This window comes from Apaloderma vittatum, unplaced genomic scaffold (assembly GCF_000703405.1).
Source record: "Apaloderma vittatum isolate BGI_N311 unplaced genomic scaffold, ASM70340v1 scaffold27488, whole genome shotgun sequence".
NCBI lineage: Eukaryota > Metazoa > Chordata > Aves > Trogoniformes > Trogonidae > Apaloderma > Apaloderma vittatum.
This window is the reverse complement of record NW_009729593.1, coordinates 1-67,746: the sequence shown is the minus strand read 5'-3', so window position 1 is coordinate 67,746 and position 67,746 is coordinate 1. Positions and strand designations below refer to the sequence as shown.

The 67,746-nt window shown below is 37.4% G+C and overlaps 2 protein-coding genes across 2 annotated transcripts; one reads left to right on the top strand and one right to left on the bottom strand.

The window, feature by feature from the left end:
• Window positions 1-26,433: 26,433 nt before the first annotated feature.
• WDR20 (WD repeat domain 20) lies at window positions 26,434-44,848 on the top strand (the record flags this gene model as incomplete). The annotated part of the gene is given in 4 exon segments (XM_009874504.1): window positions 26,434-26,573; window positions 26,754-26,995; window positions 31,968-33,245; window positions 44,302-44,848. Coding segments are annotated over 4 exon segments (1,714 nt in total), but the record flags the coding sequence as incomplete, so codon positions are not given.
• A 3,554-nt stretch (window positions 44,849-48,402) lies between these two features.
• On the bottom strand, window positions 48,403-63,437 carry MOK (MOK protein kinase; the record flags this gene model as incomplete). The annotated part of the gene is given in 15 exon segments (XM_009874503.1): window positions 48,403-48,487; window positions 50,272-50,504; window positions 51,483-51,594; window positions 51,835-51,867; window positions 51,869-51,905; window positions 51,908-51,996; window positions 52,408-52,509; window positions 54,831-55,006; window positions 55,913-55,973; window positions 56,218-56,276; window positions 56,278-56,300; window positions 59,862-59,901; window positions 61,500-61,546; window positions 61,549-61,583; window positions 63,335-63,437. Coding segments are annotated over 15 exon segments (1,235 nt in total), but the record flags the coding sequence as incomplete, so codon positions are not given.
• Between the last annotated feature and the right edge of the window lie 4,309 nt (window positions 63,438-67,746).

Below are 67,746 nucleotides of genomic sequence, written 5' to 3'. Positions count from 1 at the left end.
GAGTGGGTAGGGAGAGGGGGAGCGTCGGCCTGGCCTGAAGGGCTGTGTGAGGGCACCGGCGCTGGCTCAGTACTGGTGGGCCACGTCAGATATGGTGTCACCAGCGGTAGGGGTGGGGGGCTTTGGAAGGATGCGGTTGCTTCGGCCTTCCTTGGTGTGCAGTAATGAGGGTTGGCTTTCCGCTGGGAAGGCAGCCCTGGGCCTCCTTCACCTGCTGCTTCAGGTCCGAGTTTGCTGGACGCTAATGCCTGTCATGATTATGGTGGTGTCACATCCCTGCTTCCTGGATCTTTTTAGCTTTCACTGAATGGCTGTGGTATTTGCTGTAATTTTAGGCCTTTGTCATGACTTTGAAGTGTGGACTGCTTTTAGGATTGCTTCTAAATGGGAGCAGTGTAATGAGCTGAGTTTTAAATGTCAGGTAGTTAACACAAAGAGAGTTGTTTTTACAGGAAAGCACCACTGATGCACTTGAGAGAGACTCCTTACCTGTCATTATTTGATGCAGGGCTGACAGTGCATGCATTTGGTTTCTCAGGTCACCATATTTATGAACAAATCCTTTCTACTTCCTTTGTCTTAACGTCATTGATTTTATGTGACTTAGAGAAGGATTCAGAATTTGTCATGCTGGGTGAACATGGGTCACTTCTATCATATGTAAACACAGATGTAAGGATTGTGAGTTTTCTTTTTTTATGTTTCAAAAAGTGTGTCTTCATTATCTTACATACTTGGGACTCAGCTGCCATAACGTGAGTACCATGAAACCTTCCTGCTCTTAGCCCATTGTTCACCATGGGATGAAGGCACAGAGAACTAGTGACATATGCCAGGCTGTGCAGGAAGCTTAGATGAACAGGAATGATACCTGAATCTGCTGTGTCCTAAGCTAGTGCTCATATCATAGAATCATAGAATGGCCTAGGCTGGAAGGGACCTTAGAGATCATCTAGTCCAATCTCCCTGTCATGGGCAGGGATGCCTCTCAATCACTCCTCCTCTGTACAAAATGCAAGTACCAACTGGAGAATAAAGCCTATGTGATTATCTTTTGGCTGTGACTTAGTAGATCTGATATGTCCTGTATAATTTTATGGAAAAGTGTGTATGAATTTTAGTAATCTAGTAACTTTGTAAATAACAACTTGGACAATAGCTTCCTTAAGTATGCGATGAGTATTTTGTATCAAACAGTATTTGCTATTTACTGGCAGTTGCTATCTTTAGTATTTGCAAGGTGTTGTGAGTGGCAGTATCTCTGAACATCTGTATCCTAAATTATTACCATGTTTGGATTCTGATATTTAATGTTTGTTTTGTCTATGCAAAGCAACTGAAGAGTTCTCTCACTGAGGTTATAGAGTAGGCCTTTATGCTGTTTAGTAATGGTATATGTGATTCTTGCAAGTTGTTCTAGTCATCTCTTGCCACAGTCCTGAAAAATAAAAAGACGGAATAACTTTTTGAAATTGTAAAAGTGCTTTGAGATGAGTGTTTTATTTTTTTTGCAGATGCTAAAAGCTGCTGGTGTGATACACAATAAGTGGGAAAAATTTTAGTTTGTCAAGTTGTTAACTTGTGGGATTTGGGACATACCTGTTACGGTGTTGAATACTCTTTTCTCTAGTAGTATAAAGCATAGGCATTGTTAGAACAGAGTTCATTCAGTGACCTCTTGCAGTGTTAACAAATTAAGATACACTGTATATTCTTTATGTATAACACTGTAGTAGAGTGACCTTGGAGCATGAGCTAAAAGAGATTGAAACACACTTAAGGAAAATGTTTTAAATGAGAATGAGGAAGATGGTCTGTCTTGAACTTGTAATACTTGGTTCTTAGGAATTTATTTTGAAACTATTCAATTGGAAGTAGTTGTTTCATCTATGTACAAAACTGACATTTCCCTTAAATCCTAATACATTGTATCTACTACATCTAGTTTGTAAGTCAGCTTTTTAAGTAGACCGCTAATGTATGTGTTCAGTTTAGGATATTTAACCTACATAAAGAAAAAATGTTTGCAGGGATGTTTATTTAACCTTGATGCTTTTTCCAAGGAACTTGGTTAAAAGTTATGTTTGGTGTCCAGGATAGTGGTATGGAGATTAGAGTACTAAGAGAAAATGGTAGTAGTTTGGTAGAGAGACAAGAGAGAGTTTCAGACAGCATTGCAAGCTGTCTTTAGAGACTTTCTGAATTAAAAGGTATTTTCTCCCAAATTTATTCTTCAACTCTTTAAAAAGGAAGCTGAATTTTTACAGTTTTATGTTTCCATGATAACTACAAAACTTTAAAATTACCATGAAACATGTTACCATGTTTCCTTGTTTTCCATGTCATACAAAGCATATCAGCTATGAGCCAGTGCACTGGCTTTATAAAGAAACTTATGGAGCTCTCCTTGTGCTAATAAGGCAATGCAGGCTTCCAGAAAACTGCTGCTTGCTGTTTGAGATCCACTGAAAAAAGAAATTAACCTACAGTATATTCTATAGTAAGGAGAAATTAAACTGTGATGGAATGAGATGTGGTTATTTATGTAAGTATATAATTGTTCTAAATGACACAGCGTGTCAATGGGCTTTCTCCTTCTGTCCTTAACTTTGGTTTTGGGGTTAGAGAGGTACAGTGATATCTTCTTAAACAGAAGGGGAAAATTTTCATGAACTCAACTGATCTAGTGACAGCTGAAAATGATGGTCTAGCATTAGAGTATCCTCTCAGCAGTGTGTGCCTGTCTCCTTGCTGTCTTTGGCAGTGATCAACCTCTGGTTGAGCTAGTTCAGCTTGCTAAACCAGCAGCAACGTACTTGCTGTTTCTTTGGACAGATTTTCTCTTGATTTGATGAGTAGAACTGTCTCATCTTGGAGTTGGGTATTGGGAGGCACAGTGAGAGCAAAGGCAGGGTTGAGGGTGGGGGCGAGGTAACAAAGCTACCCTCTTCAGTTGTCTGAGCTGTCAGATCCAATCCACTGCCATCTGAGGTCTCTCCTGAATAAGGCCTTTACTTCAGCCTTAAGTCAGATTCACAGTGATTTGTTCTTGGGAGATTGTTAACTTAATTAAAATTGAGAGTTATAGGTATTAAACAAAGCCTTTTCTATTATTTTAGGTTTTTGTTTCTTCATGGAGTAGGGTTTTAAGGTAATAATCGAAAAATTATTGCTCATACTGTGGTGCATTGATGCTTTGGATGGGTTGCCTTTTCCTGCAGCCCCAAAACAGAAGTGAGGGCTGTTACTTGGTTCTTGCTTCTGAGATGGTCTTGGTGTACTTAAATATGGCTTGTGGCTAGCTTCGCAAAATGATTTATGAGTTGATTCATTAGCCTCGAAAAGGAGAATACTATCTCATCTTTCTTGCCTTAGGAATGACTGACAAAACAAGGCTTTCTAGATTGCTACTGACATTAGCTATCAAATCTTTTTCCCTTTCTGCTAGGAAGCTAGTGCATTTTCCTTTAATAAACTGTATATGATAATTAATGTGTTATTCTCTGTATATTATAAGGTTTCTGGGCAAGTTAGTCTGCAGCTGTCACTGCAATACAGTCATATGCTGGTACGTATTAGCAGTAGTGTTGCATGGTATGCAGTCTCTTATTTTCTATGTAACATAGTGGAGAGTTATGAAATTTGAACGTGTAGTTTAACTTATTACATTATGTTAAACTTTTTTCATTGTGTTTAAATTCTGGCTGTCTCCTCTGTTTGTTAACATGTGGCAGACTTTCCTAACGCTGTTTGTTTCTTTTTTTGGAACCTCTTTCTCATGAAAAGAGGCTTTGTCTTGAGCTCTAGTTTTATCCTGCAGCTACCTAAAGCAGCAATCTGTCAATAACTATTGAATATTACAGTATGTTATAATAGTGTTGGAGTAGAAACATATATAGGTGATAAGCTCAGGTTGGCAGAGATATAGAGGGCAAAATCTGTTGACTGTCTTTTTAACCTTACAGTGGCCAAATGTCGTAGAAGTGATTACATTTTTACTAAGATGAAAGAGATCTCATATCTCAACTTCTTTTATTAGAGTTAGCATACCTGGCAGTCCCTGGTTGTCAGTAAAAATACTGAAGATTTGTAGGATTCTTTTCTTTGCAGTTGTCTAAATTACTTTTTTTTAATATCTGGCTAGATACTGGAGAGCTTTGTTGTCCAGTTGAGAAGTGTTACTCTTGTTGATGACTTCCATTCTATAGACTGTTCATCTAGGACCTTGTTGCAATGACAGAATGATAATGACTGGCATTTGTCACTGTGCTTAATATAATGCTCTGGGAAGAGTAGTGCGAGACAGTTCTGGGTTGGAAGCTGGAATCTGGAGAAAACCATCAATTTTCTCAAGATATAGTGGGAAGGTGAGTTTATCTTACTGTATATTTAGAGATCACTGTGCTGTGTCAGGCCTCTAAAAAAGATGTGTTTTAATAGCATGTATGAGCTATAAAAATGCTGAGATTTGTAAGGATCTTTAAAGATATACTTGCTCTGAAGAAGAGGGGAGTGTATCTGCATCTTTGTGACCGGTTCTTAAGCTTACAGCAACAAGAGTTCCACAGCCTCCCTAAATAACTCATTGTGGCGCTTAGGTTTCTTTCTCCCCACCTCCTAGTATCGAACTAAACTTCTTGCTCAAGGGGAAAAAACAAACGGGCTGAATACTGTTAATTTTTCTGGGTATAGGGAACAGTTGGCTGTTGCCTTTGTTTTTTATGTATTTGAAGACTTGTTAATTTGTCCTCTCATTTTTCCTAAGGTAAATAAATCTTTTCATCTTTGTTCTCACATAATGAGTTACAAATGTTTGATTACTATCCTCTACATTGGCTTCTGTTAGCTTGCATTTGTGGTACCTAAACTAGATACAATACTTCCACCGTAAATTCAGTGCAGAGTAAAGGAGAATTGTGGTGGGATGTGTCTGTCTTTTAATATTCTTGCTAACATTGAATAATGTTGGCATTTCTGAATCTTGCTCAGTGTTGAATCACTTGGATTATTTCTTAACATATTACTGCTTTTCTCCATTTTTATTCATACTTGGATTTTGTTATTGTTGTTTGTAAATGTCACTAAACATTTTAATGGAATTTTATTAAATTTATTAGAGGATGTTTTTATTTCCACTTCTGTGCTGCATACGCAAAAAATCCTTCCAATCTTAATGTCATTCACAAATTTGATGTGTGCTCTCATCCATTAAGAAAAGGGTCTTGTAGAACTTAAAACAACACATTGCGTTTGCTGTCGACCCTTTTCTCTAGTCCAGTTATTTTTCAGAAGGCGGTTGGGTTTGTTGCTTGCTTTTGGTGGGTTTATTACATTGTGTGTTTTTCCTGCCTCCTTTGTCTAGGTGCTTACAGTCTGATTTGTTTCAGTGATTCTGATAGCAAAAAAAGATTTACTCCTATGAGTGTCAAATTCTACTACAAAGTGTTTTGCAGTTAAGTATTTATATCAGAATCAAATGTCAATTTTATTGTCAAAGAGTTAACAGGCAAAGGTGGCTCATGGGGGTACCACAGTAAAGACAGCAGAAATTTTCTCCAAGGTATCTGGTGTCATCTTGCAGCTGGGAAGAGCATCTTTTTCTGTATTGCATGGTCCACAATTCCCAGGTGTGCTGGATGTAACGCTTTGTAAATCTATTTTGTCCCTCTTCAAAGAAAGTGTTGTAGATTTATGGTTTTATATATATACTTTATATAAATATATAGATAAAATACTTTATGTAAATACCTTCATTTCTTCCTCAATGTTTTTCTTCTTTAACTTGTGGGTAATAGTTGTTACGTTGGGACTGGATTCGCCGGTCCTGTGGAGGTATTGCCGCTAGATCAGTAGTACTTTACTTGTTGATATGTGCTTGTGAAGATATTTGAAAGTCTCTTGGAAATTTGTTTCAGTTGTTTAATGGATGGATATACTTACCACCTCTAGTTTTATGGTATAGATATATGTTTTCTTTCATAATTCTAACTGGGCTAATGGAACTGGAAAGATGTGATACAAAATGTTCTTGTAGAGTTTTCTGAAAGGTTGGATTATTTTGGTAACCCTTTTCTTTCAGTGACACTTCTGAAGGAAATAGTGAAGAGCTAGTATAGGTTACAGGAGTGTAGGTAGATTTAGGTGTTCACTGTGAGGCTTTACATACAGTAACTGAGACTGGCTTGAGTAAGAGGGAAGACTAAAAAGCTGCTTTAAAGACACTGCTGTAAAATGACACACTGTTCCATGTTCTTGTTGTGAAAGAGATTGGAGTATCTGCACTTGACAGAGCTTGAAAGATTATTATCATCTGGGGGCTCCTTCGAATTGTAGATAGCGACATGAGTCTGTAGTGCTTTAACATCTCCTTGTCTGTGCTTCAAGCCTGTATCACAACTGTTTGACTGCAGTAAACTATTGCAGGGTATCTTCTGAAGGATTACTTTCCAAGGTAATGGTTCTTACCTGTGGCTGCTTGTTTGGCTGACGTATTTTGAGAATGAATACTAGGCTATGCTGACCAAACTCCCAAAATGATATGCAGTATTTTAAAGGCAGTGAATTTTTGTGCATATGTGGTTGGCTGGGATTTTTTTGCCGATGTAGATCTAATTTTTTTGTTGTTTTGTATTGAAATGTATTTGTAGTAATATTGCACTTACATTAATTCAGCTGGGGGAATTTAGGTTAGTGTAAAACCATTAATTGTGGCACTTACTCTTTGCAGATTGGCAAAATTTTAGTCATAAAGCCTCACAGATGCAAATAATGATCATTTGTAACAAACACTTATGTGTAGTAAGTTTTGTGGGCCAACTTTGTCAGGATATTTCCAAAAGTGTTGTGCTCTATGTTTATATTACAAAGAGTTTGTGTATGTTTATATTACAAAGAGTTTGTGACTTTGACTTCTGACAGTCTGCAAAACAGTTAAATAGTTAACTGTTGGGAGTTAAAACATACATTGAAGATGCTTCAGACTCTGAATGTTGCCTAGACTCATCTTTGAGAGGACTGCAAGCCATGATTGTCTTCTTGTCTTGTTTCACATTCTAGAATCAAATTTAATGTCCTAGTTTGAAGCAGTGTTGTAGTCCTCTGTCTAAAGGGAACCATCTGAAATACTTTCTTTTGAAAGACATATATCCAAAGGCCACTTGCTGTCCAGTTGTCAGGATTATGATTTGACACGCTTGGACAAATTACCATTTGAAAACTGTGCAAATAATGTGTAATAATGCCATTATCCTCTTAGAAAGCTTAAGGAAGCTAAACAGGAACAATAACTATGCCATACTCTAAGTAATAATTTTTGATTGTGTCCTTAAGGTTTTTTTCTTCCTTAACTCTACCCCTCTAATTCCGAATATATATGCAGTCTGTCCTCTAGTATCCACATCCCTCCCGTTTCTTGCCCTGTGGAACTCAGAACAGCTGCTTTTGCTTGTTCTGGCTTCTGTTTTAGCAGACTGTTGGTAGACTAGGTGTAGCCCTGTAGTCTTTGTGGGCAGGATCACCAGCCACTACAACTGAAATCATTCCAGGGGCAGTGCTGTAACTCGCATTGGGATATTTGTCTTGCATTATTCAGTAAAGCTGTTCGTAAAGGAATGATACATCTCTAATAGATACTTTCTGCAAATTGATTTCAGTTTTAGGTTACCAACTATAATCAATCTCTGAATTCATGTGTTAATTATTAAGTTATCATGTGACTGTAATGTCAAAGAAATAACTTTAAAAGAAATCACAAGTATTATTTTTAACTCTGTGTGGTATTGAAAGGTGACTGTATTAAGCAATTCTTGGTTTAATAATGCCTAATTTTTATACACTTGGAGAATGTGAAGTGCTGTATTAAACTAAATGCTAGTCTAAGCAATAGTTAAAAAATGCCCTGGAGTAGGGAGAAAACAGTAGATGTTAGGAACAAACTTCATTATCCTCAGTCTCATAGAAGTGAGGAAAAAAAAAAGTAATTCTTATTATCTTACAGGAAGTTTAAGTATGTTTTGTTAGGAAAGTGATAAAACTTTGAGAGAACTCCATTTTATGGCTTTTAATGCTCCCTTTCAGCTGAAGAAAGGGGGAGCAGTGACAAATATATGTTGAAACTGTTCAAAATCCACTAGTCTGCTGAAATGAGCTATTGGAACGATGCCTTAAGGACACTTCAGCCTGCACAGTCACAAGGATAACTCAGTAAATCTGAGTAAAAGAAATGTCTTCTCTTCCTGACTTACAAATGTAACCATAACAAATATGTAATGCTTCAAGTCATAGTCTCATCATATTTTAACTGTAGCAATTTATTTATAAGGATTTTTTTTTTATAGATTTGAGGTAGGTATTTGAGCATGACCTGGTACAAGTTTGAAGCTATCATTAAGATGAAATTTTGTCAGAAATTGTAAAGCTGTTGAGGTGGTTTTTCACATTGCTTTGATATATTTTTTTCTGGTTTTCTATTAGTTACTGTCCTCAGTATTACAGAAAAACAGTTATGCAATGATTTCTTTTTTAAATCGTGTCCATAAGATTTAAATTATAATGTAGATGTTTGAGTTTGCATAATTTAGTGGTCTAAATGGCAAATGATATCTCTGAAAATCAAGTTTAATACTGTATTGTGTAACCATAGGTAGAGGTTCAGTTTGCATTTTACTTCAAATTTCCAACTTGCTTTCCTACTGGGATCTATACCTCAAACAGTGGAATTTAATTTTCAGACTTTCTTTTTAAATGGAAGTAACTTTAGAGGGTTTTTTTTGGCCATTGTAATAAAAGAGTGGGCCAGAGATGTTCAGTAGCTACCTGTTTGCACTTAGGTTGTCAAGAGGATTTATTTTAAAAAAAAATTAATAAGGGCAGGAATAATTGCATGGTTAAGCAGTACCACCTCTGAAGTTTGATTGCATGTATATTGCTGAATGCAGCATTTCTTACCTGTCTTGTAGCTCATCTTGCATATGTCAGTTCAAATTATTATCCTGTTTAACGTATAAACAACCAAGTATTTTTTTAAGTGTGCCTCTGGAGCATGGTATACTGAGCTAGGCAAAGTTGTCTTCCATAGAAGACTAAGAAACCTAGGTGGAGTTTGTAGAATAAAGATACTTGGGCTGGCTAGTGAGCTATTGCTATTTAATAGCATTAGCTATGTATCTCCACAGATGACTTCTGGCAAATCTTGCTGTCGCTCCAGAATGTGAATTTATGCTCAATCTCCTCTAGAGGAAAGTGTCCAGTTATGTTCACATCAGTTTCACAGACGATGATGGCTGCCTTTCTCGCCTTCCGCAGTGAAATTGGTCCCTCATACAGACTAACTCGTGTCTCCAGGTCGTGTACAGTGAACAAACACCTGCAACGTTTTAAGATGTTGTTCTAGATTAAGTTTCTGACCTTCTGACAGTGTTAGGAGAATAAACCTTGTGCCAATGGAATGACTGTTGAAATATAGTTCTGTGTTCTGGCCAAAATGCAGCCTCTGTGTAAGGGCACTAGACTGAACTGGCATGGTTAAGCGTGGGCACATGTTAACACTTCTGAATTGGAGAGATGGGGCAAGCAAGTGTACGGAATAACTCGTGCTCAGATGAGGCTGCCTTTAGTGATGCTCAGGATGATTCATACTTTTCCTCATTATTAGAGTAACAGAGTGCTTGTTGTCAGTTAAATTACTGCAGCAGTCTAGAGGCAGCTTGCTGAGCTGCTCTGACTCTGTTGCACTGTAGCAGAATGCGTGTGTCTTCCCTCAGAGCAGTAGGTTACTTCTTTTCCGAAAAAGTACTGGGCTGACATTGATCCGTGACTTTTTTGTTAGTCCTAAATTGATAGGGGCTTTGCTTGTACATAAGAGAGCCAAAAGGGAATGCTAGTAAGATCAGTGCCCAGGGAAGTCCAGTCTTATGATGCCAGAAAATGGGTTTGCTGTGATTTCTCCTCGGTCATCTGGGAACGGTTTTGTGGTTCATATCACCTCTGATTAGTCAGTGTCTTGCAGCTGTGGCACTTCCAGTACAAGTTGATACAAGGGAGAGTTTAGATTTGGACAGTCTGCTGATATCAGTGCTGGTTAAAGGGGTGTTTATTTTTCACAGCAGAAATCCCTAGCATGCATAGTATTAGCACGCTCATATCAATGGGAGGGGTGATTTAGTAGCTGGGCTGTGTTCTGTCAGTAGCCTGTGTTCAGTTCCCTCCTGCAGGCTTCTCTTAGGACCTTTAGCAAAATGCTTGAGATGTGGACAGCTATTTGGTGGCCAGCCCTGCTGTCACCAAGAGATCAATAGGTGACAATAGCTAATCTGATCACTTCCTCTTTTGAGGCAAAATTCAGCCTGAGAAAAGAGGCAATGTTGTATGACCTTTTGGTAGGTTAACACTTTAGCCTTTTAATGGTAATTTTTAAAGAAAGTGATTAATAGTTGGTAAAAGTTGTGTGGTTTTGGTTTTTCCTGGTTTATTTAGTTGGTTGGTTTTTGGAGGGGGGAAGGGGATTTAGTCCCTGATACTTGTTTTCTGGTAGCTTGTGCTCTTATTTTTGTTCTGTAACACTTTTTCCATCCTTTGGTTGGGTTGTTACGAAATGTTTTCAGCCCCAAAGGGGACATGCATTGCAAATTAACAATGTTAGGACAAGAGTTAAGGCAAATACGTTATTTCATCTGTCTGTTACTAAATAAGACCACAAAAAGCATGAACCAGTGGGCCTCATACTGGCTTTGGAGCATAGGTTATACATTTGGTTGATAATTTATTCACATAACTTCTGTAGGACTGTTCTGGTTCTCTTAAAATAACAGCCAGTTATGTCTTATTTTTAGTACAGAAGTAATTAGGGCTTTGTTCTTGTAATATTTTGTTAACATGCTGCAACATGATGGCAGTTATGGGCTTAATAAAAACACTGTGTCAAAAATATCCAGCGTTCCTATAGGGCTCGCAAAATCCAATAGGATTCAGAAAAGACATAGTTTTGACTTGCTGGACAGACATCACTGTATTGTATTTGATTCTTGTTGAGCTTTGTAATGAAGAAAATATAAATTGATTAAGAATTAACTGCTCCAGTGAAGTAAGTTTCTATGGCAACAGGGCAATGCAGAATACAATTATTCAGACTGCTTTTCTGTAACAGCTAATTTTTTTCTTGCAAGCAGTGAATTTACACTGTTGGACTAAAACACTGTTTTGTTATAGCGACAGATAATCCTGAGCTCTCTTGCTGCTGCCATTTATTTTTTTTTCCCCTTCCTTCTCCTAAAGAAATAACTTTTCCTCCTATGTGCTGAAAAGGGGATGGGGGGAACTTTCAAAGGTAAATACCAGGGTGGTACTGGTGGAAACTCAACTGACTACTATTTGCGTGTATGTTATTTAGTATAATGGATCTATACTGGTTTTATTATTGTGCAGTATGAATTTATACTTCACTTTTGCATATTGACAAGTCTACACAAAACTGAACCTGCTCTAATTTAGTAATAATGATCATATAGTAGCCTGCAAATTTCAGGTAAATCAATTTAGTTTAGTCCTAATGCTAATTTCCTGAATCAGTCAGGCTTTTGGTTATTTGTTCTTTGTATGTTTAGAGTCTCTGTATATTGTTTGTTTCAATACTTCCAAATACCCTTAGAAAGAGCAATGTTCTACTTCAAGCTTCATTGTTAAAATTGGAAAAGATTAAAACATTGTCAAGGGACTGCAAGTGTTGAGTTTTTTTGCCATAAAACACACTTATAAAGCCCAACTTTTGAGTGTTACTGTGTTTTAATCTTTTAAAGTTAGACAAAATGAGGTTTGAACAATGTTGGTGATGAAGCTACAGCAGCCTTAGTCTTTCAACAAGGAACTTAATTTTGTGTGATGTTATTTTAAGGATACTTTGGGTCCCTGCTCACTTGAAAGAAAAAACAGAAGCAGCAGTTCTGTGTCTGGCAAGAGGTATATACAGTCAGCCTCAAAGGATGCTGTTGATAGGTGTGCATGTATTGTTGAAGTGCATTTTTTTCTGATATCGTAACAAAACCATACTGATGTTTTAGAGATGAAAAAAGTAAGGTTCAAAGCTAAAGTGAGAGTAATGGTTTTGGAGGTGTGACTGAACACTAGTCCAACAGGTCAGGTCACTTTTTTCATGTGTGCGTGGGGAGGAGATGAACAACTTGGAGATGACGCTGTCACTAAGTCATGCGATGTTTCCAGTTTGCTCCATGTTTTGGAGACTATCTAAAAGCAGTCTGCCAGCTCTAATTTGAATGAGTGTCATCTTTAACAGGTATAATTTTCTAACCAGTTTTGCCTACAAAGCTGAGCCAATTTAAACAGTTTCCCCAGTGAAAGTAACTTCCTAAGTGTTTACTAAGTATCCAACTGAGCCTGTGAACAGAATGAGAACAGTTGTTACTTGTGCCAGAATGTGTGATTTTACTTGGAATCCATTTGATATTTACATACCTATTTTTCTTATTTTTTTCTTGCATCTAGTATATGTATTTAATCTTTGTTCAGCTCCTCTGAATTGTGCCTCATTCAGCATTAAAACAGGTGAGAAAGGACAATTATAAATATAGGCAATAGTGTGACTAGACTGTAGGAGTAGGAGGAAGTGAAAGAATCCACTGGAGGATAAAGGAACAAGAAGGAGATCAGAAAGATACTACTTTTTTACTTTAGAGCTATGAATCTCTTATAACTTAATAGACTGTAGCTATTGAAAAAAGAGGTACAGTTAACTAACCTAAGCCTAAATGTTAAGTGAACCTTGCAGTACTTAAGAAGTTTAGGTAAGGAAAGAGATAATTATTACAGTACTTTTAATTTTCTTGATTCCTAGTGAAGAGACTGAAGTATGTGCTTCAGTGCATTTCAGTGTATTCTTTACACAGCATGTGGCAGTCCATACAGCATGAACTTTATTTGACTGTGAATATTTGGCATGCTCTCTACTATTCTGAAATCAGTTGCTTTTTAATTCACCATGCTTCTAACAGTAAAAAAATGGTGCTAAAAACTCTTTGCCTGTGACTCAGTGACAGGTGGGTATTTTCTTAAGGCTTGTACTTGATTGTATTTAGGTAGAGAAAAACATGCAAGACTGCTACTCAACATATTCCACACCAGAACAACAAAATTCAACAAAAATCTGAGAATTCTGAACTGCTTTGAGTTACTTTTGGTTTTAGTTTTGAAATTCTGAGGTAGTAGACTTCCGTGTTTTTGTTTTGCTTAAAGTAAAACATTGTCTCCCTGTGGTAAGAAAAATGTTAATGTATAACACTTATTATACAGGCAACTTTATTTGAAGTTCAAGTGCTCAGCCTTTTTAGTGTGGTAGTAAGGGGGAATTGTAGAACTATGACTTAAGTTCATGTCCCTGTATGAACTGGCAGTGTTAAATTGGTGTAATAGACATTTAACTGAGGGAGTTGTAGAACCTTAAACTCATTCTGTTCTGAAATGGAAAGAGGATAGAAATGCTTAGTTCTTGATATCTTTTTATATATTTTACTGATCACAGGAACTGACATCTGTTGAGAAAGAGCTTTAAGTTGTCTTAGAATGGTTTTGGAAACAATATTTTCATTGGTGACATCAGGACAAAGAAGTAAAGGCACGTACATGATGGCAAAATCTTCATAATAAAGTTGGGAGGCATCAGTGTTCATAATCAGTGTTTTATAAGGAAAAACAAGCTGATACCAGAACCGTAACTGAATTGAAAATTCATTGAAAAAAATAAATAGTTAAGGAGTTTTTGCTTCAGCCAGAGAACTTTGAAAAGATAACCAGAGTGTAATGTTGATTACAAGCTAGGCCAGCTTGTGATACAGCTGTTGAAGGAAGGAAGAGATAAATGCAATTCAAAGTTATATCACATGAGGCTTACCAATAGAAATAAGGAAATGTCTTTAGTGCTATTGTACAACACATTCAAAAGATGGCTTTAATATTGTATGAAACGCTGGTTGCTTGTGTTTGATGGAGGTGAATTTCAACTCCCGCTTCTGGGAGATGATGGTGTCTAATGTAAAACTGGAGAAAGAAGAGTGATTTAATTAGATGAGCAAAGCAATCACTTTCTTAAAGCTCTGAAAGGAAGAAGAAAGGAGAGAATAAATAATACAAAACTTTCCCTATATCTGAGAGATGTTGCCATGAATCCCAATCATGCAAAATTTACTATTCATTCAGAAGGAATGGCTCTTTGACCAGGCCTGCTGTAAGCTGTTGCCAATAGTTGAACCATGTAATGAAAATACTGGGGTGTGATAGGCTCTATGGAAAGGACAGAATAGGTTTCAAGAAGAGGCAGCGCATTTTATCTAGAACCTTCTTAGAGTTGAGCCAGATGAGTGGAATGAAGAAAACGTACTTAGAGTGATACAAATCCTGCTATCTGTGAGGTACCCGATGAAGCTACTTTACCAGCTTTTAGATCCAGGAGAGGAAATGAACTAAAGATACTGAGTAGCTGGAGGCAGTAAAGTCAGATGAAAGAATGGAAGTACAGCTGACTTTGCAGATATCCTGGAAAGAGCATGCTGTGTTTTATGGTAACAGTATCTCAGTAGTTTTGTAGGGAAGTTTCATGGGGGTTTATTTTGTGGTTTAGATATTTTTGGAGATGGTTCTCTGTATTGTAAGTGTGCATATATATAGCAGGCATTGAAGATCATCAGTAATAGTGGGTAATTAATTTGTTATAAAAAGATGATCTTTATTTTATGGGGTAGTGAGGCTGAAAAAAACCTAAGCAGTAAGCCTTGTTTCATGTCAGCTTTTTCTAGTCTGTATTTTTTACTTGATTTTATGTAAAATTTTAGTATGCTGAGGTTTTTCGTGTGTTTTCTGCGAATCGAAAAAGACTCCATGTGCTTAAAATGCAAGTTTTCTTAATCATGGCCCTGTATTTGAGATAAATGTTTGAAGAAAGATCTTTCTTCAAAATAGAAACTAAGAGAAGCTAGCAAGTGTGGCTTGGCTTTGTCCTGCTAATGTTAATCTTAGAACTTCAAGTAAGTTAGCCAAAACAGAATAGTTTTCCACCAGAGTGCAAGATTTAATATATGAAAACTGTATTATTTAAATGCATTCTTGGAACGAGTTTTCCTTTCTGCTATGAATGCCAAGTCTTGATTCATAGGAGAGAAGATAGTGTCAGAGACTCTTTACTGTTATAGTGTAGCTCCTTTATATAGGGAATATACCTTGTTCTTCACATCTGAGTGCATTTTCTTTACTTGGTAGCTACTCACATGTGTCTTTGACAATGAAGTTGCGCCATTACCCTCCCATTCTAAAGAGCAGCAAAAATCCTTTGAGGTTTATAATGGTTAATAAGGTGAGTCCTCCAGCATGAGAATTACTGGCTTCACTCTTTGGAATACATTAGGATGTTAATGTATCTTGATCGATATGCAACACTGAACAGTTAAACAGAATTGTAGAGACTCAGGCTGCTTGGTTACCATGGCAAACACAGTGGGAAACTCGTGCCAAAGTTTGGAAAATACAGTACAAAAGAAAACTTGTAAACTGAAATAATCACTTCAGAGAGTAAGTGCAGTTGTTTGGAAAACAGACTAATAAATTATAAGGAATATTGTTTTAAAATCCTGGTTTGCCAAGCAAATCTTAATTGCCAGTACAGTGTTTTATACAAAACTCACAAGCAGAGAAGAGCGACATTCATTCTTGGCTTGCCCTCTACTGTAAGGTTATTGAGTGAATAGAGTAGCCTCTTGGAGACAGATAAATGAGTTAAATACTGTAATCAAGGTTGACATATTTTCGTTGTGCCGTGTCTTGTTTAACAGATGTGACCAGGATAATGTACCTGTATATGTATATAGAAATAATGATTTATCTGTTAAAGATTATATGTATAATCTATATATATTTAGTGATTTGTCTATGTTCATAGAATCATAGACTCCTTTAGGTTGGAAAAGACCTTTAAGATCATCAGTCCAACCACTAACACTTCCAAGTCCACCACTAAACCATGTCACTAAGTCATGATTATGTATGTTACATATATATTATTTTTAATGATTTGTGCATGTTAAAGATCTTTTAAGTATTTAATTCAATTTCCTGCAGTTGTTTGTCTTAAGACTTGCTAACTGTAACAAAGTTCTCTATGCTGGTATTTTAATGGGGTGATTTTTAGTTTGATAAGTTTCCTGTTTAATCAGCTGTCTTTGAGCTGTCTGTGAGCACAGTATTTCATATTGCAGTCCTGTCCTGATACTGTTGCGTGTGACTTGCTGTGCAGTTTTCTGTAGGTGTGGTCACACACAAATCATGCAGCTATTTTTCTCTTCTGAATGTAAATCAGTCTGTGTATTTACATGCATCTCTTCCAAAATCTCATCCCCCAGAGGAGAAGCTGTTATATAGAAAAATCAGTTTATGGCTTGAGATACTACATCTAAAAAAGGTCGAGGTTAGAGCTGTAGTTGGATATTGAGCTTGGGTGCACGTGACATGTGACTCAACCTCATCGCATTATGCGTGATCTTGATTGGAGTTTATGTTAGATAGTTGGAGGCTAAGGGAAAGTAGTTTAGGCTATTGCTGAGAAGCTACGATTAATTTGCCTCTGCATATATGGGATCTTGGGAAGGCAGGCTTGATGTCCTGATAGCTAGAAGGTGGTGGTCTTGGAACAGGAAGTGTTGGCGGTGATGCAACAAGCAGCTTAGTATTAGGCTGAAACAGTGTTCAGGAGTTCTCCGGAGTTTTAAGTGTAAACAGGGTGACCTGCAGACTTGTTACAAATAGTAACAGTTATACTGAATTACAAGTTTGTCTGCTTTTGCTCACCTCTTTAAGAAGGATTTGTTGATTGCTTCATAATTAAAACAAAAGTGGAACGTGAAAACATCTGGAAGATTATACTAGGGTTTAACTCAAAGGAAAGTAGGAACTTGGAGGCTGCAGGAAATTATATTGTGCCATTAGTTAGCCACAGTAAATGAAACTTTAATTAGCTTTTATCCCACTAAGTTTATCATAGGGTAATTTGTAGTTGTGTGCTAGATTTGTAACTTCAGAAAAGGAAATAAAAGAGAAAAGCAACAGATGTTAAAAGGTGGACTAATTTGACTAACTGTCAAGGTGAAAGCCAATTGTCAAAGAAACTTGGGAGATGCGGTTATACTAGGTGAAAGAGCAGGAGTGTTTCTTCCCACTAATCTTTTAGTGACACATTGGAGGAAAAAACTGAGTCTGTTTGGAACCACTACACAAAAAGAAGAGGGAATTGGTATAGATTACTGCCTTAATTGGTCAGTACTCGAGCCCTAATTTTTGTCAGAAATGTAATGAGGAAGAGTATTACAAACAAGAACGGAGAAAATCATATTGCATTGTTTAAATCAGTAGATCCATCTATAAGTGTTCATACAGGGTAAGAAAAGAATTATTATAACAAAGAGATTCAGAGCAATTATGAAAATTTTGATAACTGAAAAATACTGTGGAAATACTGACAAGGATTGGACTGCTTAATTCTTGTAAGCAATGTAAGTGCTGTATATATAAGCAATGGTAGACATCATTGTCTCTACCTAGGAGCAGAAAGGTGTTCAGCAAAATTGGGGGAAACAAAATGCTGATACTTTTTTCCACATATTGATCAGGATGTGTTGCTTCAGTCATCCAAGTAAATAATGAACAGAAAGTAGGTGTTAAAATGAAATCTGGCAATATTCACAGTTCCATGCAGTAGTTAATGCAAAAAAAAAAAAAATAATCCTGCAAACGGTTATTAAACTTCTATGCTTGCAATTTAAATGGTTTCCTGAAAGAATCTGGGATGGAGAGTAATCCATTAATGCAGCTAACTTCTTGAACTTACTTCTGGAGCATGTATATGCCCACTGTTGAAGAAATGGTACTGGAATAAGAAGTCTTGGATTGAGGTCCAGTTCTACAGTCCATGATTACAAAGTATGTATGTGCCATGACTTGTTAAATCTGTGTCTTAATTTTTAAGACGGTGAGGGAGAGACCAGTATGAAAATGTGACCTGTCACCCATGGTTTATTGATAGCTCTGAGACCTTTGTTTTAAACTTCGAACTGCACATTGAGATCACTTCCTTACATATCTCCTTAAAAAGAGCTGAGTAGGGGGAAGAGAGGAGGAAGGTGTCTGCATCACATGCAGAACATATGTCTGTAGACCAGACGTTAGGAAGAGCAATAATACTGATATTATACCTTCTTTTCCCTTCTTCCTATTAAAACAAAAAAAGACAACTAATTGCTTAAACCAAAATAGAATATCTAATTCAGTTCATGTCTGTTGGGAGTGTGTGATACAGTAACTATATTCAGAGTTGTTTGAATTTAGCCAGCCTGTTTACAGATTTAGTGTGGCCAAATGCATAACACTGAAGTCAAAGTCTCGGTTTTTATCTGAACTGAGTGTTTCATTAACTGACACCTGCAGTAAGGTGAGCTTTGCAAAAGGAACTGTGGAATACTGCTTTTGTAGCTGTTCTTCAGTGTAGGCTTCAGAGTAATTGTTTAGATACCCAAGAGCAAGTTAAAGCTCTTGTGCTCTTTCTGTATCATAGTAAAGCAGTATTGTGCAAAGTGTGATATAAAGGATTCAAGCATTTCTAGGGCACAATAAAAATTAACTTTGTTAAATATACAGAAACAAACACCTTTTGAAAAGTTACAATGTCATGTTGTTTCCCTGAAGTTTTAGTGATTTGATAACAGCGCAGCTGAAGATTGCTTGAGCTACTTGGAGTGCTTCTGCCCACTTCATGGAGGGAGCAGGCAGTCTGGTTTCATTCAGAGATGCTAAGCGCTGCTCACAGAACTGACCTTGTTGGGACTGACCAGGACTTGCTCTGGAGAGCTAAGCTGAGGATTGTAGTCAGTTCATTGAAACACTTTGGGTCTGAAACAGCACTGTCACAAGTTGTATGTTTTGGTCTTCTACGCAAAAGGAGCAGTGCCAGCATGGGTGTAAAATTTACCAAATGAGTAACATGTTGATTTGAAAATTTCAATTTTCAGTCTGAAAATGTTTCTAAAGGAACAATTTCAGTGACTTTAGACCTCTGTTGTGTTGTGACAGGTGGAAGCAGTAGCAGTGTTCTGTGCTCAGGAGACAGAGGTGTGTTTTTGTGTGGAGGTGTCAGAAACCTTACTTCAGTTTCCCTCAACCTTCCAGGCCTACTGTAGTTTGAATATGTTAAAATTCCTGACTTTAATGCCTTTTGCCTAGTCTTACAGAGAAACAAAGTGTAAGTTGATTCTGTTTGTACCTGTGAAGTGAATGGGCATTTGCAAACAAAGAGAGTGTTTTCTTTTTTCTAGAGTTATTAGTAGAGTGATGCTTTCACCTTAGATAACTTCCAGTAGAATGTGCTAATTTGCTCTGTAACCAGATAAATATTTTGGTTTACAGCCTAACTAAAGTGGACTTAACAATGCTATGGTAAGATGTAAATCAAACAGTCCTTTATGCATGTTCTTTATGGTGTTCATATCCACTTTCTTGGTCTTGTCAATTATATAACTATTGGTTCAGTTAATATCATGTAGATTTATTTCAAACTGGTGCATGCTTTTTGCTCTGTTTGCTTAGTGTACTGCTTCTGGAAGCAGAATATGATTATTTTATTGGATGTTTCAGAAAACTAATCTGATCTTTGCCTGAATATGGATTTATGCCCATTTGTCTGTACTGGAGCTTATATCTTAATGTATGTGGTTGTAGTTATCTGCTATATGAATAAATGCTGAAAACCTTTTAAGTAATGCTTTTGTCCTTTCAAAACTCATGTATGTCTTATGGCCCCAAGTAGCAGTTAAATCTAGACAAAAGAATATCAGGTAGTTTCCCAAATTTGCCAAGTGGCTTTTTACAGAATTGATCTTTAAAACTTTGTTAGGGATGAATTGTGTGGAACACTTGGAAAAATTAGGGACACCAAGTAATTTTATTTAACCTATTTTACTAACAGAGCTGTTCTTATACAGCATCCTAGAAACTCTGTCACGTGCCTTAAGTGTTCCTATTCAGCATTTAATCAAGTGCTTTGTAACTTATAAAAACTCTGCAAAGATGCAAGAACCCATTTTTGAGGAATGGTGTTGTTCAGGAGAGTAAACGTTCCTTTGAGTGGAAATAAATATTGAAATGCTTTTGTTGGAAGTAGATACAAATGCAAATTATTTTAAACTTTAAGTGGGATCATTCAAAATATTTGTGTATTAGAAAAAGATATGCTGCTGAAGCTAAATTAATAATGACTGGGATCTTAAGATTTCTAAAGGTAAAAAGGGTGCGAATTGGCAGCTACTCTTTCTGGAGACTTACAAGAGAAAGGAAGCAATGGAGAGATACTTTGATGGAAGGTCTTTGAGGCAGTGGGTTAAGTAGCAGATCCTTTTTTCCTCCTTGCTAATTGTTTTTTGTCTAGATCTCCTTAGTTTTTGATTTACAAAATGTGTGTTGCCCAGTGCAGCTTTTATCCATTTCTCATAGGTTTTCTTGCCTTCAGTTAGAGAGGAATAAGGGGAAGTGAATGCGTGCACTTATTTTTAGTTATAGTTCATACTCACCCTTATATTATTTGGCAGCAAATCCGGCACTGGTTGTGCTGTTGTATTAAGCTACTGATGTTTCAACTCATGGGGTTGAAATTTCAGCCAAATGTTAAAAGTAAAACTAAAAATGAAATAATAGTTTTCTTGAGGTTTATAGATGTGGCTTTAATATAAAGCAGGTGCATTGAATACAGTGTTGCAAGACAAAAACCTGAAATTTCTGTAGCATTAATGGCTTTGCAAGGCTTACAAGACACTTAAAACTAGTCTGTGTGTACGTAAAAAACACCTATTATGCAACCCTTAAAGCTCAGCAAATCGCTTGGCTATGGAAAAAGTAGCTCTTGCTTATTTAAGAAATTGTCTTTACTTTTAAGAAACCTGTTGTAGCTATGTGTGATTAGGGCAACTTTACGAATTGTGATTGTCTGCTGGCTTTTTATAGAATCGTGAAGAGAATTTGTACTTTGTTTGTGAGTGTTCTCAGAAGCTTTTGAACTAGTTCATAACTTTTCTGTGGGTTTCTAAAGTCGCCCTGAATGTGTATTCGCTTGTACACCATCTGAAAGGCTCGTGCAGTTGAATCTCAAGAGATTCTGGGACTGATGCAAATTGTGGCCAGGCTTTAAACTTTCTACTGAGAAAGCTAAAGGCCATTAGTCAGCAGTCTGTCAGTTTATGTGCAGTTGCGTTTGTAGAAGCCCTTTTATTACTGATTGGCTATGGTACTGTCAGCTGCCCTAAAGAATATTTTATTAGGACTTTATAGTTGCAACAAGCATTGCATGGGCTTTCTGTTTTGTGTCTCTTATAAATTAAGCAGAACTACTGCTCTACATCATTGGGAAAGACAACTAACTTGTTTCTGTAGTTTTCTTCCTGCATGTAGTTCCTTTATGGTATAAGCCAGACCTGTTAAGTAAGCTGAGAGCGGGCATGCTGATGCTACTTTGGTTTATCCTAAGTTTAGCATCTCAGTGTCATTCAGGTTGGAAGGGACCTCTGAGAGTGTCTAGTCTAACCTCTTGCCCAAAGCAGGGTCAGTGATGAGATGGGCTTGAAATAACTAAAAATGATTCTGTTGATAGTATTAAGTGGGTTGTATCTGGGCTCTAAAAAAACACTGTGGAAATCTACTCCTACAATAATAAAGTCCCCATGTGTTGCTTGATCTAGTTGAGAGGTGGCGTCCCTGGCGACAGGGAGGCTGGATTAAAATAATCTCTAAGGTCCCTTCCAGCCTAGGCCATTCTATGATTCTAAAGTAATTGGAGGGATTTCCAGTGTGATGTATTAAAGCTAGTGTTTCTGGTGGAAACAATTATGTGCTGAAATGGTGAACAGAGTTCACCAGAAAATTGTACAAAAGTGTCTGGGATAGCTCAGCTTTCTTCCTGTGTTACTTAACTTTCTCTGTCCTTCAGCTAGCTCTGCAGGAAGGAGCGGGAGATCAGCGCAGACGTGGTGAAGAATTAACAAGCTGGAAGGGGCTTACTGGTTTAGGTTTTTTCCTGTCCTTGCTAATACAGTGAGCAAGTCTGTCTTGGAATACCCTGCTCTGTTCACTAGGAGGTAGTGTAAGGCAAAGGGATACAGCAAGGGTTACCTCTTTTTATCAGCTAGAGTCTGAACCTGTGAAGTTCAGTAAAATTCACTTAGTAATAATTCTGAGTTGATTTCTTGTGTTAGTTGTATAGCATTGAACAAGCACATTGTCCTCAAATTCTGCTGTTTGTAGACCAGGGACCATTAAATCCCTGGACAGCAAGTTGTTGAAGAAATATAAGCCACGGATAATAAATTGTGAATTCTAAGCTTTAGAAATTGTTTTCAAAAATACAAGGCACAAAGAATCAAGATACTGTATTTTGTGCTAGAGCTCTATATACATAGGTAATCTGGAATCTGCTGTTCCAAGATCAATTAATTCTCTGGACAAGAGATATTTTTCTTAAGAGGATTTTTTGAATTAAAAATTGTATTATGTGTTTTTCCTCAGTTTCAGGCTTAAAGACCTAATATTCTGCCTCGATCTTATTTGTACCTATAGCCCACTGAAAGCAAGTCTCCTGGCAAATGTGATATTAAATACTAACTATCTGTAGGAAGCACTTTGACTTCAAATTATCCGAGATAAATTAATAAGTAACTCCTTTCTGATCTTGGGCATGTTTTTTAGCTTGGAAGGAAATGTAGTATCTGTGATACATTTCATTCAACTACAATTTGCAGAAAGCTGCAGATGTAAGGAAAAGAAAAAATGCAGGAAGAAATCACATCTGTTGAGGAGCATGATTAAATGCTGACTTGAAATAATGTGATTCACTGTATGGGAAATCTTAGTGTAAAAGCTCTAATTCTTGGATCAATGGTACATAAAAAGAATGAATCTTGGACAGATAGTAATCTGGCTTTGACCTTAGAATTACATACACCTGCAGAATCAAGGTTATTGATCCCCATCTTAATCAGACATTTCAAACATCAGAATTTGGAAACTTAAATATTTGCTTCATACTGAGGTAACTGATTTTTTTCCCCTCTCTTTTTATTCCTAGTGTTTAGGTATTTAAAGCTGTGGTTAAGATTAAATATGACTTGTGGTTTTTTGCTGGAAATCATGATTCATGGTGAATGGGCAACCACTATACTGTTGTTTTATTTTTTTCTTCCTACCCCAGCAGAATGGGTGTAGTTTTGCTAAAATAGCATGCTGTGAGGATTAATTAGATGGGACTAGGAAGCCCACAAAAGTTACATGGTTCACCTTTTATTATGAGTATGAAATCATCACAAAGAACTAAATGGCTAAGTTGGTCAATTTTTATTCTGTAAGTGTGTGGTTCTCTAGAGAATTGTAATCTGTTCAAAGACAGGACTTGGAAGCTGCTGATGCCCAAGGTACAATCATTTTGTTCAGCAGTCTCACTGACTTCAGACAGGTGTTGTATGAGATTCCTCTTGTTCTTCTTGCCTGATAACCATTATTCCTTGTTCCTTTGCTCAAGGGGTACTTGAAATATCACTGTGTTGGAAGGAGCAGACATCTGCAGGTATCAGTTGGCCAAGGTGCTAAGAATCTTGGTGAGCTCAGATATACTTCAGTGGCTTGCACACATTTTTATTCAAAAGGAGAATTATATTGATTCTTAGCCTTGCATTACTTGCCCAAACCTTCTTTCAGTCATGATTACAGGTGTTGCTCTCATCAGGAATCATCAACAATGGAGTAAGTTTCTCAAAGTGGGCAAACTGTTATAGTGCTGAGTGGTTTTGAGAAGAAAATCTGAAAGGATCTGGAACAGTAAGCATGCAAATAGTTTGCTGCCAGCTCAAGCAGAGATGAGGGTGCCAGATCCTGTGCTTTTAACCTCTGTGTTTGGTAACACTTTATCCCAAGATCTTTCCATTCTCTTTCAAAGTATATCACCGTGCTTCTGAGAGGGAGGCAGTTCACATCACCTTGTTCAGTAAATACTGTCATATCCTTGAATTTGATAGTTACGGACTGAGGTCTCATGTAAAATCTCTTTTCTGATAATAGTATCTTCCACAAAATAGCTATAGCAAATGGACTTAGTGGTGTGCTAATTAAGAGAGATCAAATCCAAAGGACTACATTTGTGCTTGTAGGTTTGACTTATCTCTGTGAGACAACTATATTATAGCTGAAAACACCAGCTGCATGTAAATAAAAGGTGGGGCATCCCTGTCAGTAGAAGCCTGGTTAATTCTGGGCTGAATTAGTTTATTTATACTCCATTTAAGTTCAGACAGATTGTCACTGCCATCTGGTTCCCAGAGAACAGCACAGTAAAGAGTATGCTTAGATTTAATGTATCAGAATTTCGTGTCTTGCTAGGTCTCTTAGCACATAATTTCAGAAGGCGGGGAACTTCGGTCACACCAAATTTGTCAGACAACAAAACCAAAAGCTGGTGATAGAAAACCTCACCAGACAAAAAAGAAAGGTATAGTTCCAGTCTGAAAAGAGCTTCCTCTTGATTCTTTGCTGCTTAAAATGAAAGCAAGGATTCAAAACAACAACCTGGGAATACTCATGTTTTCTACTGGCTGAGAGAGTCTATGGTTCTTTGATAATTCACAGAATCACACAGAATTGTTGAGGCCGGAAAAGACCTCTGAGATCATCAGGTCCAACCTATGACCCAGCACCACCACATCAGCTAGACCACGGCACTAAGTGCCACATCCAGCTTCTCCTTAAACACCTCCAGGGACTGTGACTCCCACACTTCCCTGGGCAGGGCATCCCAATGTCTGAGCACAATGTCTGAGGAAGTGTTTCCTGCTATCTAACCTAATCCTTCCCTCATGCAGTTTCAGTTCTTTTTACTTTCAAAGGGATATTCTTTCTTAGGCACTGGGTCTTGCTGGAACTTTTGTCCAGAGGACGGAGTCTTGAATCTCATAGCTTAACCTTGTTAACTCTGCATTTCTTTGAGGTACAGAGGGATGCATCTGTATATTTCTGTGGAATGGTCTTCCAGATAGAAACACTACCTCGATTTTGAGAGTTATCTCTTGATAGCACTTAGTGATACAGGACAAGAGAATCTTGCACAATACAAGATAACTGCCTGGCATCCAAGGTTTGATCCTTCAAATTACAGGTTTACGTGTGTCTGTAAATGCCTTGGTAGGCATGCACCTTATCCTATGATCTCCCAGTAAAGCTAGTATTCTATTTAAGCTCCCTTTGAAGAGATATTGCTAATATTCTTTTTTAGCTTATAATGGATATCTGAGCTCTGGAGAATAACTTTTCATTCTGCTCACTTTTGAAGTTGGAATACATCATCTCATTTTTGAGTTTTCAACCAGGAGGCCATACAGCTGATTAAACTCATTTATATTTTGTGCTGCAAAACATTAAATGCAACTTCAATACTGTTGCATATATATATATGCTTATAACATGTATCCCATAGTTAAACTTGCCTCAAAAATGACTTGGCTGACATGATCCACTGTGTAGCTAGTTGTGTTTTTTCCCTACTGCAGGTCTATTTTTTGTCTGTGTAGCTCCATGCACACCAAGGATTTGCTGCTCTTTAGACCTCATCCTCAAAGGTTTAATACATTGGAGCAATTTTCTGTTATGTGAAATTGTCCTCTTCCTCAAAGAATTTTATTTCTTTTATTGCTGGTCTGATTTCCTGTGACTAAAAATATTGAAAAATTATGTATCAAAATTAGAATCCAAGTCACCAGTCACAGCTACATCTCAGGTCTGTAATATTGTTGAATATCTACAGCTTTCTAATTGCAGATTCAAAATCTAGTAAATGGGGAGCTGTGGCTGGCTTGTTTGTTTGTTTTCTGAAAAAAAGGTTGAACGTGGTAATCTTGCATATTAAATGTGTGGGTTTTAATCTCTGAATGTTGAAAGATTAGATTGTATGTTCAAAACTGATATAGGGATAAACATGCGTTACACAACTGAGAGAGCATTTTAAATTGCTTTTCTACTCCTTTTGATTCTTCTGCCACTTTAGTGCCAGATTTTCAGTTGTTTATATTGAAGTTCTTCAGTTTTGTTAGAATTCAAATATAGCTCAGACAAAATAAGTGCTATATTCAGTGTCAGAAGCACAATTACTCTGTAGCATAGTGGCTTAGAATGTATTCTGTAGTCACAGTATCAGCATTTTGAGTCAGTGTTCCTAGAAAATACTCCTCTAGGATCTAGTTGGTAATTTATTTTTTTAATTATCAAGATCAATATCTATGTTTCCCTATTATAAAAGGATAGACTTACAATGTGAGAATCGAGTGATTGAGAATATACTGTTTGAAATCTGAAATTGGTTGTATTCAGTACTGAGAAAGCTGCTACTAGGAAAGCAGATGACTTGCCTCTGTGTGGTGGAATGCCTCTTCTGGCAGGAGAAGCCTTCTTGGAAGAGGTTGGTCTTGAGAACTCACTGGTGCCTTTGTGTTCCAGCTTGGTTGTCATTGGTTTGTGACATGATGTAGTTGGATAGGCTAGGCACGTGTGGTTTTCAGTTTTGCTAAACTCTAGAAGTATTGCATTATATGAAAAGGTAAACCTTTTGATGCCACTTTGATAAATACAAAGCAGCTCTTTAGGGTTTTGTAACTGCTTGTTGCTCTACTATAAACATGATTTGCAAATAGAACTGGCTATATGCATGCATTTTGATAAACTGTCTTAATTCTGTTTGCTCTCTTTGCAGGCTGCGGACTTGAGTAAACCAATAGACAAAAGGATATACAAAGGAACACAACCTACATGCCATGACTTCAATCACTTAACAGCCACAGCAGAAAGCGTGTCTCTTCTAGTGGGCTTCTCTGCAGGCCAGGTCCAACTAATAGACCCTATTAAAAAAGAAACTAGCAAATTATTTAATGAGGAAGTAAGTAGAAATCTTAACATTGTTGCATGCAGTGTATTTCTGATATTAAAGAGCCTAGATTTTCAAAGTTGTGTAGATGGCTACATTTGCCTATAGAGCTTATCATTCAGTCACTACCTTTGTTTTTCAGCTATTTCATTGGCTTGGAATACCTACACGAAAGTGTTATTTGTGAAGGAATCTTTGGGGATTTAAGATTAAAATTAGTACTTTCTATTTTGGGTAATACAGTGACTAGAATTAATGACAGTTAACTGAGTATAAAAAGGTCTGCAAATTTAAATATTGCTGCCTGTGCTTTGCAGTTGGTTTCTGAGACTTATGGTTCTGAATGAAGAAGAGAACATTTAAGCCCTCATTTAAATAATACATTATAGTAAATATTATTATATAAGGCAAAAATATTAATTTCTGTGGTCAGAGTGTTACAGCAGAAACGATCTGTATCAAGAATTCCTAAAGGCTTGCCTGGAGAAGACTTAAGATATCAAGCTGAATGCAGCATAGAAAAAGCTGAAGGCTTAGGAGGTCTTGGCCATGTGATCTTCCTGAAAGAAACTCTTCCATCTGTTTTTTTCTGCTGCTGTGCAATAAGGAAAGATAGAAGGGAATACTATGGGGGGGACTAATGCCAAGTTATGAGACTACTGGCTCAGAATTTCTAGTAGTACTGACATTCTTAGAAGAGTAAGTGTCTGGATGCTAACAAGGAAAGAAATCTGGTAACTGGTACAACTTTTCACAGCGTTTTCTGCAGAAGCTAAGCTATGGGAATTTTGTTGCTTGGGGGCAGGTGATTCTTCTTTGGAAGGTGTATTCTGCTCTTTTTTGATGTTTTAATCCAGCTGTAGGTGAATTGTTGGGGAGGTAGTAAAGAGCTTTGTGGGTGGTTTTTTGTTGGTTGGGGGTTTTTTGTTTGTTTTTGTTGGTTGGTTTTTGTTGGGGTTTTTTATTTTAATAAATTTCAAATCTGAAGAAAGGTTTACAGATGAAATTAAGCCTTGCTCAGCTTTCAAACTAAGCAAGCATATCTATCCCACCTCAAAGATCATAGAATCATAGATGTTGCCTTATTCTGTATTTATGCAAAAAAAGATGGAAGTATTGTTCTCAGTGGGCTTGTTTTATAATTAGAGCTGTCTAATTCCTCCTCAGCTTTCCATAAATAGCTATATGTAGATCAGAAGGGGGATATTTTTCTTCTTACCTAGCCTTTTCCAACCTGCTCTATCTCTCTGCTTCTGCTGAGTTGGAAACACTGCTGGAGAATCTTAGTATTGCATGGAGTACTCTTTTTGGAGGAAATCTCTGTATAAAGTACTTGAAATACTCATTTTAGTGGAGGAGGAGAGGTGTTAGGACAATGCTGTTGCTCTCACAAAAAGCCACAACCCACCCCAAACCATAAAATCCTAAATGTTGTCGTTGGTGCAGCTTCACCACAGGGAGTGCTAGTCTGGATGTGAACAAGTTACTTGTGTAAGTACAGCTTGGATTTAATCTTGTGTGATAATAGTGTAAATATTACAAATGGCAGTAGAAATACTGTAAAACAGCTAAAGTTTTGTATCACAGAGCAGTTCCCACCCTTGTGGGAACAAAAACTTCTGCTGAAATACTTACATTAAGTTCTAATGCATGTTTACATGCCTTGACGTGGTTTAACTGTCTAGTGACTACAGTATAAAACTGTATTGCAGGCTGAATAGTTCTTGTGGTAACCCACAAATAATGGAAGCACGGAAGCCGCCTCTATGAGACAGTATTGTCTTTTCTCTGCACTATAACCAGCGTTACATTGCTGCGATGGGGATACGTCCCTTGACAGATTGGTGGAAATTAAACTAGATGTTCTATTTTATACAAAGCTAACATAAAGATTTGCTCAGTGCTATCAAAGCTACGTGAGTAGGCTAGAGTTAAATCAAAATCTTGTTTCCTACACTGATCTTCTCTGCAGTCATAACCAATTCTAAAATTTCTAGATATTTTTAATCTGTCAGTTACAGCATGGAAGTTTGCCCTGGCCAAGTTTGGAAGTGCGGGCTTGTATCTAAAAACTGTTTCAGAGAAACCTCAGGGAGCATTGATGATCGAGCCAGTTTGTTTGCATCAAGATGAAGGTGCCTGTTGAATTTTGAATATATTTAGAGTTTAGATGGTGTTAGCGTCCGAGAGTAAACATGTCTTCATAGGCAGAAGTGGTCTAAGTGAGTGTTTACATCTTTTGGCAAATTTACTGGTAATAGAACTCACCACTTGTCCTGTTAGTAATGTGGTGATTCAGGTAGCCTAAAGCCCTGCTTTGACTGTCACTGTGCTAAAGCCATCAGGATAGCAATTAATTGTATGTGATATGTGAAATAACCTGTTATGACACAGAAGGCTGTGTTGAATCTAAATGCAAGAGCTTTAATGCCGTCTAACTTGTTACTCCTTTTTGTTGTTGTTGTTAAAAAATATTCTGTTGAAGACAATAGGGACTTGAAAGGCTGAAGTGAGTGCTGTTATGCAGCTTGTGGCTGCCTACCTAAATCAATCTGTATCCAGTGGTATTCCTTCTAGCTATGTCAGAGTTAAATTAGTGGTATTTTCTTGTTCACAAACCCAACCAAGTACACCTCACAGATGCAGGTGTTTCCAGCTGGTAGTTGGTTATTCTCAGGCTAGCCAGTTGAATTAGGTTTCTTTCATCTTATTTTAAAATTTATTTTAACTAAAGCCTTAAGTTTTTTTTTCTTTCCCCTGGTAAACTTTTCCTATTCCTGTGTCTCCAAGGTTCCTTGTCAAACCTTAATTCCTTGATTGCCTTAGTGTTTTCCCTCCTTTGTGGCCTGTGCCTGTAAGTTTGTCCCCTGAAGCTTGTTCAGAACATGGCTACCAAGACAGTCTTGTCTTCCTGACTGATGACTGAAGTTCTTTCACTTACTGTTCTTTCACCAAACTGAACATAAGCTCCCTCTAACCCAGCTACCTCACTGATTTGCTTGATACTGTATTCAGCCCATTCTTGTAATGCATCTGCCAGTCATACTGCCTTCAGGTCTTGTTGTGTTGTGCTGCAGAAGTGTGTGAGCCCAACTGAAAGCTTTTACAACTTCAGGAAGTCATAACTTCAGAGTTTCTATCTTCCTGGTGAATTTAAAGCTCTGCTAGTTGAGAAGGAGTGAGCCGTAGTCACTTGCTGCATCTTGTCTCTTTGGGCTAATCTCTTCTAATTGCAGATTGCAATCTCTCGATTTATTCGTAGCCTTTTTGAAATCAAGACTGGGTTTGCAGGGTTCCTGTAAAGTATTTAAGATGGTGTAGTCCAGCAGGACTATGGTCTGAAAATGCTGTTTCTAGTATAAAAATTTCTCTTATGAGTACAGGGTGTATGTCAGGTTGAGCTGCTATAGTAGAGAAGAGCAAGAAATTTCACTTTGTTGCTGAATTATTGGTAGTAATGAGAAGACTGTTGCCAATAGCAAGCCAGCTGGGCTGGTCTTCCCTGTCCATACTATGTTGGTGTGTACCAGGTAACTTTCTGTCTGATGTTTTTGATATCATCATTACTGAGGCATGAATGATATGTGTAAGTGAACACATGACAAACTACTTAACATATTCTTAGCTTCTGTTGTGATATTTTATTTCAAAGCTATGGCATTTGAGGAAAAGTTCTCAGAGATTAAGTTATATCTCTCAGCTCTCAAATACAAAATATCTAAATTAACCAAGGAGAAATTACAGAAGAGAGGCTTCCTGGTCTTACATGGAGATTGACAGCAGCAAAAGTATAATCTAAAGTGACCATGTGCTGCTTTGCAGTAATAGTTCCAGACCCAGAACAGATGACAGTCAACGTATCACCCATTAGTTTGGGGGTTTTTTTAGAGATAAACAGCGTAGTAAATTTTTTGGGGGGGTTCTTGTTTTTTAACATCTCTATAATTTGTTACGATCTTTCCTTAGGCTCTTTATATTTACGTTCTTGCCTTTTCTGTAGCTCAGCTTTTCTTTCTGCCTATAATCAATCTATCCCAAAGACAAATCTTGAATGTGCATGCAAAAAGTTACTTGTCTCCAAGTGGCAGTTGAGGGATGCCGTGGCCGACTTGGTAAGTTTTAGAAGCCCACCAGAACTACGCTAGCAAACTCAAGGAGTCAAACTCTATGTCTCAGTTCTTACAGCATTGAAGACATTGTGATCAGAAATGTTCATTTAATGTGTCTGCTCATTCTTTTGTTATGATGGACTCTATTAAAATATTTTTCTTTAAAGGAAACTTCTTAATCAGGTGGTAAGAAAGTATTGACAGGACCTTGGCTAATGAATGAAATATAATTGGAGGGTGGGGATTTTGAGGTGAAGAGTATCTGATGCCTTTTGAATTTACTGAACCACATGCATTTAACTATTGATTTTCCAGCCACATGGTAACAGGGTCATTGTATATGTAACTTTTGCTCCCTGAATCAGTAAAATCTGGTAAAGGCTCCTAAAGCCTCTCTTTTCTTTTTTTTCAAAGGATGGATTTTACTTGTGTTCTCAGATAAAACCAGAGTCTAAATTTACTGTTGTTGATTTGTAGCCTCTTTGCTGTGTAGTACAGATGAGTAACTGGTTTTTTCCCTTTAGCTCATTCCATATTTTCTTGTTTCCTTTTCGTACTCTTCAACGTACCTAGTGGAAAACGAACTTAAGAACTTTTAGACTCATAACAACAGATTGGCTTGATTGAAGTATGTTCTTTGTGGAATGTGACTGGACTGTAATAACAACCTTTGGTAGGACTTTGCCTAAAAATAACTTCTTCTTTACTGCCTGATAAGCTTTTGCAAATACAGTAACATAGCTCCTTCCTAGGAAGTTGAGTTCACTTTGCTCAAGTATTGTTCCCAAGCCCCCCCCAAAGCTCAGATTTGCAGCTAATAATTAAAACTTTTATTTTTCAGACTTTCTGATGTGTATCTTCTTTGTTTTTCACAGAGACTAATAGACAAGTCCAGAGTAACCTGTGTAAAATGGGTACCAGGTTCGGAAAGCCTTTTCCTAGTAGCTCATTCCAGTGGCAATATGTACTTGTATAACGTGGAGCACACTTGTGGTACCACAGCCCCGCACTACCAGCTTCTTAAACAAGGAGAAAGTTTTGCAGTTCACACTTGCAAGAGTAAATCCACAAGAAACCCTCTGCTTAAATGGACAGTAGGTGAGGGTGCCCTGAATGAATTTGCCTTTTCCCCAGATGGGAAGTTCTTGGCGTGCGTGAGCCAGGATGGTTTTCTTCGTGTGTTTAACTTTGATTCGGTGGAATTGCATGGTACAATGAAAAGCTACTTTGGAGGACTGCTGTGTGTGTGTTGGAGTCCTGATGGGAAGTACATAGTGACAGGTGGAGAGGATGACTTGGTGACAGTTTGGTCTTTCGTGGACTGTCGAGTAATAGCGAGAGGCCACGGACATAAATCGTGGGTCAGTGTTGTTGCGTTCGATCCGTATACCACTAGTGTAGAAGAGAGTGACCCAATGGAATTTAGTGGAAGCGATGAGGATTTCCAAGACCTTCATTTTGGCAGAGATCGAGCGAATAGTACGCAATCTAGGCTATCCAAAAGGAACTCTACAGACAGTCGTCCAGTAAGTGTTACATATAGATTTGGTTCAGTAGGCCAGGACACGCAGCTCTGTTTGTGGGATCTTACAGAAGATATCCTCTTCCCCCACCAACCTCTCTCAAGAGCAAGGACACATACAAATGTCATGAATGCCACAAGTCCGCCTGCGGGAAGTGGTGGAACTAACCCGGGAAGTAATGGAAACAGTATCACAACACCTGGAAACTCTGTACCCCCTCCTCTTCCACGGTCCAACAGCCTTCCACACTCTGCAGTCTCAAACGCTGGCAGTAAAAGCAGTGTCATGGATGGTGCCATTGCTTCTGGCGTTAGTAAATTTGCAACCTTATCGCTACACGATCGGAAGGAAAGACACCATGAAAAAGATCACAAGAGAAATCATAGCATGGGACATATATCTAGCAAGAGCAGTGACAAACTGAACCTAGTTACTAAAACCAAAACGGACCCAGCTAAAACTTTGGGAACACCTCTCTGTCCCCGAATGGAAGATGTTCCCTTGTTAGAGCCTCTTATCTGTAAAAAGATAGCACATGAAAGACTGACTGTGTTAATTTTTCTTGAAGACTGTATAGTCACTGCTTGTCAGGAGGGATTTATTTGCACATGGGCAAGGCCTGGTAAAGTGGTAAGTTTTAATCCTTAATGCTGCATCAAAGAACTAGAACTCTGAATAGGTAGTTTTCTTGAAATATAAATGAATGTTGAATATAAAATTTCTTTATGCTTAATGTAAAAAAAAAAATAAAAAATCCTCAGAGCCATACTTTTGGATACTGCATGCCATATTTCTGAATGATTTGAAGTGTCTTGGATACAATTACGAAGTATAGTTGCCTTCCAGCAGACAAAATAAATACTGTGCATCTAAACTATTGATCAGTGTTCTTATACTTCAGCATAACCACAATATGGTGAAAGCTGTTTATGTAAAAATTGAAGTAAAACCTGTCAATCGTTAAAATAATGCTAATTCTTCTAGTATTTTCTATGAATTGCAGTACTCCCAATGAGAGTAGCTTATGAAAAGCTGCTGCTTTTAGGCCTAATGAGAAATGTGAGCCTCTGAAAAAATTAAAACCAAAGTGTTTTATTCCTCCATATTTTCTGTGGTGGCCTGCCATTAATGTAAATCACTTCTTATTAAAATGTTGGCCATTTTATGCACACATTTGTGAGCCCTTTGCCAACCGTAGTTTGTGCTCTTGAAACTGTGAAGCAGCATTACCAACTCTTAATTTTAGCCAGATCTTGAATTATGTATCTGTTAAGTTAGGGCAGATCACGCAAGCTTTCTCCAGGTAGTTTCTGTGTTACGTTGCTGTTGACTTTGCTCAGCAGTTTGACCATCAACAAGCTCGTGCTTTTTGATGGCACCTGTTCTCTGAGTTGAACCTTCACTGAAATATATTACTAGCTTTAACTCTTGTCCTTAATGCACCTGAACACGGATAACACTTCATTTATTTTTTTTTCCGTCCAATGTATAGCAAGCTAAATTTTGAATGAAGCTGAATGTGATTATTTTATTAAAAGTACTTTGTGCTACAACAGCTTTGTTTGCCAGTGACATTTTAAAGGAATACAGCTGTGCCAGAGTTGATCTAGCAAAAAAGGGCCATTATTTTTGTGTAAATCTCTGAAAGGGCTTGTAGGTTATCACCTGAAGAAAAAGAAATAATCTGGTAATGCCTGAATATTGCCATGTTGAGCAACCTAAATGAAAACCTGATGTTCGTTAGGTTTTAACTATTTGGTTCATAAATCTGACTTTTGAAGTGGAGGTACTGTATATATCTATAACACCACATCTTCATTGGTATAAACATTGAAGTAAAACTCAGTTTTTCTTAAAACTGTTTGTATAATCTAACTTTCTTTGAAATGTATCAAATTTGTCACAATAGGTGTGTATAGAGAGCTATGTCTGCTCTGCATCTTGATGCATATTTAAAAGTTGAATCTAAATCTAAAAAGTGTAAACCCTTTTCTGGGGAGAAGGGAGGAGAGTGTTACCTAAAAGTATTTTTTGCAGAAGAACTACAAATCCAACCTCTCCCCCCAAACACTAAACTATTTAAAATGTTTGTCATAAGTGAAAATACTAAAGTACTTATCGCTTCTGTGACTCAGTGCAATTCACATGTCTTATGAATTAACTTTATACGCATACAGCAGTGCCTCAGATTTCTATTGTTACCTATATTTTTTGTTGTAAAACTCCTTTACATACTACTAAACACTACACTATTAAATTTATTTTCAGTGACTGAAGTGGGTTTTGTTAGGCTGGGTATAACTTAAATATTTTTGTGTATTGACTTTGATTTGGAATATGACATTTCAAATATTTCAGAGATAAAGTATGCAGTTCCAAAAATCAGGATTTATGTATTGGCCAATATGGAAAACTTTAATTACAGGTAAGTAATTTTCATGCTGAAGTTATCACTTGCAAAATTAATATATTGCACACTGATGTAAATGCCATATTGTTTAGGAAGTATTTACTTAGAAATTTTCAAATTAATTTGTTTTTTGATTTCACTTGCATTTCTAGTGAGCTCACTCTGCTGGTAAAAACTAAATTTTGGTGGCATGTTTACAGGGCTTTGATAGTAAAATATTTGTGCCAGAAGGACGTTATGAGCATCCTTTTTGTTTATAAGAAAGCACTTAATTTTATTTAATGAAAATTTTCAAAGTATAAAACACTTATGGTGATGTCTTTCTTACTGGGTTATATACCATTCATTTCAGTTTCGCCAGTTGTTTAATCCTAGTCTGCCCTGTTACTCTGGGGCTTAAAGCTGCTATTTCTAGTCTTCCTTTTGAAATTTGGGTCTCTGAGTGATCTGAGAAACTCCATCACTTTTTTGTCTGCCAACTCTAGAGTGAGAGCCTCTGAATCTTGCTGCTTCTTCCATCATTGCCTCCAAAAGCCTTCATTAAATTCATGCTGCTGTCAGCCTAAAGAAAGAATTGGATGGGAAACTGAAGCAGGCTTGCAGGGTCTAACATAATTTCCACTGAGGCAGCGCTGCCTTTCCCTCTCACTTTCAATAGCCATCAAAAGACGGGCTGGTTAATTGGATAGTGTATGGCAAGTGCTCTTCAAAAAAAAATCCAGAAATTTCAGCTGTCATCCTTACGGTAGTCGGTAGGCTGCACAGTGCTTACAGTGTCCTGACATATAAACTTTCTGAATTACCACTTCAGTGTATGCCTAATCCTACCTTGAGCTTCCTCGCTGGATACGCTCTTGCGCTGCACTTCCAGAAGTGTTGTGCTGACTCCCAGTTGGAGGGAGGTGAAGCAAACGGCAAAATTCAATTAGAAACAAGTTGAATGAGGCTCAGGGTTCACCGGCTTTGATCTATTTATTTATTTAATTATTTTTTTACTCTCTTTTTTGTTAGCCTGTGTCTGCAAAAGAAGGTTCAGAGGGATGAGAAAAATAGCTTGCCTTAACAAGAGTATGACCTTTCTGCTCAGTGTGTTAACAATTAGCTGTGGCCTCTCCCCCTGTCTTTCCCAGGCTCTGATGGGAAGCCTGAATGGAATTACAGAACTGAAAATGTAGAACAGTAATTTCAAAGGAACAAAGGTAAACTTGATGTGCTATCTTTATAGCTACTTCAGACTGAATTACAGGACCTGCAGAAGCCAATAAAAAAGACTGACAAAACCACTCAACAACAAAAAAACAAAACCAACCCCAAAAACCCACGGAAAAACCAAAGTGGTACCTGGATATGCAAAACAAGTTTTCTCTGAACTTAGCAGTCAGAGGAACTAACTTTCTGTGTGATTTCTGTGTTTGATTTCAGAATTAACTATTCACCGTCTTGTACAGTGACTCCTTTTTATCTAAATGCAAGTTGCTGATCAGCTGTTTCCGCTGTAAGAAAGCTCAAGGTAGGATTGACCAGCAGTCTGAACGGGCGAAATGGCTGTGTATAACCTAGCAAGATAAACATGCTACCATCTTGTAAAGCAAATGCACATGGAATTTATTTATTTGACTTATTGTACAGGAAAACTTAGACTTAAATTATAACATCCTTGAATTTTTCTAGTTAACTACAATTGTAGTACAGTATCATGTTTTAGTATGACTTCTCTTTTAGTGAAAGTACTTAAACATTCATGTACTATATTTGGGTGAGATGAGCAGCTATACGTACTAATTCTTCCTCAGTGGAAAGGAGCATTTCATCATTACAATTGAAGTTCAATTGCTGGTATTTAAGTACTATCAAATAGATTTCTTTCAACGTGATACGGTATCTGTATAAACTTCAGGGATGATTACAGTAAAAACTGAAACACAGCTATATGACTTCAGGTTACCATGCTCAAATTTGAAGCTTTCTGTCATGTGCGTAAGAGCGAAGTTGCACATAGCATCCCCGCGTTATCAGGGTGAATTCAAACCTAGAACACTGGTGTGATATTTATAGCGAGGTCTGTGTGTGTGTGTGTGCGCGCGTGTCCGTGTGTGAGGAGGAGCAACTGGTGGCTCCAGGAAAGCCGGGAGAGAACGTAACCCTGTGAAGGCTTTATGATGAGGATGTCTGGATTAGGAAATAACATGACTTTTACTAAACGCTTTTTAGAAGACCCATGTTCTGAACTATCACCTCTTAAAATTTGATTGTGTACTTGGAATGACTGTATATGTCTGCCCCTTTAACAACATAAAGCTACTAAATTAATATTTAAAATGCTGGCCTGCTTATGTTACAATAATAAAATTTGTGTCAGTTAATTTACTGTCAATTTCCATGTAAAGATTAAATGATATTTTTTCTGCATTTTATGAATTCTGTATACTGGCGTTTGTTAAAGATTGACATGTTAGGTGATACTGTACAAAATTGTATTGACTACCTATAGTGAAAATCAAAAGTAAAATTCATATGTATTTCCTTTTTACACTTCCATCTAATTTCTTGACAACTTGAATAAATTTCATAGAGCCTTTCTAACATGAACTATTGTTAATTTAACTGTTGCAATAATTAAGCTTTAAGAAGTATTGTTGGTATATTTATAATTTTAAGAAGATCATGTTTGTTTCATACTGCTTATTTTTAGCTGTTCTGTTGTCACTGTTACAGCTGAAGAACTTTACTAAATACTTGACATTACAAAATAACTTGCTGGGGTTGTCCTCTGTATACTGATGTTAAATAAAAATGTGTGATTGAACTGTAAATGTAGATAACTTTCAATAGTCCTTTCCACATTTGAGTTTTAATTTATTTTGCAGTCCGTAGGTGGTCTAATGCTATCATGCTGTGCTGAACAAACGGCCACAATGAAAGCTGTTAACTTGCCGTATTTTAAAGTAAGAAGTCGATTGCATCCTGTAACCTGCTCTGAGTAAACATTTCACTTCATCTCAAGACGATGCAGACGTTTTGATGTTTAAATCTTGCCAATATGATCATGTCTCATTTATTTTTTTTTTAGGGCTAGAGTAATGCGAAATAGAATACTTATCAAACCACTTAGTACTTGTTTAAACTCAGATTCAGTAAAACGTGGACATGGATGCATCTAGATTCTCTCTGCCTGCCTGTCAAATAGGAGTTGGGGCAGAGCGTGGTCATTCCTTCTAGGACTCTACAGGAGCTCTTTCCTCTGTGGACTCTGGTGCAGGGTATGTTCTGCATTCCAGCTTTAGCTCTTGACATTTACCTAACGAATGCTGAATTTACAGCCCTGAGGATATGGCTTGCTCAGATGACTCAAGCATTTTGTGTCTGGGAAAACTGTGGCTAGTCTAGAACTAAGCTCATCTGAAATAAAACATTCTGAAACTTGGGCTGCAAAATGTCTTGGAACCAATTTAGGTGAAGACTTGAGACGTTGCTATTCCGTCCGAGTGGACTGGGCAATGCGTCATTCTCTCAGCAGTGGTTCCGTGTTAACAGACGGAGTCAAACCAGTGGTATTTACTTAAGTGTTTCAAAGGCACTTTTGAAAAATTTCAGTGGAGTAGTTACTTTGGGCCCAGTCTAACTGAAGAAGAACTTGGTCTCTTAGGCAAAAATACTCTGCAGTCTGAAGCCAAGGAATCATCTTTCTTACATGAACTTGAGAACCTTCTGGTACTTCTGGTACCACTGTGATGGTCTCTTTATATAAACATGTATGTATATTTAAGAACAGGTGCCAATGGAGAAAGAAAACTAAATCCATCCTGAAAGCTTCTGGGAAAACCCAGTTACATCTAATCATGCAAAAACTGGTTGGTCAAACCAGTTTCTCAACAGTCAGCGTGAGCATCAAATGGAACTTCACTTCCATGAGTTCTGTGGTCATAGAAAATAGTTTGGCAAAAGATTTCTTGGAACATGAAATTGTAATCTTGCTTGTCTTTAACACTGCACAAACTTCTCGAGATAACTTGTATAATCAGAGTATTTTCTGGTTTTTGAAGTTGGATTTTAGGTAGATGCTGATCAACCTTATCAAATGAATTTGCGTCATTTCTTCTGCTAAGGCCATGCTTATTTTACAGCTAGCCCAGATGGCATTGCCTTAAGTCATATGCTTTTCCCTGGTTTATCTCCATGTCATTATTTTCTAATCTGAAAATTTTAAACCTTAGCAAATTTTGTAGTTTGAGGACGCTAGAGAAACAACCGTTCTTAAGCTTAAGCCGTTCCATTGCTGCCTAAGGGAGCTTGAGGTCTTCTTGCTCAAGCCAGATCAGGTTTCTGATAGCAAAAGCCTTTTCTGCTTTTCCCAGCAATCAAGCAGCTGCGTCTTCATTTTTATTATTTTTTTTTTCCCCTCGTGGATATGTGTGTATTCCATTTGTCACTTATATACTGGTCTTGCAGTAGTCTTGCCTAATACCACTAGACAGATTTTTAGTTTGTCTGCTGGTTTTCTGGCAGCCTGGACTTTCTTTTTGTTGACAATGAGTAAAATGGTGATACACCTCTGTTTGGAGAAAATAAGCCTTTATGTTCACAGAAGAGGAATTGCAAGTGGAACCTCCTTGATGCTACCATGTGCTTTTACAAGACTGGTGTCAAGTGGTTTAAGCATTTATACTTTTCTATAATGCTACCAGAACAGGAAAAAAAAAGCAAATGGCAGACTCCGTTTAGTGAACACATAGACTACGTGCTTGCTGTATCCCCCTAAATCCCATACAAAGTATTTCTCTGTAGTATGTGAATGTTCAGCATGTGCTTCCTTAAACATTCTCAGTTAATTAATTTTATGACTCCATTAGAGATTAATACCCGATTTTAGTGAGTATGTGCAGTTCAGAGACTTAGGCTAAGAAATGCCGATTCTGAAAAATGAAACTCTTGAAGGTTTTGTTCGTGCAAATCTTAAAACTGATTCAGCTGATTTGACTACAGAAATTTAAACAAATGTGAAAAATCTCATTCTGCTTTGGCATATTATTAGTCTTGATCAGATACTGTATTGCACCATGGGCTCTTTTGTCAAGCAAATGTCTCGGTCCAGATTACTTTTTTTTAATTACTCCAGGAATATCAAAGTTCTGGACAAGAATAAACAACCCATGGAATATTGTTAAAATAATAAATTTCCATTATTTCATATACTAGCAATAGCAGAAATGGTTTTAACAAATCAGTGCCTATTTTTCATGGGCATTCATTAATTCAGACTTTTTAAATTAGTTTAATTGCATTAGTGAAGTGTACTAAGGGAATTTTTTTTGTTTAGTTGTTACACTGGACCCTTTGCTTTGTTTTTTCTACGTGTCAGTCTCAAAACAGAGAGTAGGAAAGCCACGAAGAGCTCTGACATCCAGCAATTTACTGGGAGTTGCTGGGCTGTTGTACGGGAGGAGCGTGCTCGTGCCCAGGGCAAAAGTTGAGTGTGTGCCCAGAGCCTTGTGAAGCAGCACTTAGATGCAGACTTCCCTTATCCTGCTCATGAGGCCAGACTTGCTGTTTATCTAGATTAGTGAAATTAGGTATGTTGCATCTTTGGTTTCAGTTAATCCCTTTCTAATTTACATGAAGAAGGCATCAACTCAGTAGTTACTGGTGGCTTTTTCCCTGCTTAGTAGTATCTCCCTATTTTTTTTAATACAGCAATTATGTGCTGATCTTTTGTAGAATTGGTTTCTGTTGTGAAGCTTTGTTTCGTATCTTTGAGGAAAAAAACCAGACTTTTGGCTGAGCATATATGGAATTTTTTAGAAAATAATGCCACCTGTAATCTCATGAATTGTGAGGAGGGTTAGTCACTGCTGCAGGTCTTTCAGAACCAGCCACAGCTGTGAGTGCCATGAACCTTGGGTAGAAATTGCCTTACTGGTTGTATTTGTTATGGCTTTTCATTCCTACCTATGCAAGCATATTTTTACCAAATATGCAAAGTCTTGTGTGTTTTGGGAAGTCAGAGAATTCATTGATATACATGGAATGGCCTTAGCAACTAGCGCTGAAACACTCTGTTTGATGCTCGTGCATTGCTAATTGATGCAAGAAATACGATGCTGTCCTCTGCAAAAGACACACGCTTCAGCCACAGAGCATCTCCTTGGAGGACCCTCTCTGAGGTTTTTATGAAGATTATTTTACCAAATTCTTGTCTTGGGTCTCTTAACTATTCCATTTCCCACCCCCTGCTAGACCCACATGCTGACAAAATAATACTGCTAGTGAAAGACTACATTTATTTTCAAAGCGTTTTTGAACAGTCTGCTTATTTGTTTCTGCTGCTTGCTCAGTGTGATCTGTTTGTTCTTAAACATTAAGCTGATGCCCTGTGCAGTGCAGCAGATCTGTAGCCCTTGCATCTTGGTTCATGTGTGTTTTCTGTCACAGCTGTTAGACTGAGCGGCTTTGCTGTTGTGCTGATGAGTTGCTGCAGCTTTTGTTCCATTTTTTGCCACCTGGTTGCCTGACCTGGGTGGTTTCGTCACAGGAAGCACTGCAGTCTAATTTCTTATTTTCCAGACAGGAACTCTGTGTTCTTTCATAACCTTCTCCATCGTATTATTCCCAGAGAATGCAATTGCAGATATTCTAGTCTCACACAGATCAGACTCCTTCAGCATAACTTTCTGTATTAAAAGTGTAACTTTTTTTGGAGGGTCACTTGCTTTCTAAAGTTTCGTGTGTTTAACTTCTTAAATGACCTTGCTGGAAGGGCTCTGATATAATAGCAAAATTCTGTAGAATCTTTTTTGTTACTCAGGACCCACTGAGAACACTTAGCACTTTGGTAAAACTTCTGTGCCTAAACCCAAAATTCTTATTCTTGCTTTTCTTGTATGAACATCTATGGTCTAAGATGTCTTCTGAGATTAAGTACTTGGAAGAACTCACAAAATTTCTGATCTCCCATGGAAGTGGAATGAGTGTCGTAGCCTGGCCAAGTTCTAAGGCAGTACTTGCAAAGTTTTGGAAATGTCTGTCTGCAGTAGCCCAAGGATATAGATCTTGACATTCTTTCCACTTTGGTGTTCCTCTGGCTTGCCTGCTCGGAGTTGCAGAATTAATTCAGAGCAAGGACTGAAATACAAGTTGTTCCTAGTATTCACTTAGTTGGAGCCTGCACTTCACTTCAGCTTTGTTGAAGCAAGGAATATTCACAGCTGGGGAGATGAAACCAGGACTGACTCTTTGTTCCTGATCTTGGAGCTGGAATTCCAGAGTGTCTGGTAGTTCACAGGGAACAAGGTCCCCCACTGAATTTCATCGTGTGCTGCTTGTTTCTAGAGGAGTTGTAGGAAAATGAAAGTCTCTTCATTTTGTTTCCCAATGCCTGGTTGCATTACAGTGTAAATCATATATTGGAATAGTGCTTCTTTCTCTTCGTCTGCATAACACAGCTAAGAGCCTGTTGAAAAGACTTCGTATTATGCCATCCCCAGTACTTTCTATGCTTATAAAGCACATATTTGCAAATGAACAGTGTGGATCACTGATTTATTAAAGACTGAAAATAATACCTTTGGATGCCTTTTTCCAGGCATAGTGGATGTTATCTTCTGGCAAGAAAGACCTTTCAGTTCCTGCTGGATTTAATAGACTTGTGAAGAATACTTTGGTAATGAACTATAGAGGTCTGATTCATCTTCATCACTTTTGAACAAAACTTTCTTGGTAAAAATCTTCAGAACTGCTTCATTAGCTTGTTTGCTCTAAAATTCTGCCTTTTTTCACCATCTGTTCCTTAACTAGGAAACTTCTTGTGCAGTATCTTCGCACATCCTGAATGTCAAACAAGTTTCAAGGCCAACCTACTTCAGTCTACCTCAACAGTGTTTGAATTGGATATCCACTGAATAAACAAGTGCAAATAAAAAAAGAGTTCTAGTTCCTGCAGGTGTGATCTATGGACAGTGCCAAATGAAGCATCACGTACTTCATTATATCTAAACGTAACATCAAATGTGTGCATGCACGCACAGTCTGCTATAAATCCGACAGACGTATCCAGATTCTGAACTGGTAGATGAGGTGTCCTTTAAAAGGAAGGGCCGTGGTATCAGTAGGAACTTGATTCCAGCCAGTCCAGCCCTCCGTCCACCTCTTCAGTCTGTGATCAGGGATTTCTTCCCTCAGTTCTTGGATCCAAGCAAGAAAGAGCTCTTGTAGATTCAGAAGATGTGACCTAATTCTACATTGTGTGCTAATTGCTGCCTGAGCTTGTCTAGTTTGATGGATCTGAGTCACAGGAACTTAATTTTGAGGTAAGAACCTAAGCTGTTCAGAGGAATTGCTAAAAGTGCATTTCCATGCCTACGTAGCAAGGAGTTGCAGAACAATACTTGCTGGTGTGCTTCCAGCTTAGTTGCCATTGTGCTCCTCAGCCTGCTGGCACTTGTCGTAACTGAATAACGACTTTGCAAGAAGACTAAATTGTATTTTGGTATTAAGCTTTTCCTAAATAAGTCTGATGTACAGTTACTTTTATGTGAATGAATAAAAAGGGGCTACTACGCATAAACCTGGAATGGAATTTTTCCGTTGATATCTATCCTGAAGGTACAGTTGCCTTAATCTGGAACAGTAGCCTCTGTCTAGTGAGGGGTGCCACGCAGTCGCGGGATTATGTCTGAAATTTTCATTTATTTGAATGGGGATGTAGTTAAATGAGCTGGTAAAACGTTTTCCTGAATGTAAGACTAAGTTGTAATGGGAAATCTTTACTGAACTCTTGCTCAGTGTTTCGTTCTCTTTTAAAATTACCAAAATAAATACTTGGTTAGATAATCTATTTTTCTATTCAAAGCTTGTACTATTCAATAGCCTATAAGGGATTGAGCATTTCCATGTTAGCAGTTTAGGTGTCAAACTTGTTGATATTGAACAGGTTTGTTTGTTGCTACCCTAATAAAATGCTGATTGCTTTTCTGGCGTATGACTTAAAGTCTCCCAGTTCATGATGACTCCAACCGCAAGGTAGATTAAATCAAATGCTGGGATCGGATTCGTCGTGTGTCATAAATGCACACACGTTCTTACCTACTGAAAGCTCTTTTGTGTGCTGCTCAACTGATACAATAGTGGCTTAGATTCTTTTGTAGGAGAGAAGGTGCTGATGTCTAAAGTAAGCAAGTGGTGGTAAAAATAAATTGTACTCATTTTAGCTTTAGGCTAAGAACTATATAAAATTATTGTCAGGTTCTCTTGCTGGATTAATGTAAATTGCTTTGTTTGCAGGGTTTATTGTCATCCCAAACCCAGGCCAATTCTCCAAGTGGAACTGTAGTATAGCCATCACACTACTGCTAGCAAATCTCTGAACACAGGACAAGAAGTAATGACAGTGGAACCAGGAGCTGTTCTTCAGGCAAAGAGCATCACAAATTATAATGTGGCAGAGTGTAAACATGGAATTATGTGAATCACATAGTAATTTGCAAAGAAATAATGTAATGAGTTCTTATTACAGCTAATACTGCTAGGCTGCTCACCCAAGGAAGAGTTTTCACTACAAAAAATAAAAAAAGCTTCCTTTGGTGCTGCAGGAAAAAATAGTAACATTTTTGGTTTTCTTTATACTTTTCAAGTCCAGTGTAATTTAATCTCTCTATATAAATAAAAGATATATATATATATATAGTGTAAAATAAAGTATGTTTCTTAAATTCAAGTAAGTTCAATGGTTAAACTAGTACTTCACCATTGTTTATTTTGCACTGATTTTTTTAACCAGAGATGGCTAGAAGACAACCTGGAATGCACTCATGGAAAATGAAAGTCATTACTTACTGGCTTAAAACTATTATTCAGGAAGATGGATGCTGCAATCATAGATTTTTAAAACAAAGTTGTTTTGCACTTAAATAGTTTAATGCTAATAGAGAATTACTTTAAAATTGGTGTCCAGACACCAGAAAAAAATATGTTGTGAAGAAAAGATCCTTTGTATCTATTAAACATTTATTTTAATATTGTTGTTTCCAACTGCAATCAGCTCTGTATGATATGTATACATAATGTAATTCAGTGATGGGGGATGGGAGTAACGGATCATTACACTAGAAATTCTCATTCATTAAAGAAAGTGATACTTCTAATTCAGAAAATACATATTAAACTATCTTGAATATGCATTTTTTGTTTACTTTCTGTTCAAATTTGATCACTTTTGATGTAATCAATCCTTTGTCGAATTAAATGTTTAGTACAGAAATCCCATCTAAACCTTGTAGAACAAATTCCTTTCAAAAATATCTCACCTAGAACATTGCTTTGTATTTAAAACAATAGAATTTCAATTGGGAAAGTGAAACAACATTGTTCTGTTCTCATTCCTAATGGTTTATCTCTGGACACATCCTAAGGCGAAAAACTTCCAGCCAGCCAGCTCTCTGGGGTAAGGAGTTTATTCTCACATTAGTCCCGTGTGTTTGTCTCAAGGGCTGTGAAGTGAAAGATCCAGCAGCAGTCGATGCACGCTCTCTCTGACTTGGCAATCTAAAATTAGGTCAACATATTGGAGGAGATGCGTTTCTGAGACAACTCGTTTGTCTTGCATCAGGCACCTCATTTATAATTCATCACCCTTAAACTGGTAAGTGTTATGGAGATAGACATACCCAGGCGCTTGTATCGTTTAATGCTGCTTGTCTGGAACATGTTAATTTTAATCAGTCAGCAACAGAGCACTTAAATTGTTTTCAGTAGTTCCTGTAAGGATTTAAGAAAAAAAATACAAAAAACCTAAACCACCAAAAACCCAAGAGATGGCATTCTGTGTCAAGCCCAGGAATGGCAGAAGATAAAAGCATCTGCCATACTTTGCCCTTTATCCGATGCAGCGGTATTTGCAGTTGGCTTTCGCTGAATCTTGTAGGCGGGCATGAGGCCAGCAGAGTGAAACTGGCCTGAGTACGCACACGCTGCAGCTGAGGGCACACATTAAAGCCCTTCCTGCTCTCCAGCAATAAAGCTAGGTAGAGTTTTTTAAATTGCAAGTAAACTTTAGACATCTTCCAGCAGGAGAAATTACTTTTTCTTCAGGAAATGAATAAAAATTTTGGAAGAAACAACTGCAGTAGCTATTTGTGACGAAGTTACTTTTGTAGTGCAGCTAGCATGTAGAAAAGTGCCAGATACGTTTATAAGCCGGCAATTAGATTGTCTATTAAAGATGGAGCAGTACTTTACTTTTATCTACTTACGTTCTTCTAAAGTATGAGGAATAGGGAAAATACTGAAACTGAGCAGGATTATTGTTCAGAACTTTTATTAAGACAGTGGGTTTAATTGTTAAAATACAGATAAATCTTGTCACTGAAAACTAGTGTAGCTATCTCCCTGTAGCCTTCAACATAACGCGGTCTGAGTCAAAATGAAACAGTTGAGAAAATATAGAATAACTTTAAAATTAGATTTTTTTTCCTTCAGCTGGGAAAATGCAAAACCAGTGTGGAAAGGACCGTAGCATCTAACGTGAGGATAAATATAACAGCAGCTGCTTGCCTGTGTGTTTGCAGGGTATGTCCCTGCTACAAATCACAGTTCAACAGCATACGAGGAACGTACGTGGTTTTTGTTTAGGCAGTCATCTAGAAGCTTGAACAGCCCATTTCACCCTTTATTCCATATGGAAAAAATTATTTCAGGAAGAAAAGGGATACTAATAACTTACCTGGAAAAGAACTTGAGTTCTATTATAGATACAGCTCTTAGTAACTTTTTCCTAGGTTGTTAAATAAAAATTAAAAGTGAGTGGAATGCAGATCATCTCAATGTGGGATTTTAGCTGGAAGAATTAGGGTGGAAGCAATACTTGCCAGTTTGTAGTTTAAAATTCAGTGTATTTTAACTATAAAGCAGGTGGGAATACTCAAGTTTACCTACTAATCCAGTAGCCAGAGAAGTGTACGTTGGCTCCAGAGGTATAATGGCAAAGAACTTGTTATAAAATAAATAGTCGTGAAGCACTGTATCTACTAAACTGTATAAGATCCACCTGAAAATGTAAAATAAATGAAGAAAATTTCCAATGTGCTTCAATTCAAATTTCCATTTTTCCTAGCAAAATTGATCTACTGAATACAAAACTGCCCTTTTCATTTTAATAGCTGACAGCCCCACATACAGAATACGCGAGAGAGAATTGCTGGTAACATAAGAGATATTATTCTGATGGCCTTTTCTTTCCAAGTTAAAACTTACCATCTTTTTCAAAACAACCACCACTTCTAATATATGAATAACTACCTACCTGATATAGTAATTATAGAAGCACACAGTTGCAGCAACACTTTTGGAGACAGGAAAGTATCTTGTGCATACACGATCTAAGGGAAATTTTTTTTTTCTAGTTGAAATGTTGAAATACTTAAACTACAGCATCTGTGGTTTGAGGTTCCTGGAAAGAGATTATGGGAAGCTACCGATACAATTAACATACCGCCATCAGGAATATGCTTGATGATAAGAGCCTACTGTTTAACGCTCGGTAAGAGCTCCGAGTTTGAAGGGTCAGTCAAATATAGCTAGTAGGATTTGTCCTTTTTAAAAATCTTTTAAGAAATTAATAAGTGCGGAGAGAAAGATCCCTCAGATAGAAAAAGTTACCTATTTTTAGACCATCATTTTTACTGCTGCACACCATGCTCAACTCCAAATATAATAGTGCTAAGCAACTCGCCCTCTTCCTCTCTGGAAAAAAAACCACTGGATAAGCTCACAGCACCTTTTTGCTCGGAGTCGCAAAGGTAAGAAGTCATAGATTACTGTTACACTGTGCTGGCCGTAGAGCCGCAGTTCTTAATCCCATTTCTTAAGCTTAGCATCACACCTTTCTTAAATTTTTATATAAAAACCTATGATAGCTTTATATGTGTATATATATGTATATATAAACCTATGCTAGGTATTCAGACACGTGCTGGATTGCCTTACTGTCGAAGCTGTCTATCTGTTCTGTCGGTAGGAGCTGCTAACACGAAAGCATGAGGAAGTGGGGAGATGATTAACTGTAACAGCTGTAAAACTCAGCCAGTCACTCCCTGCTGCATTTTGAGGTACCATGGTCAGGAGCGTATTTTCTGCTTGGAGCTGCAAGAAAGACAACATCCATCCAGCGTGAGTTTCAATAAAATGAGACAGAGCAGTTAAACACCAGAACATAACGGTATAGCTAATTCTCCCTTTATTATGATGTTCTCACTCTAGTGGTGTAGAACACTTCCTCCACTAAAACTCTGCTTATGTGTTTGTTCAGTCCTAGTAAGAGAAAGGTGCTGTTCCCCTGGCATACCTCAGCCAAGTTGCAGTGATACACGTTTCCCTGCAGAGCCTTGTTCACTCGCTATAGCCTTCTTTTATAAGACATCTCGCCAGGGCTGGGATGTTTTTCCATTCTTGCTGTTGAACTTCGGAAAGTTTGCTGTGAAATAATAGAATAAAATGCAAAAAGGTACAGTAGGCCACGATGCAGGTGCAAGATAATTCAACTTGAATAGTCAAATTTGAATCAATAATAAAAAAAAATATTGCCACACTATGCACCACAAATGTAGCCTGCTGATATTTTACATTTAAAAAAAAAAAAAATCTGCTAGTAAATGTAATGTTGAGCCTCAGTACAGTATGTGAAAATAATACTTCAAAACATAAAGATAGCATAAGATAGAAAAGTGCTTTTAAGCAGTAGATCTCAACAGGATTCATGAAGAACTTGAGTCTCACGGGGTTCCCCGCATAGAAAAGTTACAGCGTGGAATTTGGGCATGCTCAAAGTTACCCAGAAGCTGAATGGCAGAACAAGGAGTAGGATCTGATGCAATCACAGCAGCATCCTACAAGCACGGAGATGCCAATTAATAAAAAAAAAAACCTAACTAAAAAAAAACCCCAACATAACAGAAGCCCCACCAACTGGAAAACCTATAACTGAGTGAGAAGAATTGTTATTTCCACAAATGCACAAATACTAGCATTTCTTTTTAATGTTCATGTGTTTAACTGCAGTCTCTTAACTGATCAGAATAAATAGTTTGCCTGGATTTACAGCATCAATTTCAAAATTGATGCTTAAGGGCCGGCTTAGTAACCTTTACATGATCTACTACCCAGTGTGTTTTTTCATAGTGCCTCACGTGCCGCTGTGGCTTCCAATACCTCATGCCCCTTGCCTGACTTCTCACTGCTTGGGTTTCACTTTTTTGTTGCACAGAAAATTTTGATCAGCAGCGACAGTACCAGATGTGTTTGGTTAGTGGAACAAAAAAAAAAAAAGCTGATTGCTTCCCAATTATGAGCAGAGTAACTTTAGAGATCTCAGGAGTTTTAAAATCAATGGTATCAAATTGCAGTAACTACTGTTTCCACCTAAGATGAAAATGCTGCCTTTTAACTCTTACCTTTTATAGCACTAGGGAACAATATAAAATCACAGAATCACAGTCATGTTAATTAAATAGTTCCGGATGATCTGTGTGTGAAACTTCTGAAACCTGGTACAAATATATAATCCTTTACTGCTCTTTTAAGCAACTACCTGCAATATCAGTCACTGGTAAAGCTTTTCACTAATATTACGGTCAATGGCTTGAAGAAATCTATGACTAAATTTCAGTTGCTTTTGAATCAGGTAAGAAGTTGCTTTAGCTTTTAGCTAGATGATAGTTATATAAAAATATTCAGCAGTTACAGAAACTGCATCAAAAACATGTATCTCATATGATGGCATAATCTGCACATTCTCAATAAAGCCTGAGGCTGAAGTAATTGGATACAGAAGGTGAATACTTTTCCAGAATTGACTGAAAATATGAAAATTTTTACATCTAAAAAATACACAGAAGTTAGCTGTCATTTATAATATAATACGAAAACGTCTATTTTGTAGATAACGTTCCATTCCTAATAAAGAAACTCAAAGAATCCTTTAATGTTGTTTTTAACCAACCTCCTCCTGCATAAGGTTCTGAAAGGAACAAATACTTAAAAAGTTCAACACCGAGTGCTCTCTGAGCTTTGCCAGCACAAAGCTGTCAGTAAATAGCGATACCCTTCAGAAGAGAACACCAAAACGGGAGGTTCGCAGTGCTCAGAGCCTCCCAGGGTTTCCCCCCCCACTGCTGTTCTTGTCACAGCAACGGAGACTGGCCCTCCCTGAGTACTCGTGCTCTTCCTCAACCTCCAAATACTTTACAAGTGGTCAGTTACCTCCTCCTCTTTGCTCTGTAGCAGGTAAGTGGAAATGTCTGGGGGGAAACTTCAGTGCCTTCTGGTTCTAGGACTGCTGAGAACCCCTTAGGTGCCCAGAAAACTGGATGCAGTGTAGAAGTAGGACAGGATGTCGATTTGGCTGCTCCAGAAAGATTTAATTTTGGTAATTATCCATGAGGATGTCCATGTTGATGTTTTGGGTTTTTTCCCTGGACTTCCCTAAGAGAATGCTTTCAAAATAGATAAATAAACAAGATTCAGTTTCTTTCTGAGGACGTTTTAAGAAACAAAATTACAAGATAAAATCCAGAAATCAGGAAAACAAACAAACAAACAAACCTGACAAATACTACTTCAGCTATTTTTTTTTAAATTACTGCCTCACACGATGTTTCTTGCAATTCTTCCTGAGGAAACTTCTTACAAAGCCTACACTGATGAGCCCCAGAACTGAATTGATGGATAAAGTTCCTGTGGAAGGAGGGTTCATGTTTTCAAAGTTAAATGCACAGCAAAATATAATTACTAATTTTTTTTTGGTACTGTAATTTGATTTTTTGAGAAAAACCTGTATTGGTGAGTTTTTCACATAGTACTAACTTCTATCTCACCTTGCAGATAGAGCAAACCCTTAAGAGTGAATACACTGAGTATTTGTCACATAGTCTGCATAGGAACACAGTTTTAGTTTGCCAGAATTTTTAATTAGACTTCAATTACTTGATTTCTAGTATCACATACAAGTTTAGGCATTTCCCATATATCATTTAAATATAGGATAATTAAGATATGAAAAATAAATTTTCACTTGCTCAAACTGTGGACTTAAGGCCTGAAAAGGCAAAGGCACACTTGCTGTTTCTGCTGCAACATCATCTGTAAAACTCTTGAACTCAAACACAGGCAGCAAAAAGAGGATTACGATATTAAAAAAAAAAAAAGTGGAACTGACCCTTTAAGTAACAGCAACTATGACAAGAGTCTACTGAAGGGATTATGTGGTATCACAGCTTCTAAATTCTACCTCGTGTTTCAGGGCTTTGGGAGGAGGGAGGGAACTACATCAGACCAAATAAAGATCAGTGTTCAGGCAGACTGAGTAAAACCAAGTAATCAGCTTAAGTAAAACATTTGTTTCTAGCTAACAAGCTCAGTGCCACAAATTACTTTCTCTAAATGAGTTGACTATTCTTCCACTTAAATATTGCCTGTCTTTGATTTTCCTTTGAAATTTGCTGCAAATGCAGAGGTACTTGCTCTGATGTATTTCCTAGGAATCTTATTCTTTTGTGCACGGCCAAAGCTTGTGTATCAGCTGCCCTAAAAAGTTTTGGGAAAAAGGTAAAAAAAGGAAAAACATCAGTTGTGCTTCACCTAAATGAAGTTTGGACTCAATGCAAAAAATTACGTTGACTGAATTATGTTTGTCTCTTTGCCAGCTAAGTACTAACACCGTAACCAAACTTCATTCCAGTCCACTTTAAATTTAAATACGCATACAGTCCTCCACTCAGTTTTTTATTTTAGCCTTCAAGATTGAAGGGATTTGAAGCTACTTGCCAGAGTTCGTGAATATAAAGGTTCTGTAATGTGACGGACAGCAATTCTCTCATCAGGGTCATATTTTATAGGAGAGAGAAGCCTTTGGGAGGCAACTTGTGCACAAGAGGAGGTATTCCTTTTCCTTTTTTAAAGGAGAAATCAAAACTTGCAATTCTTGACCTGCATTAAGCAAGCTGAGAACAGTTATTCATGCATCTTAAAAGAAAATTACACTTTACTGTAAAAAAAGATTCTCATCTGATATAAGTAATCATTCACTAGGGACAAGTGAGTAATACTTGGAAAATAATGTTTTCTTTTCTAACCCTAATGTCATTGGCCTTAAGGATCCCATGGAAATAAAAGGCCACGTAAGACTGATAAAGGTTCAGATTTCCTCTGCTCTGCCTACGAGGATCATGAATGCGTGACCGTCTCGGGAGGAGGCGATACAAGACACTGCTCTTTGGTCAGCAGCCATCACAACAGAATTGGATTTTTGTGGTGGTCCCTGAGCAGAAATTGCACACAGTAATACAGTTACATTGTGGATATTTAAACAGAAAAATAACTATGGGAGTGCGTACTTACTGCTTGAACTTGTTGAGAGTTTTGTTAGCAGGAGCACCTCTAACCTCATGGACTTTTGAGATTTGGTCCAGCTCATTAGATCCAGGAAAGAGAAGCTAAAAGCTGCAAGGGAAGAGATCGTATTAGTATTAAGAAAGACATAAACTAGTTTAAGTAGCATAGCTGCCATTTCAGTTAAACATTTTTCATTTACAAGGAAGATACATTTTAGAATTATTCATCTGGGACAGTTTAACACCAACCAACAACTGAAGGGGTAACATGTGAGCAGCAGATCAATGCAACTGCATGTTTGGACAAAAGAGTAGTTTGTGTTATTACACAGAAACCTGTGGTTGCCCTCTCCTGACAGGTTTGGGGTAAAATAGGTGAAGAGAACATCCTTGCTGGGGAAAGGCAATGGATACGGGATTGTGTTTTCTCCTAGTTAAGTGGCAGATCCCAGGATTCAATATGTTTTCCTCATTTTAGGACCACAGGGTTAAGCAGTCCCTCTTGCTGTGTATGCACAGAGAAATATAGAAGAAACTTCCTAACAGGTTCTTTGCAAGCAGCAATACTGGAAAGATTGTAAATGGAACTGCATTCCTGAGCTTGATCCTCAGTTAATATAAAACTAGCATAGAGACCTTGAAAACATCGCTATCACAGTAGAACAATCTGACTTAGCAATTTAGGTCCACTGACATTTGTTTCTTGCACATGTTGCTTTTTTCCGTATTAGCAGAACATTTCCTTGGGCGTATAATTTAAGAAACACTCCAGCAGCACTAGATTCTTGAAAGTAAACCCCTCAGCCCTCTTTGTAGACAGAGGAAATTTCTTGTAACTATTTGCAAGTTCAATCTCACAGCTGTTGTGCAGCTGTATCAAGAGAAGCAGTTGGGAGGGGCTTTTGTATGAACTGCAAAAACGTGCTGTCCCTAAATGTGAAACTAACAGAGTGAAGAACTGTGCAATCCACCAAAACATATACTCCAGGAACTATGACTTATAAGGAACAGAAAGAAGGGAGAGCAAGATTTCAATGATAAGCATGGCTGAGTAAAACACTAAAAATTCTTACACCGTGTGGTGTAAAGCGTGAAGGTTTACACAAACGTTCAACAGCAAAAACTTCAAGATGCACTTCAAAAGGAATAAACCTGTCCATGACTTCCTTTAGCTTCGCAAGACTGTATCTTTTTTAATTCAGTAATTTCCAATAAACATCCCTCATTTCTCTGTGAACACATCTGTGAGGTCGCTGAAAATGGTTGCAGGGATTGCGAAGAATGACATTTGTTACATTAAGCTAAAATTATGAGAAAATATCTTTAAGGTTTTTTGCCCTATGAAAACTTAAGTTTGCAGCTTTTAATTTTCTTGCCAAACTTCAAAGGCCCCCTGACTCAAACTGAAAAGGAAAAACATGGCATTTTTAAAGCTTTTGGTCCCAATTTACTTTGCAAGAGAACTGCTGCATTTGGGATTTTTCTGTTAACAGTTTTCTGACCTAAGTAGAACTGTTTCTACAAGTTAGCAGGGAAAGCATAGGGGTTGTCATTTAATGTGATGGTGATGGCAGCAGCTGCACTTACCATGTGGAGGAGGAGGAAAGAAGCAAAGCAAATGTTACCACTCCTGGTTGCGGATCAGAGACAGCAGTGTAGGAGGAGAATAAAGAACTGCTGCTGTTGCTAGGGCTCAAAGATATTGGAGGACTACTCACAGTGGTTATTTTTCCTTTTTTCTTGAAGACCAGTGACAAATATTTTGAGTTACGGCCTCACTGTCATCAAAAAGCTTGAAGGACTTTAATTCAGGCTTTCCTGAGCTATTCCTTCATTAGAATCCAACTTCAAAATATTCCAGGACATAAGGTCCTGGCACAAGGGTCTTAGACACACACTATTTTAAATCAAAGTAGTAAATCATTTTTTATAATCTCCTCTGGTTTTGCAGAATAGTAAGTCAACAAAAGAGGGAAAAAATTTACCATCAAGTATATTAACAAGGTTGAGGATAGTTAGTGATGCTTATGAGATGAAATGAGCCATACTCTATACAGACATAAAGCATCGAGAAAATACATTTGTACTAAACTCAGATATGAAGCCAATGGAGAAAAAAAAAACCAACAAAACCCACAAGAAAACAACCAACTGTTAAAAAATGTTATTTTCTTTGTAAATATTTTTTTGTCGGTACTATGTTCTCTTGAACACCCCGCTGCTTTATTACTAACCTGCCATCGGGTGAAGAGAGTGCCAGACCCGACAGCATTACCGCCTTGTGAACCTGGCAGGCTAACCACAGAGGCACCTTCCACAAAAAAGAATGGAAACAAAGATCGTATTACTCATGCTACGTGCTCCTTATTTGAGTTCTTTACCTTTGATTTGCCTGATTAATAATCAAAAGGCCTCCACTGAACACTGTACCTTGTGATTTTGTAGAAAACACAGCCAGTGCTCCACACACTAATTCTGTAACTACAGCAGCCATTTGTAAGTCAGCATTCAGGTGCTCCAGACCGGTGTGTGGAGACGTATTCCACATGTGGCTGCTTAGAACAGATATTCCTACTAGATCCAAAAGCTCCGAAACTCAGCGTATTCTACTGCAAAAATAAAGTATTTTGACAAATTGGAAACACTGAAATACTCCAGCAAAGATTTTCCTGAAATGTGTGAAGTAGTCATCACAGAACAAACGACAGATTAAGAATAACCTTTCAGAAATCCCAGGGGTAGTATTATAGCAGTAAAACTGCATTTAAATTGCAAGTAGCCCCAGGCTTGAAGATAACTGTGTGCCACAGTGGGTGCAAAGGCTCTTCTGTACATCATTAAAAGAAAAACCTAAGAGTTAACTGAAAAGCATATGGACTATTACTGAGGGGAAGGCTGCTAAATAGGACATCTGGATTAAGTTATTAAGAGTTCTTGTCTCCAGCAGTGATGTAAGAGGTGGCTTTGGCTTCTCTTTGTAACAGCTTCTTGTGGACGCTTCTGAGACTTAGAAGAGAAATTTAACTCCAGAAAATAAAATTTCATTAACTGAATTTTGAAATCCTTGCTTTTCAGACATTAGAGAAATAATATTCTGAAACTGTCAGGAGAATAGATTTCAAAGAAGAAATCTTCTGAAAGCTAATATATTCTGCTTGCTTTCGAATGAATAACTTCCACTAAAGGTAGGAGTTGAATGTAGAAAGAAAGAACTGCAGAACTGAACCCCGTCACTTGTTTCTAGGTTAACACAGGAAGGAAAATATACATTAACAGACGATAACGAACAGCTTTTTAGATTGGAGTGAACACATGCAGGCTGGAATGCATCTGATTCGTTTCAGGTTTTAGCCAATACCAAACTTGCTTGTTCATTCCTCTAGATCAGGAACACAGATGTAACTGCCTATATATTTTTTTAAAAAATGTACTTTTATTCATGAAGAAACATCATCTTCTCAGAGTAAAGAGAAAAATACCAATATACTTCACTTTCAGTTAAATATTATCACATAAAATTAATTACCTTTAATAACGTTTTCTGGTTTCACCTCTCTCTGAAATACCCCATTTCTGTACCAATACAAAAACAACAGAGAGTTCAGTAAAAAGATAAATACTATCAGTGCTTCCAGTTATTTGCAAAAGATACTTAAAGAAACTAACACTTTATGAAAACTTATCAACAGCACAGTAGAAAAAAAATTTAAAAAAATTGAACTTTGCCACCAGGGTGAGACAGCAGCTACAAGTATGGGATTGGGGAAAAGGCAAGTGCAGGAAGGGGAGGTCACATGTGCTGAACCACATCTCTTACCTGTCTATGTAATTGAGAGATTTGCATAACTGGTACATGTACTTCTTCATTTTTTTTCCTTTCAGGTAATGGTTTTATCCTTCCTAGAACTAAACTGCAAGTTGTACATGTCCTTTTTAGCAAACAACACAGTACAAAAAAATTACTCTTCAGCTGCCAATAGTGCACTGACAGTACCTTTCTCAATTATACTATTTCTGTCACTTATAGCTACCTTTATAAGCCATTTTCCACTCAACTTCAGACATAATTTAGATTTCAGTATGCACCAGAATAGCTCAGTAACAACTGCCAGTTCAATAGTCTGTAATCTGCCTTAGCTTTTACTGCATGTATCTGTTTCCTCAAGTTCTAACTGCAATATTTCATTTCTAAACTTCTAATTCCCTCTCTAAACAAAGTCGCTGTCCTTAAGGTTCAAGGCTCATATCAATCACCTCATATTACAGCAGTTTAAAAGACCATGATTCACACTGAACTTGAAAATTAAAGGTTAACCTATGCAGTTTAGCTTGCTATTGCCCTTGTGCAATAACGACAGTTATAAACCGTACCTATGTTTCAGAACCATTCCGTAACTACTCAGCTTTTTTCTTTTACAGGCCCCCAAAGGCCTTTTAATCTTGCCGTAATGCCTTTATGTAATGCTGCAATGTCATCAATGGAGGGAGAAATGATCACATTTTCACAAAACAAAGCAGGTACTGCTCTGCCTGCTGACAGCAGTACGAGTAATTGGCTGGGAGGCAGAGGAGGGAGATTACCAGGACAGTAACTCCTTGAGGCTGCAAGGCCATGCAGATGGCAGGACTCTGTTCCTCACGGATTGCAGGACTCCTCCAGGCAGTGACGGGATTCGGTAATAAAGCACTTGAAACCACTTCCATCGGGAACTGCAGGAATATTACCCCAGTGGAGATAAATGGCAGTTTCAACATCAGGATTTTTGTCATTTAGAGTAGCAAAGATTTTATGAAACACAGTTATTTGAGCCAACTCTAATTGTTAGTAGTATTTAAAAAATCAGGCCTTCATAAAAAGAAGTCACGTTCAATAGTTTTTTCATTACAGGTCATCAGTAAAATCTGGAGCAGATGCTCTTCTACTCCCAGATTTATCGTTAGAGAAACTTCAGCTGGGAGTAATGATGAAACAAATCATAAGGCGGCAGCACTTGAGGCTACAATTTCTTTTTCCTGAGGCATCTTCCCTAAGCCGTATTCTTTTCATCGCTTTAAATGACCAAAACGTTCTTGATCAAACAAAAGGCAAGGCTGTTTCTCAGGGATTAAATAACTTGTGACGCTGCTATAAATTAAAAGCAAGAGTATTATGACTTTGCATAAAGACAAATAGCCTTGCCCTGATTCAAGTAACATGAATTTGCTTTAAGCAAAAAACTAGAAGTATCAACTTTCCACATCAGTAGCGTTCCAGTGAGCTGTTCTCCTAATTACAGAAGTGCCTTCATACATCTTGTTAAATTAGAAATTTTCAGTCACTCTGAAACTCTGCTTCAAGTTTTTCTTCATTACAAAATTTCATACAAACCATCCTTCCCTCTAAAAGTTTCTAACACAGAGTTTTAAAGTTGTTCTGCACCTGCATTAAGCTTAATTTTGCAAGATTCAGAGTAATCAGAAAATGACAAGCATTTGCATTACTATATAGAAATTTACAAAAGACTACAAATCATCTGGAATGCAACTACTTTTGCACACTCTGAAAACTTTTGTGACAGAGCATCTCTAATGAACACAATTTAATTGTTCTACAGATGCACTCCTTCAAATCACAAAGCAGAAGATGTAAAAGGAGCTGCAGATATCTAGACAACCTCACCTGATAAATATTCTGGCTGTAGAACAAAGATCAATTTTCCAGCTGAATTACGTACTTGGAATTTTTACCATATTTATTGTTTGAAATGACTGGCAGGTTACATTTCTTGACTTTGCAATAAACAACACAGTTGTCTGGGGGAGAAAACAAATAAAAAACTATTTTTGCCTCAGGGGAAATTGTGGTGTTGACACTTCTACTTTGAAACTTCAAAATAAGTTTCTGAAAAATGCAGAACACAAATGAAACACCTCAATACCTCAAAATATCGAAATACTTTTTAAACAATACATTATAACCTCTACAGGAATCTGTTGTTCATTTTCGCATTTTATTCTATGATTTGACAAGCTTCATGAGCTCCACCTTGTAGAAGGTGAAAAAAAAAGACATTGTGTCACGGGAAACAAGTCCAGACACAAAATCCAGACCATAAAGAAGAATCAGCAAGGTACAGCAGTTCGGGCAGACCAAAGATGAATGGTTAGATAACTAACCCTAACCACAGCATTTCAGATTACAACTGAACACAGATTTCATTTTGAAGTGATTCACCATGCCATAAAAAGGAGGTTTATTTTAATTAAGTGGCAGGAAAACAATCTTCTTTTAGAACACTTGGATTTGATGAAAAATGTATTTTAAAATTAAAAAAACATAGCAGAATATACTGAAACTATTAAACTAATTTTCATCTGTATACAATGCTTAATATAGCAGGCTTTTTCAAATGAAAATAATGAGAGAAACACAGAAATGTAACCAAATGAAAGCAAATCCTGAGGTAAAAAAAAAAGGCAGTTAAAGAACAAACCTAAACATTCTGATTTTTTCTCAACAGAAGTATATTATCATTCCTAGAGGGAGAAGATGCAGGATTGTTTTAAATGCACGGGACTAACTTGCTATCCAATAAGGACTCTTGCCTGTATGCTATTACTCCGACTTCACAATTTAACAAATTTATCCTGCAAAAAATAAAAAAAAGCCTCATTAAAACCAGCAACTATTAATGTCTGCTTCAGTGATCAGCAAACGGCTCTGTTTTAACCTCTAATTCTTATCTAGGTCAGGAACAGGGTTACGTCTTGTGTTAGAAATCTGAATACTCAGTGTCACAAACAATGTTTGGGAGCAAGATTATATCTGTTCTATTACACTGAATGACAGTTGTGTGCTCAGTCATTTAAATCAATCTCCCAACTGTTAAGACATTACAAATTTTCAATTATTAAAAAAATAAATCTCTTTTAATATTGAATTACAAGTAAGTGCCCCTTCATTTGCTGTATCCAACCACTTTGGTGTCTATATGAGATCTGGTTTTTTGTAGGAACTCTTCCTTAAGCTTTATAGTCTCCCATCTGCTTTGGCAAACAGCTCCAGATATAAAACCTGGAAATCATTATTCCTTGATTCAGTAGTTTTTGAAACAAATGGGAGTAATTTTCTTGTTATATCATTACAGTCCTGACCTTACAAAGAACCTGTTTGAATTGTACTTTTTGTTACATACAGCAATTATTCTATGTTTTGCAGTCAAGGTTGTTTCCCTGTTTTCATGTAAGGTTTTACGGCAGAAATAGATGGACATTGACCCAATTCATTAGAAACCTTCTGCATGCATCCGTGCCTTAAACAAGTGGGTATATTGCACTGAAAGGAAATAAATAATAAAGCAGTACGGTACAAATATTCCCTCTGAATTTCATAATATTTAATTCTCAACAACCAAGTGAAAAATAATTCATTCCAGTTCGTGATCTATACAAGCAGGGTTAGTATCTTTCTTAAGCATATGCCTTTTATCAGCTCACGAATATTCATGTCTGTAAGATCACATATCAGTGGGAAGCAAATTTTTTATCACTGAAGAAACAAATAGACTTTAAGCCAGAAATGTTGGTTTGTACACAATGTAGAAAAAAAAGCACTTAGTTTAACCAATATTAAAATGGACATATTAATTTTTAATTGATACTTTCTCACAGAAGTTTTTCAACTTAGGGTCCAAGGAATCATGGTTTTAGTTTATACTATCCAAAGTGTCTATTGCAAAAGTTAACTGATTTACTCCATAAAGTTATTGGAAGGCTTGTTTTCTGGGCACACCACACTGTTCAGTAAATTAACTGACACGATCTTAACAATAAAAGATAGGTAAGCCCTTATGCCATATATGAAAATACTTTCGTTAGATTGCCAGTAGTGTTCTATTGTATAGAAATTCCTTATCTGACTGGAATCTGTGTTTTGCTGACAATGGCAGTTTTAAGTATTGTCATGATACGATGATACATCTGACACTTTATTTTCCATTTCACTGCCCCACAGAGGCAGATGTCTTTAGGTCTCCAGTTTTTCTTATAATTGCATTAAAGTACCTCCCACTCTGCAATGTTCCATTAACCAGACAGCAAAAGGTTGAGGGTACAATCTGCAATTTGGTTTGCAGACAGACTGTGAGCAAGCCAGGCGAGCTGGCTGGCCATCTGGGTTACACTTCGTTAACAACACAGCAGCTGAAGCTGAGAATTCCAGAAGCTAAGCTGCTGACGCGATTACCAGCTTTCTATGTATTTGTAGAAAACGAGCCTGTCAATAACAGCACGGTACTAGAGCCTTAAGCAGAGGAATAAGACAGCCTGAAGAGCAAGAAAAAAATATCGTACACCAGTCAAGTGCTGGATCAAGTATTTGAGTAATGAAGAATATGTCTGCTGTTGCTGTAACACACAGTAACAGAGTAAATACTGTCATAAAACCCGATCTCTTTGTGAGACAGAACATGTCCCCAGAAAGACACTTCAGTGCCTAATGAGGCTAAGGAACCCAACTTCATCAGCAATTGATCTCTTTCCAAATTCATAGCTCAGCTGCGGCCTAATTCAGAGGTTTAAACTTCAATCGTTTGCAAAGGGGTGTCTGTAAAGTTGCCTACGAAATGATACTGCAAAATAGTTGCTTGGATCCCTAGTTCAAACTGACAAGTCAAACCAAGATCCTTGAAGTACCAGAGCCTGTTCCAACAGATAACTTTGGAGTGCGTTACCAAAATATTGTCTCCGTAGATATGATGTTGAGCAGGTAAAGCACTCATCGGATATGGAACATGGGTTGAAATCACCAGCAAGTATTACATTTTATGATATGAAGTTTAGCTATCCTTAAAATATACCTAGTCTGCAATTTTAATACTGATGTCGAAATATTTTTGGTCTGTTGCAAAAGAGCCAGAGAAAGTGAGAGCTACATAAAATTTTCTTAACAAAAAAAGCCATGAAGATTTCAAATTTGACAAATCTGTTTTTTTTTTTCTTTCCGTCAGAATAAAAAGCTGGTTAAGTGCCTACAGGTTGACTCTAGACCAAAAAGTTACTGAGTATCATTCAAATAGAGAAATAAAGAAGAAAGAAATGAATGTACCATACTTAGAAAACAACTTCATGTAACATAAAGATATTAGGATACAGACTCAGCCTTCTAGTGTTTGTATTTCTCTCAGATCATTTACATGTTCCATATTAAAGTTGATTTAAAAAGAAAAGAGGTAGACTGACTTGCAATCAAGGACTGGATTAAAATTGTTTCTCTTCCCTACCATGAGACTGCCAGAATCTACTCCACTTTAGTCCACAATTGAACTGTCAAATGCAGGACGTGATAAATTGTTTGCCTGCTTTGATTTTTGTAGATCAAATCGGGAGAGTGGCCTTATTCCTTCTTGCAGTCTACAGCAGCTGGACTGACCCAAACAAGATGAGTGTAACGTATTGTGCTCCAGACATCAGTTACCATGCTAAGGAGCTATCTGGGAGGAATTTTGTGTTGCATACACAATACATGTATGATACTGTTTATTCTGCGCTGGTGTAGTGTACATTCCAACCATTGCTCAACGTGGTGCTGAAAAGTGACCATCTAGCCTTGCCAAATTTAACATCTAAAATTAAGTTTTCGTGGTAATCTCTTATATGAAAACTAGACATTGTCCAACTATTGTTTAATTATTATGTTGCATTCCTAGACTTCAATAAACAACAAACGGTCATGCTACAGAAACTCTAGGCAAGAAGCAGGAAACAAAGAGCTTTGCACACTACTGGATCAGAACAGGACACACGCCCTTTCACAGTCAGACTTAAAGCTAAACACCAAAACAATATTTTATAGTTTGAAACTAGCAGAAGTACCTTCTATGGGCAAGTTCTGTTTAAAACACTGATAACTTCCTATAGGAGATCATTTCATCAAAATAATTTGTCAGTCAATTTTGTATTAAAGGGTTAAAGGCCTCAAATACTTTTTAAAACAAGGTACATGAAAAAAAGGGAGTCTGCTTGTTGTGCCCTACTGTTATGTCCTGCCAGTGACCTGCATGCCACCTGCCTTCATACACTTAAGCCGTTAGTTTAAATACTCTTTTCTTCATAAATTGAACAATTTGGTCAGTTGTAGGTAACATATAAGCAAACCAACAGTTCTGTAACAACACAGGAGAGAATCAGAAGCCACAGTACTTGAAGATACTTGACTTGTTTCTTTTTTTTTTTAATTTGGTCTTTGAAGGTCTTTGTTATATTGTGGGACCTCACCTACGAGCAAAACACCCCATTTCACTTTGTGTGTACAAATGTGTCATGTCCATTGATTTCACTAGGAACTTAAATATATTAAGGGAGAATACAAAGTCAGTGACCTGAAAGGCACTGTTTGAAACACGTATTTGGAGAGGGATGTCAAGTATATGTTCACTTCCATACAGCCCTCTCCTCTATTTTCCTGACTGATAAAAGCACCTATTTTGTGACTCTACGGTGTCTTCCTGATGGATGTAATTAAATATAAATGCAAATATGAAGTAGAATTAATGCTATACATGGACTACGGCTAAATACAGTGTTTTTAACTTGCACTAAAACACTATTTAAAGTAAGAGAAAAAAAGTGTTGTCCGGGGGAAGACTGACACATTTCCTCCTCCTAAAAAAAAGGCACAAATCAACTCTTACGTCCTCATTCTTCTTGTTTCACCCTCAACCCACTGGCCAGGCAGCCTTCAGTACAGTTGGTGACATCAGTTAGAGAACTCAAGGAAATAACCTCAGGGCCAAATGGGAAGGCCCTGCATAAACACCAGCCGAGTTCCCTTTCTGTACTACATGCAAACCTTTTTAATGCACGTGTATTCAAAAAACTTCACTTAATCTTAACTTTCTATTTCCCCAATGAATTTAAATAAGATTTTCTGTAGTACTATGGTTAATTATGCGTACCTTTCAAAATGTTGCTTCATACGTTTGTGTGCACTCCTAAGACTCAGCATCTTCAGAGTATCAGAAAATGTTCCCTCTCCTATCTTACCAACTGCTTCATACTCTAAAAACCAAAAATATATTGTTTCAACATGCTTTAAATAGAAATTGTTGTAAAGACTGCCTATCAAGACCATGCTTGATTAGTTAAATTCTGACTAACTGAAACAAATAAAAGGGGGGTTTGTTAATGCTTAAGGTATTTATATATACTGTACAATAAACTACTACCTCCTTGCTCAGAGACATGATACCTCCACACACAGCACTACATACCTTTTTTCTGCTGCAGCACATTAGCAACTCATACCCGAACTTATTATTTAGGGTTTTTTTCCACAAAAAAACCCTCTTTTATTTATATTGTAACGAGAACATAAAATTATCTTGAAATGCAAGTGTGACTCATCATTGTTCCAACATAGTGGGTTTGGTTGTTTTGGTGTTTGGGATTTTTCAGTGGCTTTTTTTTTCTTTTTTCTAAGCAAAGAAGTTGCTGATTTTAAAGCTTTACTCCTATATTAAATTCAGATACTAGTTTTGCACTAGGCCAAAAATAATGCTTGGCTTTAATAATGAAGGGCACCAAACAAAATGATGTGAAAATCAGTCCATTCTAGTTCTGCAGAATTTTAAGAGATGAAACAGATAACATAAGGATTATGACGAAAGGTAAATAAATACTAATTTCTGAGTCTTTTCCTAATTTCCTTCACAACTGACATTTCTTTTCTTTCCTCCTTTATTCTCCTTCAGCTTTGTGATTAACTGTTCCTTACTAATCCCACTGTCTGGTTCCCTTCACCCACTTTGTGTTCCTGTTTCCCTTTATTTTTAGCACCTACAGATTCTATCCTTGATAATTCTTTCAATAACTTCATCTGAGCAAAACCCATTTCCAGTTCGCTTTATGCTGCTGTTGCCCTTGACATAGTCTTATTATTTAAGAAAGATCCAATCCCAGTCATTTTGAGGGAGGCAGAGCAGATCTCTTTTATCTTATTCAACCCTTTATGGCAGTCAGAATGACTGTAGGAGTCTTAAGCTATCTCAACAGCAGTAAACTCAAGAAGGTGCAGTTCTCTGTATTAGTTACTGTGACAACAGTCCCTTGGTGTGGATTTGGCCTGTGACGACCACCACTGCTCCCTGAGGCACCTTCCCAGCCTGGGGTGAGGACTCCTTCTAAGGCCATTCCTAAAGCGGCTTCTGCCCTACTTCCTTGTTTTGGAAGATAAGAGAATTTAGTAGCATGTGGGCCATTTCATGCCAGTTGCTCTTCACGTCCAAGAAGATTTCCAGATATGTTTAATTTACAAGTATAAACACAACCTCACAGTGGGGAAAGCCTGCCAGGAAATTTTGCAGAGGGAAAAGTTACTTAGGCAGAGACATTCTAACACTGTCTTCCAACTAGCAATCAGTTTGTGTTGTCTTCACCACTTTTCTCCTCCCCAACTTTCACTCCTGTTTAAAAAAAAATATTAAAAAGTCTTTTGTTTGCTTGTGATAAAAATGTTTCTATTTTAATTAAGTATTAAATAATTATATTTTAAATATAAGCATTTTTATCACAATAAATATAAGCATGCTCCAATACAGCAGCAGCACTTCTGTGAGAATTATCAGTTGCTCTTCTCATTTTTATCACCAGCTGTTGGTCCTTATCCATCAGGCTGGACCATAAACTAATTAGGCCATCTAAATTGGAAAAATAGGAAAAAGCATTAGTCTGCTTAAAATCAAGTACACCATCTAACATGCTCTATATACGCAATTTTCACGTAGATCCATTTTAAAAGCAGAAATATCATCTGAAAATCATTCTGGGTAAAGGAGGCAATCTCTAACAGAGACTATGAAATAGGGAAGAGGCCATGAGACTCTTTCATTCATGTGGCTGATATTTGATAACTGGTCAATTAGTGCCCTAAGCAAGACGACCCCTGGGCTTTGGCGTTCATTAAGCGGCGACTGAGCAAGTAACATGCTTTGCCAGCAGAAACCACACTTTGCACCACCCTGCTACCCCCACCTGAAGTTTTAATTTCCTATCTAAAGACCTAAATATAAGATGGAGATCATAAATTCAGAATACTTAAATCCCACTCTTACACAATTCCAAAGTAAAAATGCCAATTGATTTTTTTGGTAGCTGCTGGTACTCTCCAATCACTCAGATACACACTGGCTGCGTTACGTGTTCATATAATGTTAGAGCCAGTCCCTGTGGCAAAAATACCCTCTGCAGCTAGATACAAAAAAAAAATTAAAAAATAGCTACCTTTGACCTACTCTTTGACTCTAATAAATGGCAATCCCGTATTCTTATTTTCTTAAACACAAATATTGATTCTCTTGTGTAAAAAAAAAAATCTAATTACATGGTCTGGAAAAAAGATCTTAGTGTCTATGGTATACCAGCCATAGGTGTTAATGGACCAAGGTACTCAGGCAGGGAAACACAGGGAACACATTATTGTACAATTTTACTTTTTAGATATTTAAAGAAGCCAGACAGTATGTGGTTATATACTTTGGTTTTGTTTATAATTTCCTTTATACGTGTATTTTGCTAGTACAAGAGAAGTTCAGATGACAGCAGAGGGCTCAACAGAACTTACTATTTTTTTTTAATTTTAAATTGAAGGTTCTAATAGTGTGAGAAGAGTTAATTCTTTACACACTTTAAAACATTCTTAGAGCACTAAAGGTTTTTTTCATGTGAGCTTGTAATGTTTGTTAGTTATTTTTTTTAAAACACAGTGCTACGTATATGAAATGAAAAACCCACACATGACAAAGAGAGATTCCCCCAGTGAAAAGAATAACAGCAAAGACCTGAATAATATCAACTGATTGAATAAACTGCAGAATCAGGAATGAAAACTGCATTATTTGAAATGCCTCTTTGATGCATAAAATCAATGTGTAAACTTTCAGCAACACAGGCCACTGAAGATGAGAACTTTTCTCCTAAGGAGAAAATGAGGACTACCATGTGACAATTTAGATATCGTTTAATGAAAAGCTGAAAGGAACTCAGACATTGTAAGAATAACAACATAAAAGTTTATATAGAGTAAGAGGAAATAAAATTTAGACTTCAAATGTACTAACACATTTTAATGCAAAATTTGAATGTGCATCTACAAACCAAGATTTCTGGTGATCCTTAAAAATCCACTTCAGCACATGATCCTTCAAAATACATAACTGAGCCTTCAAAAGTGACCAGGTAGGTGACTACAAACACACACTGAAAGAGAACAGTCAGGTCAAAGCATGACAACTTTAAGCTATGAAACTTGCTACAGCTATAAACCAAAACTAATTACCAGTCAGTTTCCCCGAATTTGTGGTACTCGAAGATGAAGAATGACAGAAATGTCAAAAATGTTATCAGCATTTTAAGATGGAATGTTTCGAGGATGAAATTAAATAAACAGTGGTTTAATTAGACTTGCATATAACATTAAAGAATAAAGACCTAATTGTCCCTTAGCTATTCTTTCACAGCTTCTATACAAGTTTCAGCACACATGGATGCTCAGGCTTAGAATGTTAGCAGAAATGCAGATAAAGGTTAGGAAAATGAGATGAAATCCTGTACAAATCAACAAAATAAGTAAAAGAGAGACTGCAGAAGTTATTTGTAAGAATAAGCTGAAGCAATCTGAACTAGTCTAACACTAAAAAAAGCGGCCATGAGAATGGCAGATAGATAATCATTCAAGAAAAAGACAGGTTAATGTGCAAGAGGCTGCCTACAGGATTCAGGAAATGAAGAGCAATGTAAATTAAAGTTATGAGCAAGTGATGGAATCCAAAGACTACACTTGTATTACTGTAGAGAGCACATGAAAATCAATCATCATTTGGCATTAAAGAATCCAAAGAAAAAATGACAGAAAAAATAGCACTAAAATAGTCACAACACGTTATTATAAAAGCCTTAAGCAGGTATATTTTTGCAAAAATGCCAAGATGCTGAGGAACGAAAAGCCATGACATTTAAATACATTGATGCACGTGAGAAGAGAGAAATAACAAAAAAAAAAAAATGAAGCAAGCAATAAGTTCAGCTTCAGCCACAGTCACAAGGCCACGGCGCATAATTATTGCATTGGGAAACACGCCAGACGTGCAGGGTGTGACATGGGACGGTTTGAAGAAGGGCGCTAAGTAATGGAAGGAGAGGCTGGCCGAGCAAAGAAGGAGAAAACAGACCGGCCGCTGCCTCAAGGAATGCGAGAGAGATTCATCAGCATCCCTCGGAGAGGAGGGCTGGCATGCAGGGGGAGACCAGCGTTCCCTGGTGCGGTCTCGCTAGGGAGCTTTAGGAGCCGGCAGCGGGCTGCGGCGACAGCGGC